Genomic DNA, 72,089 nt, shown 5'->3' with positions numbered 1-72,089 from the left:
CAGAATTGTACCCGCACTATTTATCAATAAAATCTCTGTTTCAACAAATTTTGTTTGTGGTTGTAATTTATTTCCGCATATTAGAATGTGTTGCAAACAAATTGGCACGCCCAGTGGGACTAGTTCTGCCTTTCATCTCTTCTCTCAGAAATTAGATTTTCAAAATCTAAAGCCAATTGCTATGGTGGTCTAAAATTAGATCAACAACGTTGCAGCAAAATCGACACATCCAGCGGTTTCCTACCAAACCGCAAGGATGGACACACTAATCGGTGACAACTTTGATCGGTGAAATCAAGAAATCTGATTTTCGGTGCAAATTGAAGTCTATTCAAATTAGATCAACTGTGGGAGTTGGTCTGAATTAAGCTTATGTGCAAATTTAAATACATTGAAAACTTGTCCTACGTGGATTTGATGCTGCTCGTTAATGAAATTGTTTCAATCCATGTCCAAAGTGGATACACTCAGTCTTACCAAACAAGGGCCAAAAGACTTTGAAAAGAAATCATCCAAGGACACTGCTGTGCTTCAAAATCAACATGCAAACTGCTTGGAAAAATGAATTGGAGAATTGCTCTTCACATTTCAAATTGAAAATGGGAAAAATTATGGTGGAGGCTGTGTTGTCATCTTCACTATTACTTCAAATCTCGTCTTTGAATTCTGCAAGCCTACATTTCGACAAGTTTTGAAGTAGGGGGCATTTGTAGACATCGAAATTGTATCGGATTTAAAATATGACTCTACAAGATGAATCCAATCCGTCTTCAAACTCTAAGGTCCATTAGGGTTTCTTGGAAGCTACTCTACCCTAAACCCTAGCTCAAGCCTATAAAAAGAGACACATATTTCTTTGAATAAAGATCTCAAATATCCCATAAACTCATGGGTATTCAAAAAGAGGTCAACATGTGGCCGGATATTTCTTGACAACCAATTACTTCAAGAAGATCCACAATATCCTTTCATGGAGAGATCAAATACATCCCAAGAAGGTCCACACATATCCAAATCCAAATCATCTTACGTACGAGAAATACGCTAGTAACGGGCCTCGAAATTCCGGAGAAAAACTAGGATAGAAGAATCAAGGGAATAAACAGATTTGTACCCGTTTCATCAATAAAATCTCTATTTCTTCAGATTTTGTTTGTGGTTTCAGTTTATTTTCCGCATATCAAAATTTGTTGTAAACAGGTTGTACTAAGCAATTTACAACAAAAACAAAAGACTTTATCCAAATCTTTTGAGTAAACTAACCATTTTCTTTCATGTCTTTCCCCATTTTTCAATTTTTGAATATAATGTGGTGTAGAAAAATGTCTTGAGAATTTATCCTTTGAAAAATTTATGTCAATTATTCTACTTGGTTCCTTTTCTACTAATAGATCTCTCAACTATGTCAGAGTTTTGAGCTTGTTCTAGATTTTCTTCTTGGATGTTATTATCAGCTAACTCAACTATATTAGTGACTTGTTCATTTGAAGAACACCCTCCCATATTTTCCGATTCAATAGTTTTATTATTTGTTAAAAATCTTTCAAGTGCTCCTTTTTGGGATTTACTTAATTCTTCAGCTTTTCTCTTTTTCTCTCTTTTTGCATAACCGGAATCATATTTTCTAGTTGACATATTTAAATTGAATAAATTCTAATAATAACTAAAATAAAAATATATACTTATGAAATAAGAATATGAAGAGTGACAAATTTCCAATGAAATATAAGATAAAGTTAGAACAATAAAACCTGGTTCAAGAATTTGATAAGTTGACATAATGATATCGAAATAGTGTTGCGCTGCTTCAATATAATGATTGTTTGTTGCAATTGTAATGGTGTAAATTTTATTAAATTTAAATCCGTATAATAATTTGGATTATATATAATTCAAGATATATTAGTCCAAATAATTATGGGGTAATGTAATTAGATTAATTGTTTAAGTCCAATAAATATGGATTTGATTAAAAAGGTCCAAATGCATTGGGCTAGCCCATTTAATTGGGCTATAAATGACGAGCCCATTTTGCTAAGCCCAAGATGATGTCTTTTTCAAGAGGCCCAACTTGGTGTCACATGTCAAATGATGTGGCATGCCAAGTCAAATAAAGGAGCCTATAGAGCCCTGCCACGTGTCAAAATGATGCAGCATACTTAGTCAATCAAAGGCCAATGAAGATGGGCCACATGTACAAGTGACATGTTTCGACCAATCAAATATTGTCATGTCAGCTTAAATCTGATTGACCGAAAGGAGTCTGTCCTTATCACAACTCCTCCATCCTACAACTATAAATAGGGGTCTCATAATTCAGAAAAGGGACAGAAATTCTAACAAGAAGCCAGAGAGGGCTCGTGTATTTCTCTACAAGCTAAAAGCATTCAAGCACTCAAGTATTTCTCTGGAAGATCTAGAGATCCAGACGAAGATTCAAGATCAAGACCACCAGATTCATGATCAAGCTCAAAAGCCCTTAAATTCAAGTACAAGACAAGATCAAATCCATCAAGTTCAAGATCAAGCTCAAAAACCCTTGAATTTATTATTGAAAGGACTAATCAGATGAATCATAGAGATTGTAACACTCATATTCTGAAATCAAATACTACGATTGTTGCGATATTTTTCTGTCTTGATTATTATTTTCTCGATGCGAATTTTATTGTCTACAAATTCTGGCACGCTAGTGGGACCAAATTTTCCCTTCATCTCTTCTCTCAAATGAAAATTGCAAAACCGCAAGGATGGACGACACACGTGATCAGGAGCAACTCTGACGGATGAAATCTAAGAAGCCTAATTTTCAATAAAATTGAAGTCTATCCTAATTAGATCTCTGTGGGAATTGGGTTTCTTGGATGATATGTGATTAAAGTCCAATCAAGCTTTGTTCTATGTGGATTTAGTGGTACTGCTCTTATGAAAGGAGAGATGATTTCCATCTCTGTTTAAAGTGAGTGTATGCAAAGGGCAAAGGGCAAAGGACTACCAAAAAAAAACTATTAAGACGGAATGCTTAAAAAAAGTGAATTGGACAGTTGGCCTTAACATTCCGAATTAGAGAGGGAAATTTAAGAAGGATGGCAAGGGACTGCTTTCATCTTCACTATTACTTCAAATCTTGTCTTCGATTTCGGCAAGCCTAGAATCCGACAAACCTTGAAGTAGGGGGCATTTGTAGGCATCGAAATTTTGTTGGACTCTACAAGATGAGCCCAATATGTGTTAGGCTTTTTTGGAGGCTACTCTATCCTAAACCCTAGTTTACCCTATATAAGGGGGCACATATTGCCTTGAAAGACGACTCGAAATATCCCATAAACTCATGGATATTCAAAAAGAGGTCAATATGTGACCGGATGTTTCTTGACAACCAAATACTTCAAGAAGATCCATAGTATTCTTTCATGGAGATCAAATACATCCCAAGAAAGTCCACACATATCCAAATCATCCTACGTTTGAGAAATATGCTACTAACGACCCTCGAATCACGGAGAAAATCTAGGAGAGAAGAATCAAGGGAATAAATAGATTTGTACCCGCGTCATCAGTAGAATCTCTATTTCTTCAGATTTTGTTTGTGGTTTCAGTTTATTTTCCGCATATCAAAATTTATTATAAACAAATATAAAGAAATAGAGATTTTATTGATGAAGCTGATACAAATCTGTTTATTCCCTTGACTCTTCTCTCCTAGATTTTCTTCGTAATTCGAGGGTCGTTAGTAGCGTATTTCTCGTACGTAGGATGATTTGGATTTGGAAATGTGTGGACATTCTTGAGATGTAGTTGATCTCTCCATGAAAGGATACTGTGGATCTTCTTGAAGTATTTGATTGTCAAAAATATCCGGCCACATGTTGACCTCTTTTTGAATACCCAAGAGTTTATGGGATATTTGAGATCTTTATTCAAGGAAATATGTGTCCCTTTTTATAGGCTTGAGCTAGGGTTTAGGGTAGAGTAGCCTCCAAGAAACCCCAATGGACCTTAGAGTTTGAAGACGGATTGGACTCATCTTGTAGAGTCATATTTTAAATCCGATACAATTTCGATGTCTACAAATGCCCCCTACTTCAAAACTTGTCGAAATGTAGGCTTGCGGAATTCAAAGACGAGATTTGAAGTAATAGTGAAGATGACAACACAGCCTCCACCATAATTTTTCCCATTTTCAATTTGAAATGTGAAGAGCAATTCTCCAATTCATTTTTCCAATCAGTTTGCATGTTGATTTGAAAGCACTGCAGTGTCCTTGGATGATTTCTTTTCAAAGTCTTTTGGCCCTTGTTTGGTAAGACTAAGTGTATCCACTTTGGACATGGATTGAAACAATTTCATTAACGAGCAGCATCAAATCCACGTAGGACAAGTTTTCAATGTATTTAAATTTGCACATAAGCTTAATTCAAACCAAACTCCCACAGTTGATCTAATTTGAATACACTTCAATTTGCACCGAAAATCAGACTTCTTGATTTCACCGATCAAAGTTGTCACAGATCAGTGTGTCCATCCTTGCGGTTTGGTAGGAAACCGCTGGATGTGTCGATTTCGCTGCAACGTTGTTGATCTAATTTTAGACCACCATAGCAATTGGCTTTAGATTTTGAAAATCTATTTTCTAAGAGAAGAGATGAAAGGGCAGAACTAGTCCCACTGAACGTGCCAATTTGTTTGCAATACATTCTAATATGCGGAAATAAATTACAACCACAAACAAAATATGTTGAAACAGAGATTTTATTGATGAATTTTGCGAGTACAAGATCTGTTGACTTCCTTGATTCTTCTTTCCTAATGTTTCTCCGTAATTCGAGGGCCGTTACTAGCTTATTTCTCGAACGTAGGATGATTTGGATTTGGATATGTGGACTTTCTTGGGATGTATTTGATCTCCATGAAAGGATATTGTGGATCTTTTTGAAGTATTTGGTTGTTAAGAAATATCCGGCCACATATTGATCTCTTCTTAAATACCGATGAGTTTATGGGATATCTGAGATGTCTTTTCAAGGGAGCTATGGTTTAGAGAGTGGCCTCCAAGAAACCCTAACAGATATTGGGCTCATCTTGTAGAGTCCCACAAAAGTTTGATGTCTACAAATGCCCCCTACTTCAAGGCTTGTCAGAGTGTAGATTTATCGAAACTCAATGACGAGACTTGAAGTACCAATTAAAATAATGAGATTTTTTTCATCGTATCCCAATACAAAAACATTTAACATTTACATATGTAGGTGCGTGAATTGACAAACTCTTGGAACAACAAATTTCACTTAAACAGTACTACCTTCTGTAACGACCCATTTGGTCGTTTAGCACTTTTAGGCCTAATATCCCTAAAACACCCTTTTCGTGGTCTAATTTTGGTATCTATAGCTTGCGATAACGGGTGATTCAGTTATTGAATTGACGAGTAAATTTTAGAATATATGTATTTAATGTGTGTGAATAGTTTATTCATAGAAATAATATTTGCACACATATAAGGTGTAAGTGGGTAAATATGGTATTTGACGGAGTGAATAATTGGTTATATGTTTAATATTAACGAGAGATTAATTATCTATAAGTAGCTTGTGGTTAATGATTAAGGTGGACATCATGACCCTCTGCGTGGCAGCAACTAGTGAGTAAGTAAATAAAGTGGCTAAGTGTGCAATTGGATAAATATTGAATTAATGAAAGACATGGAGATAATTAGTGATTATGTGGGGCATGGAGATAAAAGGACGGATGGTATTTATAAATAAACAAATTGGTGACAATTATGTTAAGAACAGCTATGGCAACTAATGTGTCAAGTTATGGCTTAAGGTGGGGTGTGGATCCCACAGCTCACTAAGGAAATAATGAACACAGCACTTAATCATCTCATTTTGATTTCCATCAAAACTATCTCATTTTGTTGCTATTAAATAAAGAAAAACATATGTAGAAGAAGACAAGTCTATTAGTCAAGGAATAAAGTGACAGGTGTCATGATTAACATGACTACGTGTAAAGTGACTCATGAATGTCATTAATTATGGGTCAGTTGCTAGAACATTTGGATGAGCACATAGTGTAGACAAAATAGAGTAATAAATTGTAGAAGGACCCTTTTCTTTTTAAAAAGGGGGGAGGCCCACGGTCAAACATTCCTTTTAGGAATCCAATGTATTATTTCATCAAAATGAGCTATATCCATAAAGGATTATGGAGAGCAGCAGTGTACATACGTTGCAATCAACATGAATTTTCATTTTTGGAAACAACACGACCTCCCTAAAGAGAAAGCAAAGTGTAATATTTGTCGAGGACTTTTTAATCCCGATTTTAATAAGTGCACGATTTGCTTGTAAATTATAATTAGTATAGAAATATTAGTGGAGATTAGAGATTAATTAACCATGATTAAATTATTAAATGGGATTCATAATTAATTAAGCTAATTGGAGTGCTAAATGGACCCACCACAACATGGTCAAATCTGATTGATCCATACCATAGTGGGACGTGTAGAATTAGTGGGCTGCATATATATATATATATATATATATATATATATATGTCATTTGAAGACTAATGATGTAAGTGAATGAGTGGACATTGTCCACGTGGGAACAAAGGGACATTCATCATTGAACCTTATTAATATTCCATGTAAAGTTACATATGGAAAGAAGTATTAAATATATAGCATCAAACCATTTTCATCATATCAGGTCCAAAGAGGATATATACCACAAGGTCAGCTATATTATGGAAGGGAAAGTAATATTCTGCTCAAGAAATATATCACGCTCCTACAAAATATCAAGAACGACTAGGAGATCTGATTCTCTTCCACTTTTAGTATATGTATGTTGTAGTAAGTTCATATGTATTAGCTATTCAATTAAGGAAACACATTGATGCATCTATTCACCATATCCAGCAACGTCAAATTATTATTTCTTGGCACATAAGGTAAGAATCCTCCTCTCCTAGATATTTTCAAATTCATCTAGGTCATTGCTAAATTGTGGGAATTGATGAAATAAACACGAACTTGCGAATAGAATTGTCATTTGATAAAATTGGAATTGTAGGATGTTTTTCTTGTTGTAATTATGTGATGTAAAGCTGAGATTTGTTGAAAATGATGCCCTTATCATATTGAGAACATTTTTTAAAGTTAAAAAGGAAACATACGAAAAGGTGCTATGAAGTGTACGGATCCTAATGCGAGCTTGTCGCTCATTATAAATTATTATGAAGTTGTTATGGGTATGTATGTTGCGTTGTTGAGATATGAATTGGATTTTGTGGAATTATGAGGATTGTTATGGTGCTATGTTCTTATGGATTAGATGTACATAAGGTTGTTGGTGTTGTTGTTGTGATTTGAAACTAATTTGGAGTTCGCATGGGGTGAATTATTTAGAGGAGATGCCGCCCGAATTATATGATCCTTAGATAATGGGTGAAATTATTTTTCAATAAAATTTCAAATCTGCCCTTGTGGGCCCAAGGCCACTTTTTGGAGTGCGTTTTTGGTTTCGAATATAGGTATAGCAATATGGGCGCTCTTAGATTCGTATTCTAACGTAGATTATATATTTGATAGACTTTGTCCATTCGGAAGCACTTTAGAAGAAAAAAGCTTTGGCGGGAAAGTTCGTGACGCCTGTTCGGCATTGAGGTAGGTTACGGCTTACTTTATGTCTAGACTCCGATTAGCAAAACGTATGTAGATAGTAGTGGTTAACGGGAAAAGCATGATAGGTCTTCAGGCATGGTATGGAGGTGAATTCCATCTAGGTTGGTATCGTCAGTTGTTATGTGGGCTTGTCGCCATTATTGCGATATTGTTATGTGGGCTCGTCACCATGGTTGTGATTTCATATACTTGATATAATTCCCTCTCTCTTGTTATCTCACTTGTCATATGGAAGAGGAAGGTTATTACTGAGAAATTGAATATTGAATTGCACTTCCTAGTATGAATCTACGGAACCTATGACTGCGGTAATTATTGATGTTGATTTCATGCGAGGCATGCATCCCATATTTTATGTGCTATTTGATGTAATTATCACCTAGTTGTATCTTTATCACATACTAGCTCACTCACCTTATGAAAGGAAAGGGTAATATTGATGATGGAGCCATGGACAATAATATGACTTGTACTTGTTTATTGCATATTGATGATATAGTTGAAACTGATATCATGCATGACATGCTTCCATATTACTTTTATGTTGTCCTAATGGTGAGGAGAGTGATTGAGAGGCTCTGAGGTCTTTGCCGGAGATTGAGAGTGACAGAGAGACTCCGAGGTCTTTGCCGGAGATTGAGAGTAATTGATAGCCTCCGAGGTTTCTGCCGGAGAGCACGAGTGGTACATGGACTTCGCGGGTCCCCCATGGGTCATGACTATGAGGCATTGCCATAGCATGTGTGTACGAGAGTGGAGCGTGAGAGGTGATTACTGCATTGCATAACATTTACATAGCACGACATTGCATTGCATAGCACTCCATTTGAATTGCCATTCATGTCATTGCATGGCACATTCTCTGATTGATTCTTGACTTGTGAATTATTGAGTTGTTGTTTGTAAGTATTTATTTTTGAGGATTGATGAACTCGAGGTTTATAAATTCCCCCCTAGGCTTATAACCTGAGATATTGAAATCCCTTGTGACTATTGTTACTACAAGACTTTCATATGTGCTAGAGTTGTGACCGTGTTTGATTACTTATCTGCTTACTTGTTAGTTGCTTCTTATCTATATGCGTGAACTAACCATTGTCGGCCTATGATACCTACGAGCCTGGTGTTGTGCTCATACTACTCTTGCTACACTCCTTGTGAAGTGTAGAGTTATTTTCAGGTGATGTTCGGAGTCTCACGACCGTTTCGAGGCATTCGTCAAAGGCGTTTGGGTGAGCTATTTGAGATCTTGCAACCCAGAGTCTCTCCTTAGATTTCTGTTGTTCTCTATCCTTAAACAGAAGTCGTATCCAGTTGAGTCTGTTATCTACTTCAAATTGTAAACTTCTTAGAAGCTCTTGCATGAGTCTAGACCAGGTTTTGAGAATTTCTTATAATAAAAGTATTTATTCCGCATGTTGTATCAAATTAAGGTGGTTACCTGAAGGGTTCGCCCACCAGGGAGGGTTAGTGTGGGTGCCCGCATGATCCATGATTTGGGTCGTGACACCTTCAATTTTCATAAGATAGTACTAGTGGAACTAAAGCAACGTCACATCGGACCAAATAGGAGCAACACTTAACTTTCCATTGGAAAAGAATTAACAGAAAACTTCATTCTATGAACCAGCTATGGCACCTTATGGTTATGAAGATTTTAATTCTTTCTTTGTCCATATAACAAAATTCTCTTTCTGCGTCATGTAGCTTTAGCAAGGAATCGCTTAAGGCATCTCCTTCGCAACTTCGTGGCTTTGGCGAGAGACTATTTGGAGCGTCTCCCTCCCTTATGACTTTAATGGAGAATTTCTTGGATAGAGAACAAGAGATTTGCCGCTATAGATTGCCCCCATTGTTGGAGACTAGGTATGATTTGTGAGAGATGAGATGAATGGCAGATTTGGTCCCACTGGGCGTGCCAATTTGTTTATAACAAATTTTGATATGCGGAAAATAAACTAAAACCACAAACAAAATCTGAAAAAATAGAGATTTTATTGATGAAGCGGGTACAAATCTGTTTATTTCCTTGATTCTTCTCTCCTAGATTTTCTCCGTGATTCGAGGGCCGTTAGTAGCGTATTTCTCGAACGTAGGATGATTTGGATATGTGTGGACTTTCTTGGGATGTATTTGATCTCCATTTCATGGATACTATGGATCTTCTTGAAGTATTTGGTTGTCAAGAAACATCTGGTCACATATTGACCTCTTTTGAATACCCATGAGTTTATGGGATATTTCGAGTTGTCTTTCAAGGCAATATGTGCCCCCTTATATAGGGTAAGCTAGGGCTTAGGGTAGAGTAGTCTCTAAAAAACCCCTAACACATATTGGGCTCATCTTGTAGAGTCCAACAAAATTTCGATGCCCACACAACCTCTAGTACTTGTAACAGTAAACTAGCTAGTGAAGGTATTAATGATTGGAAAAATCGTAGTGCTAAGCTCAAAGATCATGAAGTAACAAACGGGCATATTATTAATATGGTTGTGTGGGTTGATTTAGAAATGAGATTGCACAAAAATAAAACAATTGATAAAGATGTGGAAGAACAAAATAATACAGATAGAGCACACTGGAAAAATGTACTGTCACCATAATCAAAACTCTTAGGAAAAATAATTTGGCGTTTAGTAACAATGAAAAGATTTATCAAAGAAAATAATGGAAATTTTTTAAGCCTAATTGAAATGATTGCAGAATTTGATCCAGTTATGCAAGAACATATTCGGCGACTTAAGCATGAAGAAATCCATAATCATTACCTTGGACATAATATACAAAATGAATTGATAAACTTGTTGGCAGGTGAAATCAAGAATAAAATTAAAGAAACAAACTACTTCTCAATCATACTTGATTGCACTCCAGATGCAAGCCATCAAGAACAAATGTCTTTTATATTGCGGAGTGTGGATATTTCAGCTACTCCAATAAAAATTAATGAATATTTTTAGAGTTTTTAAAAGTGGATGATACAAGTGGAAAAGGTATTTTTGAAGTTATTATAGATGAGATAAAAAATATTAGACTTGATATTGATAATTTAAGAGGACAAGGATATGATAATGGATCTAATATGAAGGGCAAACATCAAGGAGTTCAAAAAAGACTTCTCGATGTAAATCTTAGAGCATTTTATACACCTTGTGATTGCCATAATTTAAATTTAGTACTTTGTGACATGGCTAATACTTGTACGAAAGCTATATCTTTTTTTTTGGAGTGATACAACATATATATACCTTATTTGCTTCTTCTTCTAAGCATTTGAATGTTTTAAAAGATTTTATACCCAACCTAACTCTTAAATCATTGTCACAGACACGCTGGGAAAGTCGTATTGAAAGTATTAAAGCATTAAGATTTCAAGCACCACAAATAAGAGATGCTTTATTGAAACTAGTAGAAGTTAGTGAGGATCCAAAAATTAAAAGCGAAGCTACTTGTTTAGCAACATATGAGCTTGAAAATTTTGAGTTTTTATTGGGTATGACTATTTGGTATGATATATTATTTGTGGTTAATTCAATTAGTAAAAGTTTACAATCTAAAAATATGCATATTGATGTTGTCATAGATCAGCTAAGAGGTCTAATTTTTTTTTTTTTAAATATAGAGAAGAAGGATTTGCAATTGCTATGATTTATGCTAAGGAAATTGCTTCTAAGATGAATATAGAACCTGAATTTCGTAAGAAACGCGTAATATTTAGAAAGAAACAATTTGATGAAAATGTTGATAATGAAGCCACAAAGTCTTTTGAAGAATCTTTTAGAGTTGATCACTTCTTATACATAATAGACCAAGCCATTTTGTCACTTCAAAATAGATTTGAACAATTTGAAGCATATGAAAATATTTTTGGTTTTCTATTTAGTGGTAAAAAATTGAGATCACTAGATGATGAGAGTTTGAAAAAAATATTGTCTTAACCTTGAACTTTCTTTAACACATAATACTTATTCCGACATTGATGGTTTAGATGTAATTTTTGAATTACAAGTGTTAAGAGAAATAATACAAGCAGAAGATAATGATCTAATCGAAATACTCAATCAAATAAAAAGATTTGATTCTTTCCAAATACATATATTGCTTATAGAATAATGTTAACAGTTCCTGTAACTGCTGCCTCAGCCGAAAGAAGTTTTGCAAAACTAAAATTGATAAAATCTTATCTAAAATCAACAATGTCTCAAAAGAGATTGAATGGATTAGCTATATTATCAATTGAAAAAGAATTGTTAGAACGAATAGATTATAAAACAGTGATTAATGAGTTCGTATATAAAAGAGCTAGAAAAGTAAACTTTAAATAAAAATATATGTGACGATCTTTCCTTTCTTTTAAAAAAATTAGGGCCTCTTTATGAAGTTTAGCTTGAGGCTCCCAATCTTGTTGAGACGGCCCTGGGAGGGGAATGAAGATGAGAAAATGGGGGAAGGAAAGAAGGGGTGTCGAGGAGACGGAAGGGTTTTTTCTTTTGAGATAATGGTAAAAAACACACCTGAAGTATAATTTTTTGCAAGTTTATATCTGAACTATCACCAATTATTTATTAAAACACGACTCGAGATTAATGAGTCAACTGCCATGTGAACAAAATTTTATGGGTAAATTAAGTTGTCACGGGCCTTTTGATAATTGTGTTCAAACACTAGGTCTAGTCAACTTCAAAGAGTGTGTTTTAATAAATAATTAGTAATATTTCAGATAAGAAACGTCACCTAATAAGGAACTAGCAAAAAAGTGATACTTTAGGTGTGTTTTGACCACTATCTCTTTTCCTTTCTTTATTCCCTTCTTTCTAACCTCTATTTTTTTTTAAATAGAGGTCATTATATCTACTCGCTTTATAAGCGTCCAACTCACACTCTTTTTGCAACTCAACAAAATAAACACCACATAAACTTCATCAATAGTCAGTTATTTTAAATAGTTTGTTTGAACATGTAAAGTGCTTAAATGGAACTCCGAGGAGTATAAGGACAGAATGTCAAAACGAAGCATGCAGATATATCAACTAGGCTAGTCGGCCTCGAAAATATAAAGAGCTTCTAACAATTTTTTTTTTTTTTTTTTTTATTGTTAGTTCTAACACTTAAAATTTTTTGTTTTAATGTTATTTTATATAGTATTAAATTGAAATGAACTTAAATGGAATCACATTACAGTAATATATCATATTGCTCACTCCCTAATTATTTGGTATCGAGGCGTTAATTGCTGTTGTAACTTCAGCTAGACTGGAAATATTTAACCAGAGCAAGTTCATCATTCCCGTACGAATTGCAACTCTATCAACACTGGCCCTGCTAGCTGAACAAAATTTGATCTCATACAATTCAAGTATGTTTGGTATCCATTATCACTTCATACCACCTAACACGAAAACCATGAATATACAAGCAAAACAGAAATCAGTTGGCAAGGTTGTTCTATAATCAGCCTTCCATCATTTCTGTTTCCTCAGCCATTATGATCTCCACGTCGCGGATATCTCGCTTCAATACATTGCCAAGCCTAGCAATAGCCTCGGTTTGCTGCTGCAAAACCTGCCCAAATGGAAGATTTTGATTAGTCTACGAAACCATTTGCAGTAGATGTAGGTAAGACATGCACTCAGAAGAAACAACACTCTTTGGAAATCAGATGAATCTGAATTGAATCTGCTAAAACGTCACAAATTTCAAGGATTCCACTACAATATGTCTGAGCCTCACTAATGCACTTCCCGATTAAATTCATCCATTCATCCAACTCGGGGCAAACTCATGATAGTAATATAACTCTTCATTTTCATAATTCCTTTTACCTCTTACTATCCCGCCTGTCGGTCTGTTAAATTACCAAAGGGAGATGATATTATACCAGAACAGCTTTACATCTTATTCACTGATAGTCCCTTAAAAAGCAGATACACTGGGAGTTTAACAAGTATCATGGCAGGAAAGTGACAGAGGCAAAGAGCACACATATTGCACATTTTTTATTTGGGAAAACCTATAACAGATCTTACGTTTCTCTATATGGTTACGAAGTGCTATTAGACAACCACATTTTACAGAAAGCCATGAGGAACATCATTTAATTATTGTAGCAGACAGAATGTTTTGCTCATAGCTCCTGCATGTGGCCGTGTAGAAGCAAAGAGCACATATCGTACCTTTTATTTTGGATAAACTGAAGCACATCTTAGACTAGTCAATATGGTTACGAAGTGCTATTAGACAACCACGACTTACAGAAAGCCATAACGAACAACATTTAACTATTGTTGCCGACAGAATGTTATTTCTCATACCTCCTGCATGTCAGCAAGACTTTGTTCATGAATTTTAGTTGAACCAGGGAGATAAACAGAACCACCTCCAAGGCCATTTTGAACACGGCATATTGTGAGCAGATTCTGCACCCTCCTAGAAAGTTCTGCTCCAGAACCTTTTAACTGTAAGTTGTATCTATTTGTCAGGAAGTCTAGACAGCCAAAAAGCACTCAATAAGTTAACAGACTAGGCTACTAAACCTGTCTCGTGATGGCAGCCAACTTCTCCGCCAATTCAGCCTCTCCTTTAATCAAAGGCAATCGACAACCTTTACCTTCAAGTGCCTCCAGTATTCTCATCACCTGTAGTGCAGGGGAGCAAGAAATACAGTAAAATAAGCATAACCGTTGAACCTAATAGTGCAAACAAGAGTCTTATGTAATTATCTGACTGGAAGCGAAAATAAGCATGGCAGTGATCCGCGAAAAGGACACGCCTCACAAAGTAGATGCTTAGCTAATTTGGTTTAAGCATAAGACAATAAATAATTAAACCGAAAGAGCAGGTTTGCAAGTTTCTACTAGTAGAAAATTAAGATTATAAGAAAGGCCAAATAAAAACCGCACCCTCAAAAGGCGTCTTTGAAGACCTTGCTCTTTGTGTCTCATTCTTTCAATCCAAGGAAGGGTATCAGCTTGAAAATGCCTTTGCAGCTGCATTTATTGAAGGTCAAGCCAACAAGGACAGTGTAATGCACAGACATCAAAAGACATATCTCTGACAATGTGCAGGCACACAATTAGAGAGGAGAAAGGAGACGAACCATCTTCACATTGCTCTGCGTCATTTGCACCCTCTCAGCATCTGAAACTATGACTTGATCTTGAAGCTACACGAATCCAATTGGAAATATCAATTACCAGGAACCACGCCTCCCACCCCGGGGCCCAATTTAAGGGGAAAATAGAAACAAATGAAAGGCCATGATTAAAATGAGAAATTGTGATGCAAAGGCATCTCAGATGATTGAAACGTCCTCTCACATATGAGCTTAGTCCTGCAAAGCTGAGAACTAGAAAATCCAAATATTAACCTTACTGACAAAAATTAAATAAGTTAACTAGTTAATTACTCCCTCCATTTCATAATAAGTGTTGTTTCACAAAATCAAGGCATTGATTTTTTTCTTCCAATTTTACTCTTAGATAAATGAAGTTTTACATAACCAAGAAACCACTAAAGAGCTACTACTTTTTCAAGGCATTTGATAGGATAAGTTAGTAAAAACACTTTTCACTTTCTAGGAGGTAGTAGTTTTCTTAAGGGTTGTGCCAAACCTAAAAACACCACTTATTAGAGCTTTTGACCAATATCATCCTTCTTGTTTTAGCTTAACTTTCATCTCATCCTTATAGTATTTTACTTAATTGAAAACATCCCTTAAGTTCTTCATATTTGACCGAAAACGTCCCTCCATTAACTTTTCCGTCTATTTCTGATGCCGCCTTCGTATCTCACATGCTTGATCTTTTTATTTATTTATTTATTTTATTTTTATTTTTTTAATAAAAAATCCTCAAGCTCAGGGGACCTTGTTTTCATCATGGACAAAACAACTGACTTGGAGAAGTCTAATACCCAGCAACAGGGGACCTTCTTCACCGGCCATTTGATCATATACCATCTCAAAATCCGATCTGAGATCAATTTTAGCCTTTCTTCTTCAATTTTTTTGCTTCTTGCCAAAATGTCTAGATAGTGCTTTAATTTCTTTGGCGAAGGATCAAAATTGATCCCAATAGAAAAATTATCATTGTTGACACCTATGTTGATAGATTAGTGTTTAGCACAGGAAGAAACGAGAAGTGAAAAAGAAAACATAAGTTATTCCGAGGAGTTCTGATGGTCGTCAGCTTTAGCCCCCTATCTCGGAATGTTTTGACTCAGGTGCCGGTTTTAAAGAACAGAAAAAGCGATTACAAATAAGTTGTAAACCGGAGAGGCTACCTAATCTGGCCCATAGCTATGATGAGTGAAGCAATAAGTACCACATGTCATAGAAACCATCATGAAATGAACCTTTCAAGAGGTGAAACAAACTAATTTTAACATTTCATCGATTTGTTAATTGTGGGTTTGGAGCAAAGAAGGAAAGAGAAGATACACATCATCTGATGCGAGTCTGCTACCTATGAGCATCACCATAACCCCCACCCTGCACATCTCTCTCATGAGCTAGCTTCACAGATGGGGACTAGTGATATGGGTTAGATACTTGGATCAATCTATGAGGTTTTTAGAGAAAAAATATTCTGATGTTGCTGGTTTAATGTAGTTCCCTGTATGTTTCTGTTTCCAAAGGAGAGGCTAGAATTTAAAAAATATATAACGTAAACGATGAATTGCACGTGAGAAAGAAGGCACTGTTAGAAAAGGATAGCAAAACTAACGGAGGGATGTTTTTTATCAAGTTTGGGTAACTTAAGGGATGATATCGGTTAAGTGTGATATTATAAGGATGTAATGATAATTGAGATAAAACAATAGGGATGATAACGGTCAACAGCTCCCACTTATTATGAAACAGAGGGAGTATATAACAAAAAGAATGTTTTATTAAGTGGAGAAAAGAGCAAAATTGAACTCTTTAACTCTGTATATTACTTTTGAATAGCTCATATAGTTGAGTAATAGAGAGAGGAACTTTTAGGCAGTATTCCACGTACTCATTTTGAAGCATTAGAAGAAACTCTAATAGCCTGTTTGGCCAAGCACTTTTGGTAAGAAGTAGTTTGTGTTTGGCCAATTAACTTAAAAACCATTTTTTAGCAGCAATTAGTGTTTGGCCAAGCTTTTAAAAAGTGTTTCTAAGTGTATTTTCTCAAAAGTGCTTTTGGGAAAAAACTACTTTTTTAACTTCTGAAACACAGCGTGTGCCTACTCCCCAGAGGCACTTATTTTCTCCCAAAAGCTTGGCCAAACACCCCACTTTTTGAAAAAAAAAAAACACTTTTCGCCTCCCAAAAGCTTGGCCAAACACCCCACTTTTTGAAAAAAAAAAAACACTTTTCGCCTCCCAAAAGCTTGGCCAAACAGGCTATAAGCTTCTAGGAACTGGATTCAACGACACGTCCTCATTCACTATTAACTTCTGTAGGTATGACACGGGACTGAGTGCACTACTTTTTAAGCTGCAATCTAAATATACACGTCAAGACTTGTCAAGTTCAGAATGTCAGGGATGCTACAATGGCTATAAATGGTAAGCCAGAGAGGTCAGGTATCAGTAAAGCTGATTGGAGAATTTAAAATTAAAGCTATATCTATCACAATAACACAACAGCGGGGCAAAGGGAGCCAATATCGATTCCAAACTCAACTTAAGAAAAGGAAATTCTCAGTTGCAAGTCCTTGAGAACCACACTACAAGCAATAGAACAGCTTGGTATCCTACAAACATTTAGAGGAAGAAACTAATGAACCATCTGATGGATTCTTGCTACAGGCGATAACCAAGAAGAAAACAGTTGGGCCAGTCCCGAATCACTTGCTATGAGAGGTATAGAAGCAAAAGGAGGATACTACTAAACAGGAAGGTCTTTCAAATAGGATTTGGTCCTTAAGGTTATGTTACAATCTTTTTAACAAATTGCAGCACTAATTCTTGGCCTTGGAGAAAGATTTGGTACAACAAAGCACCTTTAAAGATATCTTGCTTCTCTTGGTTGGTGGCTAAGAGCATGTCTCACTCAATCTAATATTCAGAAAAGAGGAATGAAACTCTCTGGCATATGTCTCCTTATGAAAAGAACCCTGAAGAGGCATGTCAACTATTTTTTCACAGCAAGGTGACTAACCAGATTTGGTGCATGTTCATTGCCATTTTTTGACATGAACTGGACAATGCCCCCACTCTGTTTTAGAATTTTGGCATAGCTGGAACAGAGTCGGGCTAAACGAGAAGGCACACAAGATTCGGGGCACCATACCTTGGGTCATTTGGTGGACAATTTGGACAGAAAGAAACAGAAAAACTTTTTAAGGCAAAAGGAGGAATATATATATACACACATAGCCTTATACTCAGATGTACTTTTTTGCTAGCTTTTTGGTGCAACTTGGTTTATGTAAAAGATGTAGATTCCATGTTAGATATGAACAAAGAGTTGCACATTGTGTCATGTAACTTACAAAGATCAGTTCCCTAACTTACAAACTTCGCCTCACATATCATTTCCGAATTATCTATGAAATATTTTAAACCGCTAGGAAATTTGAAACCTATCACTTGTTCATTTCAAAAATAGAATACATACTTTCAGGTTTCTTTCAGTTTCCAGAAATCAGTGCAACCAGCCTAAAGATGCTTTCTCCAGGAACAGTCCTTGGGGACTTCCAAAATTGCATATTGGTCCCTCCTTTTAACAGATATGGTTTGTTCTTTAATTTTGTCCATTTGACTACTCGTAACTACATTTTTACTAGCAAATAAAAATCTTTAGTCAGTTCTAAACAATAAACTTTCACCCATGTGAAAGCATTTACAATTGTCGTAGGTAAGTTATATCTTCCTAAACATGACTGTTTTCCACAATCAATTCTACAAGCATGTTGTTTTCCAGAAACTAATCCCAAAAACAATACCAGTTGCTAAAATTTCCAAACATATGCTGGCAACGATGGGTTGTTCCAAGTTTTAAGAAGAAATCCATTCAATTACAGGAGAAGATTATGGAATCGCTAACCTAGAGTTCAAGCAATGGCAGAACATCCTCTACCTAGGATGCATTTGGTATCAAGGAAAGTGTTTCTGTAATTTCCAGTTTGCTAAGGGTATAAAAGTATGTGAAATATGGTAATTGCACAAGCTGTAATATAGATTTGAGGATAATATTTTGTGTACTAAAGGCTGATAAACGCTATTTCAGTGTTGATTGAAATAAGTGATACCAAATAATAGTTGGGATTTGTAAAAGAAAACGACTTCTGTGCATGAGAGGAGGAAGTTATTATTCCCATTTTGGTGAAAATAATTTTTCTTAAGGAAAACATTTTCCAGATTTCAAGGTACTGAAACACTGGAAACATTCTCCTTAAGAAATACATTTCCCAAGAAATCATTTTCTATCTTACCAAAGACACTACTAGTGATTATCTTCTAGGTACCTTGAGTCGCTCGGAGAGATCCTTGAAGCCCTGAACAAGCTGAGGCCACAGGCGCTCACGGTCAATACTCTCCATGCCTTCAAGTTTGCCCATTGCCTCTGCCCACATAATCTGGCAATCAAAACTAATTCATCGAACTTACCAACTACTATCAGCAAGAAACAAGCAAAGAAACCAGGATGTTACACTGAAATGAAAACTTTAATCATATCGAACTCACATCAGATACTCCTGCAGGTTTCGTCCTTTGTTGAGGTTCCGTCACACTGAACAAAAGATGCTGCAAAACAACCATAAACACAAATAAATGACAAGAATGTAACCCTCTATACACACCCAAAAGATGGAAGCCTTCCAATCATAATTTATTAACAACTGACATATCAAAATAACCAAAACCAAGTTTAAATATCTTCACAATGCTAGCGAACGGCTCGAATGAAATAAATAAACAATTCAGTTACTACTTAACAAGTGATGATATACTATTGTGTATCTAAGTTTTTACATTTGATTCACTCACCTCTCAAAAATAAGCTAGCCTAGTAGGAAAAGAAATCGAACCTTGAAAGCATACTTAGGGTTACCAGTCTCCTCCTTGTACGCATCAACGATTGCCTGAAACAAATATACACAGACAACTATAAACAAACGAGTTTAAGTTGTAGTAGTCACTCCACATAATAAGCATTGATTGGTCACCTGGATAAAATGGTAAGTAACCTGCTATACAAAGGAAAGACATTTTAAATAAACGAGCATTTGTTTTAGAAAGAAGACCCGGACTACCAACCCTTGGATAGCCACCCTTAAGGACAGCTCCTTGGTGGTGACTCCCCTATCCTTCCGATTTTTTTGATTCCCAGGTCCTTTATTGTCACCATTACAGTATTTTTCAGACGTTCCGATAATATTTTAAATTCTTGTGCCTAGTAGAGATTAGAGAGTTTTATTTCGTGTCCGGGAACATTAATGATTCTGCAGCGACATGCTTTTTAGCATCTAACAGTTTTTCTCAGTAATTTTATGAATAAGATATATTTCTTGCTTATTTGAAGCCATATAAGGCTTTCTTCAATCAGCGGAGGAAGTCTGGTATGGCTTGATTAACTATTAAAAGTGTTTTACATTGTTAGCTATTGGCCAATCCACCTTATGTCTTTTTTTTTTTTTTTTTTTTTTTTTTGGATAAGGTAAATTTTATTAAAAGGTACCAAGATAGTAGAATTACAACAAAAACAGCCCTGCCATACCAGGGCAACTACAAACCCCCTATCTCCTCTAGGAAATTCATAAATTGCTCCATATTTTCCATAACTTGTCTTTGACACCAAACATACAAAGTTTAATAAGCATCTATTTTTAATCCTGGATACGTGCTGCCTTTTGCTTCAAAGCAAATCCTGTTCCTTTCCAGCCATATTGTCCAGAACTCACAGAGGAATTGTTCTTCAAACTAGCTTTTGAGGTTTACCCATCCTTAGGTGTTGCCATGAATCCAACAGGCTCTTCACAATGGAAGGCATTGCCCACTTGACACCATGTAAATTTAGAACGAGCTCCCAGCACTGTCTTGCCACTTTGCAATGAATGAATAGATGATGGACTGTTTCTGCCTCTTCTTCACACATGTAGCACCTATTATAAAGAGTGATTCCTTTTTTCTGCAAGTTCTCCTGAGTTAAACAAGCTTCCCTTGCTGCAATCCAAACAAGCTACTTTAATAGGTGCTCTTGATTTCCATATCGCTTTCCATTGCCAATCTGGTTGATAGCGCCATTGTTGTTTTTGTAGCAGCTTGTAACAACTATTAAATGTAAAGATACCATCACTGTTTGCTGTCCAGATTAAAGAGTCTCTCTCGTTATCTTCCAGACTAACAGTGTCCACCAATTGAGCAAAATCATCAACTTCCCAATCATTGAGACCCCTCCTTAAAATCAACTGCCAACCAGTGCTTTAGTAGAATTCTGATACACTTTCACTCTTGTTTGTGGAGCAGTTATATAGAGAACGATATTTTGATCTAAGACTTTCACTTCCCAGCCATATATCTGACCAAAATTTAATATTACTACGATTCCCCAATTTCAGTTTCACAAATTGACTGTACTCACTCCATAACTTACTGATTGTGCTCCACACTCCCCCCTTTGAAGAAGACTGAACTAACAAGGTGTCCATATGTCCTTCCTACCATACTTGGCATCAATCAACTGTTTCCATAATCTATTACTGTTATCATTGTATCTACAGAGCCATTTAAATAACAGGCTTTTGTTATGCAACTTCAGATTCCTCACTCCTAGTCCCCCCTCCTTTCTTTCCTTTGATTACCTCCTACCATCTGACCAAATGGAATTTTTTGCTATCTGAATTGCCTTCCCAGAGAAATTTGTTTCTCATAGAATTCAACTTTTTCTCTATTGTTGTTAGCGTCTTAAAGAGTGAATACCATCCAACACACAATTGATCAATGTAAATCTACCCCCAAAAGAGAAATATTGTATCTTCCATGGTACCAATTTACTACTACACCTATCCAGGACCCCCTGCCACATCTTTGAATCATTCTTATTGGCTCCAAGTGGTAGTCCTAAATAAGGGGTTGGTAACTGCTCTATCTTACATCCTATAACATCTGCCAGCTCATCAATACAGTGTTCAGTATTAATACTAAGCACACAGCTCTTTGCCAAGTTTACTTTCAAACCCGACACAGCCTCAAAAGCTAGTAGTACGCCTCTGAGATGTAGAAGTTGATCTTTTTCAGCTTCACAAAGTATCAAGGTATCATCCTGATCCATCCTAGATGTCCTGCTTTCTTAAGCATTCTACTTAAGATTTCCATCATCAACAAGAATAGGTAGGGAGATAGGGGATCCCCTTGTCTTAGCCCCCTATGTGAATTGAAGTATCCCTGTGGATTCCCATTAATTAAAACTGAGAAGCTAACTGTGGATATGCAAAATTTTATCCACCTAATCCATTTCTCTCCAAAATTCATTTGTTTCATCACATTTAACAAACATGACCAATTCACATGATCAGACGCCTTTTCCAGATTAAGTTTGCAAACCACCCCTTTAATCTTCCTCTTAAATAAGCATTCCACACATTCATTAGCAACCATAGCAGCATCAATAAATTTGCCTGCCTCTCACAAAGGCATTCTGATTATCTGATATCAGTTTTCCAATCACCTTATTTAGTCTTTCAGCCAACAATTTTGCAATTATTTCGTAGACACTTCCCAACAAGCTAATAGGTCTGAAGTCTTTCACTTCCACTGCCTCCCTTCCTTTTAGGAATAAGAGCAATAAAAGTAGAATTAATGCTCTTGGAGAAGGCTCTCCTGATAGAACCACTCCACTGCTTTCCAGACATCCTCCCTAACAATGTTCCAACATTTTTGAAAAGAGAACATATTGAAGCCATCTAGCCCAAGTGCTTTATCTGCTCTGAATAGCTTGACTACTCTTTCCACCTCCTCAATAGTATAAGGCCTTTGAATCCATTTTTTCTCGTCCTCTGTTAGTTTTTCCAACTGCTCTTCCTCCCACAATGTCATCAACTTTCAGATTCAACAAACAACTTCTCACAGAAATTTGGTACATGATCTTTGTATTGACGATGATGTCACATCTCGTATTGGTGCAGGGTGGATGAAATGGAGGCTCGCTTCCGGAGTGTTGTGTGATAAGAAGGTGCCACCAAAATTTAAAGGCAAGTTCTACAAGTGGTGGTTAGACCGACTTTGTTGTATGAGGCGGAGTGTTGGTCAGTCAAGAACTCTCACATTTAGAAGAAGAAAGTTGCAGAAATGATAATGCTGCGATGGATGTGTGGGCACACTAGGAGATATAGGATTACGAATGAAGATATTCGGGACAAGGTGGGAGTGGGAGGACAAGATGCTGGAAGCGAGGCTGAGATGATTGGGTATGTGAAGAGGAGCACCGATGCCCCAGTTCGGAGGTGTGAGAGGTTGGCTATGGGGTTTTAGGAGAGGTAGAGGTAGGTCAAAGAAGTATTGGGGGAGGTGATTATACAGGACATGGAGCAGTTCCAATTTACCAAGGACATGACCTTAGATAAGAGGTTACGGAGGACTCAGAATAGGTAGAAGGCTAGTAGGTAGTCCCGCTTATCTTTTCGTACTAGTAGTCGCAGTTTTGCTCTATAGTTTCTTATCCGTTGATTTCTGCTACTGTCTGTTGTTTCTTGTAATTCGATTATCTTATTTATTTGTGTAGCTGCTGCTCCTTTTTTCAGACTGCTTTATCATGATTTTTTTTCCTTTCTAAAATTGGAATAACTAAAATAGGAACCCAGCATTACTAATACCTACATAACAGTAACCAGCAATGAAACGACCCCTAAACAAAATTGAGAGTAGAAGAGAATAATACTTGTATATCCCTATCGGCGAGAGAAAAGGGAAGTGGAGCGACAGGAGCCATCTGAGTAGTCAACTGAGTAGAAGCATTTGCATACGGAAGGGCTGAAGGAGCAACATTAGGTTGACCAAATGGAGTTGACTGTGCCAGCGTGGGAGGTGTGGAAAAGCTGAACGCTCCCGCACTCTGTGGTGTTTGAAATAACGAACTTTGTTGTTGCTGTGGCTGTGAAAATGGGGTTGAAAATAGTGAGGATCCAAAACCACCAGTGCCGAATGCTGGCGTTGACGGTGTGCCGAACGCTGGAGTGGAAGAAGGTGTGCCGAATGCTGGGGTGGAAGAGGGAGTGCCAAAGGCTGGGGTGGAAGAAGGAGTGCCGAACATTGTTGCAGTGGTGAGAAGGGACAAGCCCTAGGTTAACTTAGGGAGTACACTGACTGACTGACTGACTGAGTGAATTTCAATGTAGTGCCGCCATTTTCTTTTGGGGTTGAGGATTCCGACCTTGCTCTCTATTCACTCCACGAATCCTAGTATGTCTTCTTTTATTTTTCTTTTTCTTTAGCAAAATACATCAAAACGCCCCTAAACTATACTTAAAATGTTGATATCACATCTAAATTATACAAGCGACCTATTACACACCTCAACATCTAAAAAGTAAATTTAATACCTCCTGCAAGGTATTATACCACTTTCACAGCGTGTGGTGTTCCACATGCGCATGCCACGTCAGCGCCACGTGGAAATTAAAATAAATTTTATTATTTTCAGTACTTTTTCTTTTTTCTTTTTAATTTGCACTATTTTCTTTTTCCTTCTTCTCCATTTCACCCCCACCACCCCTTACCCCGCGCCCCACCCCGACCCCCGACTCCCCAAGCCCTTCATGCTTCACTGCTGCAACCACTGCTCGTCCTCTCCTTCCCGGCAGTGAAGAAATTGCACGCAGTCCCTTCAGGGTTTGGTGGTGTTGGTGAAATGAAGAAAAAGGGTTTGGGGGTGTAGGGTGGCGGAGAAGGGAGGGCGGGGTGGCAGTGGCGGTGGCGGTGGTTTGAAGCTGGAAGAGATGGGGGTGGCGTGGGGTGGGGTTGTCGGGGGGGGGGGGGGGGCAGTGGAGGAATAATTTAAAAAAAATATTATTTTAATTTTGACTCCATTTCTTTCCAAGTTGAACTTGGGAGTTTTACGTCCATCAAAAAATGGATTTGATCCATCTGATATCCCGTATGGCATATTTGAAGTAACCACAGTAATATTGATAGACTCCATTTCTGCAAATTCATTTTGTCCTTAGTGATTGTGCAATTTGAAGGGCAGTTCGTGTAATTTCTTCATTGTTGTTAAAAGTCTATTTGAAGGGCAATTCGTGTAATTTCTTCATTATAGTTACCTATTGTTTTCTAAACTTGGACGAATTTAAGTGTAAGTGGGACGAATTTGAGGAGGAATTGGATGATTTGTTCCTCAATTCAATTTTTCCGGTGAGGTGGTGGTGGGTGTTGCTTGGGCTGGTTGGAGAAATCATTGGGTGATTTTTGGAGAAGAAGAAATGAGTTATATTTCAGATTTTTTGTTTGTGAATTTGAAATGAAGGAGGTGGCGTAAAGGTGGAGAAGCAGAGGGAGCGGGGTGACGTGGAGGTGGACGACGGCAGTGGGGGGGGGGGGGGCGTGGAGGAGAAGAGGAAGATGAAGAAGAGGGGGCGGGGTAGGGTGGGGGTATATTTAGCAAAAAAAAAAAACATAAAAAGATAAAAACAAAATCAACAAAACGCACCTATTTTTTAATCATAATTTTTTTTTGTGCCACGTCAGCTTCTGGGGGGTATTAAATTCACTTTTTAGATGTTGAAGTGTGTAATAGGTCGCTCGTATAATTTAGGTGTGATATCGACATTTTGGGTAAAGTTTAGGGGTGTTTTGATGTATTTTACCTTTTCTTTACACTCTATTTGGATGTTCCTTCCTTACCCATGGTTTCATAATCGCACACTATTCTTTTGTTGTGGTTTAATAACATTTTTATTATTTGGTTTGACTGTATGATAATGTATAATAACATGTAAGTTTACTAAAATAACCTTAACCCTTCATTACAAACTAGTTTATAGTATATATTAATAAAATTATGATAGAGGATAAAAATAAAAACTTTAAAAAATAAGTAGGTGGTGAGTGGGGTGGTCATTGGGTGTGTGGTGAGTGGTTGTAGTGTAACGACTGCGTATTTTGACCATATTACCCCTTCAACCCAATTTTTGAGGTATTCGGACGTTTCTAGTGGAAGTTGAAGGAATTAGAACCTTTTAAGTGAAAGGGTTTGACCCATAGTTGACTTTTGGATAAACGGACGTTTTCGGAATTCTGTCTATTCCGTGAGTCCCGGAGGGTCGTTTGTGACTTAGTGGGGTGGCTGGTTTGGTTCCCGAGGCTTTCGGGTGCGTTTTGGGTACTTGGTTGGAAACTTGATTTTAGCCGGTTGGGGGTTGATCGAGTCAACGTGACCTCCGTTGAGAATTCCGAGGTCACGGATGGATTCGTAGCATGTTTTTACTTGCGTCTGCATGTTTTGTTTGTATCCGGGAGGTCTCGGATGGTTGTCGGGGTTTTGGGTTGAGACTTGGTGAAACTAGAAAATTTCTGGTTCTGGTGTCTCACCCTAACAGAGGATGTTCGCCCCAGCAGGCTTTGGTTCGCAGGAGCGGAACCATGACGTAATTAATGAAATCTTCCCCAGCGGATGGGAATCCGCTAAGGCGGGAGCGGAAATGGTTCGCCCCAACATGAATCGCTAAACCAGAATTCCTATTTTTATTCCTAATTTCGAATCATTAGTTCCATTCACCAAAAACCTAAGTCTAAAGAACATTGGGGATGATTTTAAGAGAGCTTTTGGTGGAATCATCTTGAGGTAAGTTCTTAACCCATAATCTTGCATTTGCCCTTCCTTTACTCGTATCCATGGTGGTAAATGGTGATTGAGGGTGATGGGTTATGAAACCTAGGTCATTAATCATTAAACCCTCTAATCTAATCGGTCATTGCTGTTTGAAATACTAATTTTATAATCTATAATTGTGGATTAATAGATTCTAGGATTGAATCTCTCTTGGCTTCTAGAATCAATTCATGAATTTAGGGTTCTTACTAATTTGGGGGTTTTGGCTTAATCGATGAAATTGAAGGACCAATTGTGGTTAGAGCTCGATAAAATTAAGGATAATGACTAATGAGACTATGGGTACTGTAATTTCACCCTTAATTTCCGGTTTTACCCTCGTGTGTCGATAAGGGTATTTTGAAGCAGTTCTCCACCCATTACTCTTTCCGATTAGTTGGTTTGTTGTGGTCATTTACTTACTTAGCATTGTTAATATTAGACTTCGATTGTTCTGAAGCACTTCGGAAGGGGAAAGCTCACGTGAAGTAGTACGTGACTCCTGTTCGGCATTTGAGGTAGGTTACGGCTTACTTTAGTTAGACTTTGATCAGTGAAACGTATGTATGCATAGAAATGACGAGAAAGTTACACCCCACGTATTCGTAGTGATAGACCTATGGTTTCCTAGTCGGGTATGCCCTTGGAATAGAGACCCGATGTCACGCCCCGAACCATGGCCTGGGCATAACACGACACTCGGGACTTGCTTGCATGTGTCCGAGCGAACGTCATGGCTTGCTTGTCAACATGGGTATCAAACCAATATAATCTATATGATGCAATTTAAATGAATCATGAAAATGTAATTTGCGGAACAAAGTCTTGAAGTTATCTTATAGCATGAAAAATCATGAAAACGTAATAGTTTGCACGCATGAAAACATAACTGACTCTGTGAGCTAACATCTATCTATGAAACCTCTAAAACATGTCTGAATACTAACTACCAGGACATGGCCCTAGACTACCATAACTGAATATTAATGCAAACTCCATATTGAACCCCGAGAGGAGTGGGGCTCACCAATAAGCTGATAACTGAGGTGATCCTACTGCGCAAGTGTATGCTCCTAAAAATCGGTATCTGCACCGTGAAGTGCAGGCCCCGGGCAAAAGGGACGTTAGTACATGGTGAATAGTACTAGTATGTAAAACCTGCTGAAACGAAGAACATGACACAACATAGGTATAGGACATGAACTGAAACTGAATGTAACTTGAACATGAGCATGAAACGTGAGTAAAGTCTGAAAACAGTAAATCAATGGAAATACATGTATATAAAACTGTTGTAACGTGGGGAATGCTATAGTATAACCGACAACATGATCTGGTACTTGCGTCCTATCAGCAAAACACTCACACCTTGCCAGGGATATGAGATTTAAGTAATAATAAGCATGTAAGGATCCAAACTGCATAATGAAGGTGTTGCCTCCTTGCTGACAACCCTTATCCTACGGTGGCTACGTAGTTTCAGGCTATATGAGCCTTCTCGGTTAACTAAGCAAATCCCAAAAACATGAACATGATATAGTTGGCTAAGAAGCCCATGATTTTCGTGAAATAACTTATAATATGGTTTCATGAGATAACTTGTCATAGTCTTGCAAACATGTTCTTGATTCATGAGTAATAACAATAGTTCATAATTATATATATAATTGACTTGAAAATATGCTTGTAACTTGCTAGATAAAATCATAAAGTTTCATATAAACATAATGAGAACACATGAGGAAGAATTCATGATTCATGGATTAAGTTAGGGTTCCTAATAACCGTAATGGAAAATTAGGAATACAATAATGAATATAGATACAAAATTCATGTACATAAATACGGGCTACCAATATGTTGGGTTTAATGCCCTAGGATTTGAACTAAATGGATATCAAGAAACGGAGCATGGGGAAGAACGTAGAGATTCCCACATGTGGATGGAAGTTCTACATACCTTAATTGCTCCAAAACTTGAATTAAAGACTTGAATTTTGGAGAAGATTTCCTAAATCTTGATTCTTGAACCTTGAGATGGGTTTTCTTGAAAACCCTGGACTAGGAACAATGATTTCTTGCTTAGATTATTAGAGTATATGTTAGAATTGAGTTGGAATAATTAGAGTAGGCTTACCTTGGTGTTCTTGATGATGGAAGAGGGTAGGAGGTCGTTCTAGGGCTTGAAGGAATGAAAAATAATGATTTGAACTGATATGGATGAATATATACTGTTCTGGAAATTGAATTTTACACTCAGTTAAATACGGGCCGTATTTTGAAATAGGGTCCGTATTCCGTATGGACTGCACTGCGTCTCTTCAGTAAAATGACCATAACTCTTTGCACAGATGTCCGTTTGACCCCTATAATATGCCGTTGGAAAGGTATTTCAAAGCTCTACAACTTTCGTCAAGGAAGTTTTCCCAAATTCCAAATACATTTTGAAATAAGGGCCGTATTTTTAAATACAATCCGTATTTAACGATGTAACCTCTAAGTTTCAAATTCCAGAATGCTCAGAAATCTTTGGTACTAGTTTATGACTTCAAATACGGGCCGTATAATGAAATACGGTCACTGTTCATAGGCATAAACCACCATCTTACAACTGAAGAGGAAATTTCAAATTCACACATTTTTTATCTGGTTTTCTAAGTCTAGGATCATGGTCAAAGCTTAGGTTAAAGGTACGGGGTGTTACAATATCTCCCCCTTGGAATCATTCGTCCTCGAATGATGGGTCATGGTTAAGAATATGACTGGACATGGCTTGAATACATGAACATGAAAGAAACATGACGTAAAACATAAGAGCTTGACATGGTTACATGGGAACATGGTCATGGATCATGAGAACTGAATACGTAATTACATGGAAACATGTTCATGGGCAACATGAAACTGTGTAGCGCCTACATGAATGAGAATCATGAAACATTTGTCCTCGATTTATGACTAGTGGTTAAAAATCGCTACTAACTCTGGAATCTACAAAATTTATGGCAGGACTTCCTTCATAATTCAGACCTTCACGACATTTCTCAAACGCCTGTCAGCTAACTAAATTACCAACACACAACTCACACGGTATCTTAATACTTATGATGTGACACGACGTGATTACTGCATCTTGAATGTAGCTAACATAAATACTGAGTTGGCTTGAACACACAAATATTGGTTGAATGATTACATGATTACTATACATGGGGTTTGGAATAAAATTCGTAGGCACGAATGACATGAGTACTGGAAATAGGCACGAACATGACATGATTACCTGGGTGTGAGACGCATGACGTGGGACATAAATACATGAAGACTGGATGACATGAATACATGAGTGCTAAACTGTCATGAGATACGAATACGTCTAAACATGGATATCGTAACATGGGATCTGAATGTCGAAAACATGATTGTTATAATATGAGGGTTGAATACTAAGCGCGGGTAGGATTTGGATACTTAGAGACTTGATCATAGACGTTCATTTGTTACTATGGTAATATAAGATAGGAACATGGCTTAAGCTTTGAATATGACTTAGGCTTTGAATGTAAGTGCAACTCGATGCGAATGCGACAGACTTGAGTCGTATAACAAGAATATGATCCTAACATAGGTATTCATAAATATCTAGCATAGGCATGACATGAATACGTCGAATCTGAGTAGAATACTCTTGAGATAAGTACCACAGGTTATATGAAAAGTTATCTATTTGAATATAGGAATGCACCTTACTTACTTGTAAAGTTCAAATTAAAAAAGCTCTCTTCTCTCTCCTCCCATGCAAACCCTAACTTTGGAACCCTAATAGTGTTATGGCCACGCCGGCCACTGGCCAGCCGCCGCACATGGTGGTTGGTCAGCCATTGTTTACTCAAGAATTCCCTTCTCTCTCCCTCCTCCTCCTCTCGCTTCTTCCAGCAATGTTCACCAACCACAAACAATAATCCCTACGTCCACACCTCATAATTATCGTCAAACCCTATTGCATGAATCTAGTAAAACTTCCATGCATACGTGTGAATCCATTCCTATGAAGATGGTTGATATTATAGATGGAAAACATGTTGTAAGATGGTCATCTTCAGAAGTATCACGAATGGAAAGGTTGAAAACCTACATTATGCTATTGTTGGTAAGTTTTCGTATGGATGGCCTGAACTAGACGAATTGAGATCTATTATACCTCATCAATGTGGCATAAAGGGTAATGTTCGTGTAGGTTTTCTGAGAGAGAGGCATGTATTGATAAGATGTGATCTAAGGGAAGACTTTATTAACCTATCATCAAAAAGTCTCTTTTGGTTGAAGTCAAAAGATGGTCATTCATATCAAATGAGGCCATTAATATATGACTCTAAATTTAGTGTGGACAAGGAAACTTCAATGGCTATGGCTTGGATTTCGTTTCCAAACCTTCTTCCTACCTTTTTTGTCAAAGAATCTTTATTTTCGTTGGCTTCTGCAGTGGGAAAGCCAATCCAATTAGATGCTGCTACTATTAATAAGACCAGGCCAAACTGTGCAAGAGTGAAAGTGTAGGTGGATTTGCTTGCAGATTTGCCTAAGTATGTGTGGATGGAGATTGAAGATGATGTAACAAAGGTTTTCAGGTCGATCAAAGTTAATATTCAATATGACTATTTACCAAAGTTTTGCACAAAGTGCTTGTTGCAAAGTCACTCCAATGATGAATGTTGGGTGTTGTATCCACAACTGGTTGAAAATGTGTTGGCAGATAATGGAGTAGTGTCACAGAACAAAGGAAAGGCTGTAGTTGGTGTAGATGAGCCTGGAACTAGTAAACAAGGGCAGTTCCAACAAGGGAGATATATAAGATATAGAGGGTGGAAAAAACCAGTGCAACAATTTTTACCAAAGGTGTTATCAAGTGGTACTGTGGTAACCTACCCTGGAAACAAGGGGTTGTATAAGAACAATGTGAATCCAACTAGGAGAGATGATGGAACCAAAGATGTTAAGGTATCAAACAAATTTGAGATACTTAACAATGGAGTACAGGATGTTGATGTGAATAGGTTCAGTGATAATCAGGAGGAGAATGTCACTGAGGAAGATGTGGTTATACAAGAAGGGGTGGCAGCTGAATTAGATGGCAAAAAGATGCAGAATAAGGTACATGATGGTGTGAAGGTTCTGGAAAAGGGAGAAGGTTATGTCAATGAAGCTATAAAGGACCATAGTGGTGATAATCATAATCACACTATAAGTGATATTGCCAGAATACAGCAGCCTAATGATGATCCTGAACAAAAAGGCATTCATAGTTCATTGATGGATGACAATGAACTCTTTCTGCAGATTACAAAGGCTGATGGTTCAGAGAAGTCTCAGGATTGTCAACAACAAGAGAATATTGAACTACCTGCAGATGTCCAAAAATCTGTAATGAAATATGGAAGGGTTGATGAAGATGATCAGCAATTGGGAACTGAATATAATACTAGTAAGGATGTAGAGGAAGTCCATCAGCAAAGGAATGATAACAGGATTCAGGATGGAAATAAGGCCTCTGATATTTCTTTGATACAGCAGATGTTTGAATGTAATCAAGCAGGTGAGATGTTTTTGAATGATGGTTGTGTTGAGAGGATGCAAGATATGACTGGTTCCATGGATCATGAGAGGTCTACTCAGGCAATAATGTTGAAGGATATTCATGATGAAGAGGTACATATCTCTAACTGCAACTTGCAGTTGGTTAGCTATTATCCTGACAAAGTTACAGATGCAGAACACCAGAATTTAGCTTTGGCTATAAGTCCTGACATTAGAGATATGCAGCCTCTGAATGTTGATGTAAGGATATCACCAAACAAAGCTTTACATGAGGTAGTCTCTCACAAGCTACAGGAGGTACCTGATAAGTTGAATTTGATCAATAATCAAAAGGAAGATGCTGATGGTACTGCTATTGATCTGAAACAACAGTAGATGTGTGTAGAGGCAGGTGTATCTCCAAAATCACAAAGCAAAGGGTTCAGAAAAGGAAGAAAGCAAAACACTGAGGTTCCACAAATTGTGAGGTATTCAACAAGGAGTAACATTAAGAAATCTGTTAAATGATTGTTAAGACTTTATTCTGGAACATTAGATCAGTGAACTCACAATAAGCATTTCATAGAGTTCAAATGTTAAATAAGCATCATAAGTTCTTTTTGATAGCTTTGATGGAACCTTTTCAGCATCAGAGACAAATTCAGCAATATAGAAGGAAACTTGGAATGCCTTATGCTAATTCCAACTGTAATGGAAAAATCTGGTTCTTTGTGCAACACAATGTTGATGTTGAGGTTTTATTAGATACTGAGCAATCTATTACTGTCAAGTTGAATTTTCAAAATTTCAATAAAGATATGGTGGTTACAATGGTGTATGCTAAATGCTCAGAAGTTGAGAGACTGCAGTAGTGGGACAGTTTATATCTCTTGACTAGCAATATGGCATCTCCTTGGATGGTGGGTGGTGATTTTAATGTTATAATGAATGAAGAAGAAAAAATAGTAGGTTTACCAGTTTTGCCACATGAATATGAGGATTTTGCCTTTTGTTTGAATTCATGTGAGTTGTATGAGATGCCTTTCAAAGGGAGTCCTTTCACCTGGTGGAATGGAAGGGCTGCTAATGACTGCATTTTTAGAAGATTTTACACAATGATATGTTTCAGAATTGGTTTGGACATTTACAGGTGGAGCATTTGTCAAGGACTGGTTCTGATCATGCACCACTACTGGTATCATGTGGAGATCAAGTGCAAAAATTTGTAAAACCATTCAGGTTTCTCAAATTCTGGGTGGAACATGATACTTTTCTTGATTTGGTTAAGCAACAATGGGAAACAACTTTATCAGATGATGTATTTCTGTCATTTAAACTCAAGATGAAGAAACTGAAAACAACTTTAAGTACATGGAGTAAGGCTACTTTTGGTGACATTTTTAAACAACTTGTTATTAGAGAAGAAATAGTGAATATTAAGGAGCAGTTGTTTGAGGCAGATCCATCTGAAGAAAATAGAATGGTCATGCAGAGGGCACAAGCAGAACTCAAGCTGTATCTTCATTATGAGGAGGAATTCTGGAGACAAAAGGCCAGGATAGATTGTTTTTCTGAAGGTGATAAGAACACTAGATATTTCCATAGCCTGGTAAAAGGTAGAAGAAAAAGAATTCACATTAGGAGGATTAAAGATGATGCTGGTAACTGGCTTGAGGATGTTGATAGTGTTGCTGCTCAAGCTGTCAACTTTTTCCAAAAGCAATTTACTCATGAAGAGGTGAGAGAAGATTCTCCAATATTTAATCATATTCCAGAACTGATAAGGGAGGAGGATAATTTAATACTTGCTGAACAGCCTACTATGGAGGAAGTACAGATGGCTGTATTTGAGTTACATGGGGATAGTGCTTGTGGTCCTGATGGATTTTCTGGTATATTCTATCAGAAGTGTTGGGAGGTGATAAAGTTTGATGTATACAAGATTGTTAAAGCTTTTTTTGAAGGACATACTCTCCCCAAGTCAGTCACTCACACAAATCTGGTTTTGCTGCCAAAGAAGACTGTGGTTGAGGCATTTGCTGATATGAGACCTATAAGCCTTATCAACTTTATCAATAAGGTCATTTCAATAGTAGTTCATGATAGACTTGATAAGCTACTTTCCAGGGTAATCTCTCCAAATCAATCTGGTTTTGTTAAAGGAAGGAATATAATTGAGAATGTGTTATTGACACAAGAAATTGTAACTGATATAGGGAAGAGAGGAAAACCAGCAAATGTTGTGATTAAATTGGATATGGCAAAAGCATATGATAGGGTCTCATGGTTGTACTTATGTAAAGTGATGAGAAAGATAGGATTTTCTCCATTTTTCATTGACTTGAGGCTGTTGGCAAATAATTGGTATTCTGTCCTCCTAAATGGCCAGGCTCATGGTTTTGTTCATTCTACAAGGGGTGTCAAACAAGGGGATCCACTTTCTCCTGCCTTGTTCATCATTGCTGCAGAAGTCCTTTCAAGGGCACTAAACTCTTTGTTTGATCAGCCTGGATTTGTTGGATATGGGATGCCAAAGTGGAGTGCTGATTTGAATCATCTAGCATATGCAGATGATACAATCATATTTTCTTTAGCACATAATCAGTCTTTACAAATGATCATGGATACTCTTAAGGAATATGAGAAAGTGTCTGGACAGCTGATAAATAAGGGGAAAAGTTCATTTTATATGTTCAGCAAAGTATCACATGAGTTAAGCCAGCAGGTTGCAACAGCAACAGGATTTGTGAGAGGTCAATTTCCTTTTACATATCTTGGAGCACCAATCACTCATGCCAGGAAAAGGAAGGTGGATTACACTACATTATTGAAGAATGTCAAAGACAGGTTACAAACATGGAAAGGCAAGCTGCTGTCTTATGGAGGAAAAGCAGTGTTGATTACAAGTGTGCTTCAAAGTATTCCCATTCATGTGTTATCTGCTATAAGGCCTTCTAAATGTGTTATAAAGGAATTACACAGAATCTTTGCTAAATTCTTTTGGAATAATAAGGAAGAAGGTAGATGTAGACACTGGGCAGCTTGGATTAACATGTGCATTCCCAAGAATGAAGGAGGTTTGGGCTTCAGGTCTATCTATGACACATCTAAAGCTTTATGTGCTAAACTATGGTGGAAGTTTAGAACCACTAGTTCTCTCTGGGCTAATTTTCTATGGAATAAATACTGTAAAAAACAAATTCCTCAGGTGGTACAATGGAAGGGAGGATCCCAAGTCTGGAAGATGATGCTGGAAGCTAGGGATAATATAGAACAGGAAATCTGGTGGGAGCCTAAGATTGGAAGTTCAAACATTTGGTTTGATAATTGGACTAAACTAGGTGCTCTTAGTTATGTGGTTCCACAGTCCTGGCAAATCAATGAGCAGACTGAAGATGTTTCTGAAGTTATGACAGATGGAAGATGGAATATCAGCAAACTCATGCAGTTTTTTCCTGAAGATATTGTGCAGCATATAATACAGGAAATTGACATTAAATATGCATCAAATGAATGGGATAGACCTTGGTGGATGATGAAAAGTTCAGGCAAATTTACAGTAAGTAGTGCATGGCAGCTACTGAGGAAAAAAGCTAATGTAACTGTGCCATTTCAGAATATGTGGATCAAAGGTGTGCCTTTTAAAATTTCATTCTTCCTGTGGAGGTTGTGGAAGTTTAAAGTCCCAATTGATGAGGTGGTGGCAAGTATTGGCATTCCTTTAGTTTCAAAGTGTTGTTGCTGTCATAATGCTCAGATGGAGACAATGAATCATCTATTTATGTGTGGAGATTTGGCTACAAAGGTATAGAGATACTTCAATATGGGGGCTGGTTTGAATATGAATTGTATTCAGGTAAAACATGCTATAAGAAGTTGGTGGGAAGCAAAATGCCACTTCAAAATGAAATCCATATTTAAAGCAGTGCCTGCTTTTGTTGTATGGCAAATATGTAAGTGGAGAAACAATAGGCTTCATGGTGGTACAATGAATCTGAATAGAGTGCTATATGATATAAACATGAATATTCATATGTTGTGTAAAATTCAGTTTCCTGGGCTGAAAATTCCAACTACATGGCAGCATATTGTTCAGTTCTTTGAAGAATATAAGCCTACTGTTATATGCAGACTTATTAAATGGAGGAGACCTGTATTTGGTGTTTTCAAGTGTAATACTGATGGAGCTGCTAAAGGAAATCCAGGTCCAAGTTATGCAACTTTTTGTATAAGAAATGATGTGGGAGACTTGGTGTATGCAGCTGCAAAAACTTTGACAGATGGAACAAATATTGTGGCTGAGGCTAAGGCTATTAGGATGGGAATGAGGTATTGTGTGGAAAAGCAGCTTTTCCCATTGATCATAGAGACTGATTCCATGTCTATGAAGATGATTTTAAAGGAAGAATGGAAGGTCCCTTGGAGCATCTCAATGCTGGTGGATGATATCAAGAAAATGATGGAGGATCAAACAGTAGCTGTGGAGCATATACATAGAGAAGGCAATGGGCTGGCAGATTTTTTAACTAACTTGGTTTTTGATTTTGCAGGTACACTTCAGTTTCATAGTTTTCAAGAATTACCAAGTCAAGCCAAGAGGATTCTGAATATAGACAAGAGAGAAATCCCAAATTTGAGAATAAGAACCATCCAAGATAAAACACCAAACTGATAGCAGAATTGCCACTACTGTGATCACAATTTGCCAACTGATTGTGAGCATTTACAACATTTGTATTAGGGTGGTATCAGTGTGCTATGCATGCTCATTCCTTAATATAAATGGTGTGATGCTCATGATATGGATAGCAGGATGTACTTAGAGGATGGTTTCATGTAAAGGATTAAGCTAGGGGCAGGTATTAAATTGAAAGAGATGCATCAGATTCAAATACTGCAAAAATTAGTAGGTGCATGATTCACTTTAATAGTTTCCATGACTTACCAAGTAAAGCTAGGAGGATATTGAACATAGTGAAGGTTGGAATTCCAATTTGAGAATAAGAACAACACTAGATAAAGCTCCAGACAGAAGATCAGGCATATAAAAGAGCCATTTCCAATATGCAGACTGAAGCATAGACTGATGCAGCATCTGTGTTAAGGTGATATTAGTGTGTTCATCATGCTCATTCCTTAATATGGATGTTACAACATTCCATGATATGCTTAATGCTGGTTTGGTAATGGTACAAGTTTGAGAGTGGCCTAGATCATATACAGCAGAAGATGCCCACAGATGAACACTATTATATTCAAGACTGCCTGAAGAATGATTCACATGATTTGAAACATTCCACCTGTGAGACTTTGAAGGTGTGATAGGTGTTATCAAGTCAAGGCCCTTATATTTATAGTTGTCACTAATCTGTTACATTCTCCTTCTGTATTTTCTTTTCCACTTGCTGTTTTTTCATGTATTTTTGCTGTTTTTCTTTCTTTGATCAATCTCTTTTGGATTGATCACCCCTTTTCTTTTTATTGTTTCTTCTCTTTGATCAATCACTTTTGGATTGATATGTACATAATTTTCTTTTCAATAAAATTTCCACCTTTCTGGTGGTTTGTTTTTAAAAAAAAAAGGAATGCACCTTACTTCTGATTATCTTGTTAGCTGTTAGTCATGATTATGAATACCTTAGCTCACCTTGCTCATTCTCGTGAGCGTATTATAGATGACCGAGAGAAAAGGAATTATTGGTACTATTCACATGAGATACTTTGCTTTAGAGAATAGACATGACATGGTGCATTGTACATGGAGGACGTAACGTGGGACATACGTACATGGGAACGTGATTCATATGGCATGAAATGTGAATACGTGAATAGCTTGACATGGGACATGGGTACATGAAAAACATGGCGTTCACATAAGTATCTACATACCATGGCGTATAGACTTGAGTTCATGAGCATTGAAGTAAGACTAAGGCATAAGTGTGACTTGCATGGAGTACAATTGTAGGCTAACTCTTGGGTACTCAGAGACGTAAGGCATGGATAAAACGTTACCTTTAGTATTTAGATATAACGAAAGAATAGGACGTGGTTCAACATAGCTTACTCTTATCATCGTGAGTAAACGCCCTTGTTATAAATAAGGCTCATGAAAGAATGAATTATAGGCATGAATAATTCGTTCCTCGAGCATCTAAGACATGGGTAGAAAGTCACCTTGAACACAACGAGGCCTAGATACTTAGCGAAAGGAAAAAAAGAATCATGTCATCATAATCGTAAAACATTAGCTAAAGGAACATAAGCACGAATTACATAGAATCATGGGTAGGACATCCATCTTGGTTCACCTTCATTGTTATCTAACAAAATGATTATTACAATACCGCTATAAGTGGGATGCATAGAGAAATGGATTGGGGCACAAGTATGTGGTAACATGGATAAAATAATCATAGGGGTCAAGATCATCATCAGATTTGAAAAGAACTTAAATGCTAGAACATGGACATGAGTATAAAAGCATGATGGATACGTGAGACCTGAATGCAGTTTTTAACTTTAGACATGAGCACGCCTGATGCGCGAAACATGAAAGGACATACCCTTGCATAGCTTACTATAGTATGAAGTCTTAATTCCTATATCTTAAACGTAGAGTGTAAAGCTCTAACATGGGTACGAAAGGCATGAGTAGGGTACGTCTGGGCATTAGTACCATATAGTACATGAATTACTCTGGAATTGGAACCATTATACCCTTAAAACCCGCTATTCGATCTAGAACTTTATCTCATAACATAATTACCTTGTACTTGATCTCAACAGCATGACAAAAATCACATTCTACGCATCTTATCTTAGCTACATGAAACTGTGACCCTCTGGCATAATCTCCTTAACACCTATCAACTTACAAAACACATAGTTTATATTGGCACCTTATCTCACGATCTCCCCCTTAGTTCAAAAGCTGACGTTTAAAGCCTGTGGATCCCTTGAGTTAGCGATAAGGGTCATCTAGTGGTTCTGCTAATTTCCTCTACATACTGACGACTCATTTCTTCGGCTTACTTCAAGCAAGTCTTATTTACTGGGAAAACTGGATTACTTAAATGAACGGGTTTCTAATGTACATAACTGGCATACTAGCTTTGTCAGTCTTGAGGAAAACTCTTTTTTGATAACCCTTAAAGGCTCTTCTTCTGTAGCTTGCTTTCTTACTACTTAGATGGTTTTCTTCTTTCACCAATTTCTATACCTCAAATTTAACTTAAACCCTTTAGGTTCTAACACGCCTTCGGTGTATTCAGACAGTTACCCACTTAGTAGTGCTAACTTGACTAAGTACTCAAATCGTACTTCTACTAACTCTGCTGAAAATTTCTAATTCACTGTATCTAGTCAACCTTACTTGCTATGCTTTTGTTAACCACTTGCTAGCATCATATTCTCTAATTCTTCTCTGAGTACTAAAGTGAAGCATAAGGTTATTTCTAACTTTTCCTCCTTATCTGACTCTATTCTGGGGTTGTATACTATCTTTCTGAACTATAGACATGAATCACACTTAGGAAACTTCATCTGTCTCAAACAAGGAATTGGAACAACTAACCCCAAACTCCCTATACACTTTCAAAATTATATCATACTATACACATCAGGGATAAATACTTAATCACATAACCTAAGAGGGAATTGTCATATCTTTTATCTCATAGTAATATCTGCTTTTTGTAGTAACTTACTAACGTCATACTCTCTAGGTCTAATCTGAATAAGTTGAAATAATTTGAAACTAATACTAAAAAAAAATTCAATATCATCTGCTCATGGTTTTCTTATCGCATCAGTTCCTTCCTAGTAATGTGCATAGATCATATGGCAAAAATATATATATCCTTGAAAAAGTCGAGACTTTCTAGTAGTACAAGTGGTTGGCTCTTAGGCTATTCCCCTGCTCAAAACTACCATGGACAATTTATGCCTGCTGCGGTTAACTTCGTATCATGCTACCTCGTGGGGTATTAAATATGAACCATCACCCTTATACTATAGCTTCATGGTCAAAGAGTCCAAATAAACTTACCTTATAGGGTATATAACCTACGTGTGCTACCATATCGAAATTTGTCTTTCAAATGGTACTAACACCTGATAAACACACCATGCACTATTTGACAAGTCTTGGGTCTCGAATTTCCTTCTTGCCGCTTACACATTTGATACGTTCAGAATTCGATGGAAAAAGAATGTTGCTTACTGCTCTAAGCTACATGGCACGAATTAGAATAATTCCTGATGACTCCATCTGAAAGAAACACATCGATAATGATTAGATTTATATCTTTCTCATCCATTGAGACGTGGCGTATTCGGTAGAATGGGAAACAACACACGAGTCCGAGTGATTTCTGAGAACATAGCTCTATTGCACGATCTAGAGTTGAAAGAAGTGAGACAATCTTAAATGTCTTGTTGGTCAACTGTTTATATGTGTGGGCGCCACACACATATAAAAGTGACCCCACTGGACACGGTTTCATAGACTCCCTAAGACACTTTAACCTAGGGCTCTGATACCAAACTTTGTCACACCCCGAACCATGGCCTGGGCATAACACGACACTCGGGCCTTGCTTGCATGTGTCCGAGGAACCTCATGGCTTGCTTGTAAACATGGGCATCAAAACAATATAATCTATATGATGCAATTTAAATAAATCATGAAAATGTAATTTGCGGAATAAAGTCATGAAGTAATCTCATAACATGAAAAATCATGAAAACATAATAGTCTGCACGCTTGAAAACATAACTGACTCTATGAACTAACATCTGTCTATGAAATCTCCAAAACATGTCTAAATACTAACTACCAGGACATGGCCCTGGACTACCATAACTGAATACTAATGCAAACTCTATGTTGAACCCCGAGAGGAGTGGGGCTCACCAATAAGCTGATAACTGAGGTGATCCTACTGCGCAGGTGTATGCTCCTGAAAATCGGTATCTGCACCGTGAAGTGCAGGCCCCGGGCAAAAGGGACATTAGTACATGGTGAATAGTACTAGTATGTAAAACCTACTGAAACGAAGAACATGGCACAACATAGGTATAGGACATGAACTGAAACTGAATGTAACTTGAACATGAGCATGAAACGTGAGTAATGTCTGAAAACAGTAAATCAATGGAAATACATGTATATAAAACTGCTTGTAACGTGGGGAATGCTATAGTATAACCGACAACATGATCTGGTACTTGCGTCTTACCAGCAGAACACTCACACCTTGCCAGGGATATGAGATTTAAGTGTTACACCCCGAAAAATTTCTCGTGAACGTATAGTGAATAGACTAACGAAGGGCACGACGTATACGATGTTTTAATAAGTAAGAAATAACATTTGATGATTCTAAATGAGATTTCAAAGACATTTGAGGTAGGAGACGAAAGTTGTTAAGGAAAGCAAGACATATGTTGTGTGTCGGGCAGAATTTACAAGTATCGAATTAATGACGACTTAATGATGTTTGAAGAAGAGTTATAATGTCCCTTAGATTGTTAACGAGGTGTTAAACAAGTATCAAGCAGGTTCCATAAAGATTTGAGATCAATCGAAGTGACGAGAATAAAATCGGAGAAGAGACAGTTTATACGACCAATTATACGGTCCGTATAATATTATACGGTCTGTATAATGGTCCGCAGAATCGTCACAATGAAGGTCTGTCATTGATGGGATTATACGGTCACTTATACGGACCGTATAATGTGCCGTATAATGGTCACAAAATGATTTGTTGCTGGGGATGATTTTACGATCACTTATACGGACCGTATAAATTTATACGGACCGTATAGGTGTCCGTATAATTTAGTCTGGACAAATTTTAAAAGTTGATATAAGGACCTCATCTCATTTAATGCATTTCATACCTTCTCTCCACACTTCAAGAATTCTCTAGAACCTTCCACACTCTTCATATACAAGAACCCAAGAGAGATTGGTGATCAGCTTCATCAAACCAACAAAATTAAGTGTAAGAAACACATTAAAGTTCATCCAAGCCAAGGAATTCCAATGGAAGTGAACTAGGGTTTTGGTGCAAGAGAAATATTTCCATTCAAGGCTTATTTCTACACTATATAAGGTAAGTTTTATGATCTTTTCATGTTGTTTAAGGTGTTGAAAAGTTGAAACACTTGGATTGAAGGAGGATATAGGAAATGGGTCATGAATGTGGGAATAGTGTCATTTTTGAGTAGTAGTTTGGAGGGAATCATAAATATTGATATGTTGTGATTATAAGTATGCTATAAGTGACATTTTAAACATGGGGTAAGTATTATATGTGAGAAAACACAATAGTGAAATATGACCACGATTATGGAGGAATTGAAGTGAAATTGTGAAATGTGGATAATATAGATGAATGATGATTGTTGTTTATAATATTGTGAATGTTGTTATGGATGTTTGGGAGATGATATGAAAAATGAGGAAAGTTGTATAAACAAAGGAAACGCTGCCCAATTTTCCCTAGCTTTAGTAAGCACGTTCTTATAATCAATTAGCTAATGTTAATACGAACTTTCTTGAAGGTAGAGACGTGAGCGTTGAAGAAGAACGATCAAGCAATAGAATTGTTAAATGAAAGAGGTATGTAAGGTTAATCCTTTCCTTCTATGGCATGATTCCTATGGCATGAATCTTCCAATTTTTCCATGATCTTCCTAAATAACGGAAACTATGAGCCCATGACTATAAAGAGCTACGTACGCACATGCTAATGAAAAGAGATACGATACGAGCATGATGATGAGTTTAAGTATAGAGAATCCTAGAGTAATATACGATGTTCATGAAGCTAATGATCCTAAGTATGGTTCCTTTGATGCTTTTCCTTGTGTACACTCGCCTTAAAATGTTAGCCCCTTCAAGGTGAGATACGATGATTATGATCACACCCTAATGTAATCGGGGGTTCACGACCTTATGTCACCCCAACATAGCCATAGATGCCTTCCAGTTCTAATGTATATTTTAATGATAGATGTATAATAATGCTAAGCTAGGATAAGGTTACGATAAGCTCATGATAAGTCTATGGTGTGCACACGATGATACAATTCCACCGTGCCTAAATGGCCGGACATGTCACCACGAAGGCGGGCTGCTTGTGATTCTACCGTGCCTAAATGGCCGGACATGTCACCGCTAAGGCGGGCTGCTTATGATTCCACCGCGCCTAGAAGGCTGGACATGATCACCACTAGTGGGCGGCATATGATGGTTACCCGGACGCGGGTTAATGATGATGGTATATATATGATACGATGATGTATGCGTTATGATGATACATGTACTATGACTATATATAAGTTAAATGCCTGAAATGTATCCACCCTTAAAAGTTACGCAGGTTATATCTTCATCTTATGTCTTATGATTTCCCCTATTATGTTCATTTCATTTATGCTTTACATACTCAGTAGAATGTTCGTATTGACGTTCGTTTTCTTTGGACGCTGTGTTCATGCCCACAGGTAGACAGGGAGGTGGTCCAGACTCGTAGGAGCTAGCAGACTTGAGAGCACTCCATTGTTCCGGAGGTGCCATTGACTTATTATTTTGTGTATATACATGTATTTGGGCATGACGGGGCCCTGCCCCGTCCCTATGTCTAGCACTCTAGTAGAGGCTCGTAGATACGTATGTGTGGGTAGTATGATAAATATGTTTAAAAATGGAAACGGTTTTCCCATGATTTTGAGTATAAGAATAATGAATGAAAGCAGGACGAGTACGATGGGAAATAGTATGACCGGTGCTCGGTGGTTAGCCCCGGGTACCCGTCATGGCCCCTAGTCGGGTCGTGACAAAAGTGGTATCAGAGCAGTTCTGTCATAGGAAGTGTCTACGAGCCGTGTCTAGTAGAGTCTTGTTTATGGTGTGTTGCGCGCCACACTAAAAAATAGGAGGCTATGGGGCATTTAGGAAAAATGACCATCTTTCATCTAAAGAGATCGTGCAATAGAGCGTTGTTATAAGATTTTCTCCTCCCTAATGGTGTGCTATGATTTCAGAAATTCCGCCAACGGGAAAAGCTACAGCCGCCCAGAAGGGCAAGACTACGATGAAAAGACGGGTAGAAAGAGAGCTGCCAATGAATGTAGAAGGGGGCGAATCACATAATGAGGCTCCATCTAATACTCCTCCCACTCCGCCTATTATAGAAGAACAAGAAGGGGCTTCAGCTCCAGCTCCTATGCCTCCAGCTTTCCCACCGGGTACTTCAGGTCAACAAGTGACCAAGGCTATTCATCTATTGACGCAGTTAGTTGCCGCCCAGGCACAGCGGCAGAGTGCGGGTCCAAGTGATCGGGCAGCTAGTATAAGAGCCCGTGATTTCATGAGTTTGAATTCTCCGGAGTTCTTCGGGTCAAAGAAGGATGAAGACCCGCAAAGTTTTATCGATGAAATGTTGAGAACGTTGAAGATTATTCATGCCTCCGAAACGGAATCTGTGGAGTTGGCATCTTATAGACTCCGAGATGTGGCGGTATTATGGTACAATAATTGGCTATCATCAAGAAAAGAGACTGCGCCTCCTCCCGTTTGGCAAGAATTTGTAAATGCCTTCATCCGCCACTATTTTCCACCCGAGGTCCGCCGAGCTAGAGCGGATGTGTTCTTAAATCTAAAACAAGGAAATATGAGTGCCCGGGAGTATAGCCTTCAGTTTAATTCATTGGCTAGATATGCCCCGACTATGGTGGCCGACATGGGGGATAGAGTGCACAGATTCGTGAGTAGATTAGGGCCACATTTGTTCAAGGACTTCTTGACGGCTTCGTTGCAAGATGGGATGGATATTTCCCGCATTCAAGCCCATGCCCAGAAGTTAGAAGGATAACAACATCCGAAAAGGGGTGATCGTGATATTGATAGAGGGAAAAGCAAGAGGGCCAGATCTATGGGGGTAGGTAGTGATTATAGAGGGGAATCAAGGCAGGTATATTCTCGACAGTCAGGCCAGTCGGCGACTAGTGCGCCTTCACGATTTGCAGGTAGGAGATTTGATTGCTCCATTCCTTTAGGACAGGGTCAGAGTTCAAGAGCTTCAAGTTCCCAGTTTGGGGGTGATTATAGTCGAAGGAGACCACCAGTTCCACGATGTAGTCAGTGCAGAAAATTACATTCAGGGCCATGTCGTCAGGGCACAGATGCTTGCTATGTTTGTGGACAGGCTGGGCACTTGATGCGTGATTTTCCCTCGAGGTATGGTAGAGGTGGGGTTCAGCCCACAGGATCAGCAGCTGGTTCCTCTTCAGTGCGCCCGGTAGGAAAGACTCCCCAGATTTCAGCAGGTTGAGGTAGAGGCAGAGGGGGAGCATCTACTTCAGGTGCCACTCAGCCCCGTATGTATGCTTTAGCCGGACGATAGGATCTTAAGTCCTCCTCGGATGTGGTTACAGGTACATTATCCGTATTTTCCCATGATGTGTATGCATTGATATATCCGGGTTCTACCCTATCTTATATTACTCCGTATGTTGCTGGTCGTATTGGGGTAAAACCTAGGACAATTAAAGCTTTTGAGGTATCTACTTCGGTTGGTGATCCCGTGATAGCTAGACAAGTGTATAAAAATTGTGTAATTGTGATTTGCGACCGCCAGACTAAAGCTGATTTAGTTGAGCTGGAGATGTTAGATTTCGATGTGATTATGGGTATGGATTGGTTGACCTTATGTTATGCTAATGTTGATTGCCGAATGAAAGTAGTTCGATTTCAATTTCCGGGAGAGCCTGTGCTTGAATGGAAGGGCAATACAGCGTCTCCAAGAGGTAGGTTTATTTCCTACCTTAAGGCAAGAAAGATGATAGCAAAAGGCTATATTTATCACTTAGTCCGAGTTCATGACACCGAAGCAAATTCGCCAACTCTCCAATCTGTTCCGGCAGCGAATGAATTTACGGATGTATTTCCAGATGAATTTCCAGGCCTTCCTCCGGAAAGAGAGATTGATTTCGCTATTGATGTGTTGCCGGACACCAAGCCTATTTCTATTCCTCCTTACTGAATGGCTCTAGCAGAATTGAAAGAGCTAAAGGCACGGTTGAAAGATTTTCTTGAGAAGGGGTTTATTAGACCCAGTTCATCACCGTGGGGAGCACCAGTCCTATTCGTGAGAAAGAAGGATGGTTCCCTACGAGTGTGTATCGATTATAGGCAGTTGAATAAGGTGACGATAAAGAACAAATATCCTCTCCCAAGGATTGATGATTTGTTTGATCAATTACAAGGTGCCAAGTGGTTTTCCAAAATAGACTTGAGGTCAAGTTATCATCAAGTGAGAGTTAAAGAAGAAGATATTCCCAAAACAGCTTTTAGAACGAGATATGGCCATTATGATTTCCGGGTGATATCGTTTGGGTTAACCAATGCCCCGGCAGTGTTCATGAATTTGATGAATAATGTATTCAGGCCTCTCTTGGATTTATTTGTAATAGTATTCATTGACGATATTCTTGTATACTCTCGCACAGAATCAGAACATGCTGACCATTTACATATTGTTCTTGGAATTCTTCGAACTCGAGAATTGTATGCAAAATTTTCAAAGTGCGAGTTTTGGCTGAATTCTGTGATATTTTTGGGTCATGTTATTTCAGATGATGGCATTCGAGTTGATACTCAGAAAATTAAAGCTGTGAAGACTTGGCCAAGGCCTACGATGCCTGTAGAAGTCCGTAGTTTTCTGGGATTGGCAGGTTACTATAGAAGGTTTGTAGAAGGATTTTCCTCTATTTCAGCCCCATTGACGAAGCTAACCCAAAAATTAGCTAAGTTTCTGTGGAATGATGCTTGTGAATGCAGCTTCCAAGAGTTGAAGGACAGATTAACCTCAACCCCAGTCTTGACACTCCCAGAAGGGCTAGATGGTTATGTTGTATATTGTGATGCTTCTGGTGTTGGGTTAGGATGTGTATTACTGCAGCACGGTAAAGTCATCGCTTATGCTTCGAGACAACTGTGTAAACATAAAAAGAACTACCCAACTCATGATCTCGAATTGGCCGTAGTTATTCATGCATTAAAGATGTGGAGATATTACTTGTATGGCGTGCATGTTGATATCTACACATATCACAAGAGTCTTCAATACATTTTCAAACAGAAGGAGTTGAACCTGCGGCAGAGGCGGTGGTTAGAGTTATTGAAAGATTATGATGTGAGTATTTTATACCACCCCGGAAAGGCAAATGTAGTAGCTGATGTGCTTAGCCGCCGATCGATGGGCAGCCTATGTGAAGTTCCTCCAGAGAAGAAAGAATTGATTCATGAGCTCCACCAACTAGCTAATCTTGGAGTACGTCTAATTGATTCAGGTAGTGCAGGAATTGGTATTAATGATCCCACAGTTTTGTCCCTGAATACGGAAGTGAAAGAGCGTCAGTATGAAGATCCTTATTTGAGCCATTACAGGGACACATTTCGTGAAAAAGAGAAGTCTCCATTTGAAACTTATATGGATGGAATTCTTAGATACCGAGGCAGGCTATGTGTTCCGAATGTTAAAGAATTATGTCATCGAATTCTCGAAGAAGCTCATGATTCTCGGTATTCTATTCACCCAGGTGCAACGAAGATGTATCTTGATCTCAAGTTGATATATTGGTGGGATGGCATGAAGAGAGACATAGCAGAATTTGTAGCTCAATGTCCAAACTGCCAGCAAGTGAAAATCGAGCATCAAAAGCCAGGAGGATTATTGCAAGCAATGGAAATCCCTACTTGGAAATGGGAAGTGGTCAATATGGATTTTATTGTGGGATTACCTCGTTCCCGAAGCAAGTATGATTCTATATGGGTGATTGTGGATAGATTGACGAAAGCAGCTCATTTTCTTCCTGTTAGAACCACATACTTAGTAGAAGATTATGCAATGTTGTATCTCAAAGAGATTGTGAGACTCCATGGTATTCCGATATCCATTATCACAGATAGAGGAGCGCAATTTACAGCCAAGTTCTGGAAATCTTTCCAAGAAGGTCTAGGTACTCAAGTAAAACTTAGCACGACTTTTCATCCGCAGATTGATGGGCAAGCCGAATGTACCATTCAAACATTGGAGGATATGCTAAGAGCATGTATTCTAGACTTTGGTGGTAGTTGGGATGACCACTTAAATTTAATCGAGTTTGCATACAACAATAGCTACCATTCCAGTATCCAAATGGCTCCGTATGAAGCTCTATATGGAAGGAAGTGTAGATCCCCAATTGGATGGTTTGAAATAGGAGAAGTACAACTAATAAGCCCTGAGTTGGTTCAACAAGCAGTAGAAAAAGTCAAGGTGATCCGAGATCGATTATTGACAACCCAAAGTCGCCAAAAATCTTATGCGGACAACCGCCAGTGAGACTTAGGATTTCAAGTTGATGATTAGGTATTCTTAAAGGTGTCACCAATGAAAGGAGTGATGAGATTTGGTAAAAAAAAGGAAAGTTAAATCCTCGATACGTTGGACCCTATCAGATTATCCGCAAGGTGGGTCAAGTAGCTTATGAATTGGACTTGCCTCCAAAACTTGAATCAGTCCATCCGGTTTTCCATGTCTCAATGCTCCGCAAGTGTGTTGGAGATCCTACGAGGATTTTCCCAATAGATGATGTTCAAGTGACAAAAAAGCTAGTCTATGAAGAAGTGCCCATTGCCATATTAGACAGACAAGTACGGAGACTTCGAAACAAGGAAGTGGCCTCAGTTAAAGTCTTATGGCGAAATAACAACTGAGAAGAAATGACTTGGTAAGTAGAAGAGAGTATGAAATCCAAATACCCGCACCCGCACTTATTTTAGCCCCCAGAAGAGATCCACGATGAAAAATTGGGATTCCGAGGTATGTATGTTTTCTTTTATGCATATGGGTCGTGTGTGGCCAACTTATATTGCTATTGTGTTGTGGCCCTGTGAGGCAATATTATTATGGGATTTTTTGACTGGATGGTAGTGCTATATTATAGGGGAAACTCTGGCGAAATTTTCATAGAATTCCTGAGTGCTTAACATTCGAGGACGAATGTTCCAAAAGGGGGGAGAATGTTACACCCCGAAAAATTTCCCGTAAACGTATAGTGAATAGACTAACAAGGGCACGACGTATACGATGTTTTAATAAGTAAGAAATAACATTCGATGATTCTAAATGAGATTTCAAAGACATTTGAGGTAGGAGACGAAAGTTATTAAGGAAAGCAAGGCATATGTTGTGTGTCGGGCAGAATTTACGAGTATCGAATTAATGACGACTTAATGATGTTTTGGAGAAGAGTTATAATGTCCCTTAGATTGTTAACGAGGTGTTAAACAAGTATCAAGAAGGTTCCATAAGGATTTGAGATCAAGCGAAGTGACGAGAATAAAATCGGAGAAGAGACAGATTATACGACCAATTATACGGTCCGTATAATGGTTCGCATAATCGTCAAAGTGAAGGTCTCTCACTGATGGGATTATACGGTCACTTATACGGACCGTATAAAATTATACGGACCGTATAATGTGCCGTATAATGGCCACAAAATGAGTTGTTGCTGGGGATGATTTTACGGTCACTTATACGGACTGTATAAGTGTCCGTATAATTTAGTCGGGACAGATTTTAAAAGTTGATATAAGGACCTCATCTCATTTAATTCATTTCATTCCTTCTCTCCACGAGAAAATACTGAAAATACCCCCCAACGTTTGACCAAAATCCCAACTACACACCTAACCTTTGCGGGGGTCCTATTACTCCCCTGGACAAATTTTTTCAGTAGCAAAATGGCCCTTTTTGGTTGATGTGGCAGACCAATCAGCCAACCCCCAAATATTAAATGGCGGTTGTCCACACGCGCATGTCCCACGTGCCACGTGTTTAATTTCGCCCCATTTTTTGACCCGGAACCCGACCCGTACCCACTTCTTTAATTTTGCCCCATTCAGCCTCACTCGTCATATTCAACAAAACCCTACACCATCCTGACCACGACGGTAAACACCATTTTCACCCCCAATCGTTGTCAACATATTATCACGACTATATTTTCGTTGCTGCTCATTGTTCATCTAGTAACCGTTAGTTTCGTTTTTTTTTTTTTGTGAAAAAATGATACTACGATTTTGTGCATATTGTTTGAAATCTGGACTATAAAGAACAAATTTTCAGAGTTCCCCAACTGTAATCATCATATTTATCATCATATTGTGCATAGTGTTTTTTTTTTTCCAAAAAACGATGTAGTCTAGGGTTTTCAGTTACTGTGCATGTGCTTATGATTTTTTTTGATTCCGTTTGACATTAAGTTGAATTAGTTGTTATTCTTTGTTTTTTTTTATTTTGTATTTAGGTAGTACATGGCTGATTTTGTGTATGTAACCTTAAGATGGTACAATGGAGGTGAGTTACACTTAAATAGTGGGGAGCCAATATATGAAGGTGGGGAAGGTATTGATATATTCGATGTCGATGTTGATATGTTGTCTTTTTTTGAGTTGAGAGACTTTATTAAAGAATTAGGATACACGACTACTTGCACATTCAGTATTAAGCCACCTCATAGTGGCATTTTGGTAAATGTTGATAATGATGAGGTTATTTTAAATATGACTGTGGGTTTGAATGATGGTGATATTGTGGAGGTTTTTGTCAAGCACATGGTTGATGATGCAGTTGTTGACCCACCTTTATTAGAATATGTGAGTCATGGGGATAGGGAGGAATCTTGTTCCCCTTTTAATAAAGGGGCTGATGACATAGGGGCTGATGAAAGATGTAGTAATGAAAGGGTTGTTGAGGAGCCCTTAGATTGTCCTAATACACCTTTGTCCTTTTCTGCTCAAACTTGTGAAAAAACACCACCTCCTACCTCCTATACACCTGCTGCTACTGCTGAAAACACACCACCCCATTCCTCTCTTACTTCAAATTTTTCTGTTCCAGAAAAAACATCTCCTACCTATCCTACACCTGCTGTTGGTCCTGAAGAAACAACAGCCCATTCCTCTTTTCCTTGTGCTGATACTACTACTGAAAATACAGCAGGCCCTTCCTCTTCTACACCTGCAGCTTCAGTTGAAAATAATCCACCCCATTGTTCTTTTACTTGTGCTGCTAGTGCTGCTGAAAATACAGCAGGTCCTTCATCTTCTACACCTGCTGTTGATGAAGATCTTGAAGATATAGGTCCAGTTGGATCTGATTTCTTAGATGAGGGTTCTGATTTCTCAACTGATGATAGTGAACAATCTGTAGATGACATAGAAGAGGAAGGTAAGGATGAATATGCAAGTGATGAGCGTGATGAGGTAAGAGAGTTGAAGGCTGAAAGGAGGATTGAGTTTCAGAGGAGAAAAAGAAGTGAGAGGGCAAAACTTGATAGTAAAGAGGTTCCAACAGGTGAAGCTGGTGTGGATCTAGGATTTAATGAAACTACAACAGGTAAGGTTAGTGTTGAGGGTAGGTTAGGAGGTGATGAACCTTACATTGATAGTTCTGCTGATGATAGCTTTGAAATAGATAGGGATGAGGGTTGGGATGATGAAGAGGACATTGAATCTGTTGGGGTAAATCTGCCAAGAAGACAAAGGTTTACAAGAAGGAAGAATGATAAGAACAAAATCATTCATAACCCCACTGCCAAGAAAGTTGTATGGCAGTTGGGTATGGTCTTTAAAGATGTTGATGAGTTTAGGAGAGCAGTAACAAAATATGCTGTTAGGAAAAGGGTTAAGGTAGAAAAGTGGGTGAATGAGCCTACAAGGGTTAGGGTGAGGTGTAAGGATGGTTGTCCATGGATATTGTATGCTAGGCTTGATAAAAACACAGATGATTTCCAAATTAAAACTTACATTCCAAAGCATACTTGCATCCAAACTACCAGAAACTACTTGTGTAATGCCAAGTTTATTGTTGATGCCTATAGAAAGAGAATAACTGAGAAGCCAAACATTAAAGTTGTTCAGTTGCAAAAGCTTATTAGGACAAAGTTTAATCTTCATGTTGGTAAAACCACAGTTAGAAGAGCAAGAGCAAAAGTACTGAAAGAAATCATGGGAGATCACATTCAGGAGTTTGGAAAAATCCTTGACTACAGGGATGAATTGTTAAGGACCAATCCTGGTTCCACTTGTGTAGTTAAAATTGCTGAACCAAATGCTGATAGTAGGCCTGTTTTTCAGAGTTTTTATATCTGTTTTGATGCTTTGAAGAAAGCATTTCAGCACTGTAGAAAATGTATTGGTTTAGATGGTTGTTTTCTGAAAGGGGTTTGTAGAGGACAGTTGTTGGTAGCTGTGTGTAAAGATGATAATAACCAAATGTTGCCTCTAGCATGGGCTGTGGTGGAGTATGAAAACAAGAGCACTTGGACTTGGTTTATCAGAATTTTGAAGGAATATTTGGCACTTGGAGATGGGACAGATTTAACATTGATAACAAATATGCAGAAGGTATGTTTCCTTGATTTTTGTTGCAATTTTTTTTCATGAAAACTCATATGTATTTGTTACTGTTTCAGGGACTATTTGTTGCTATTCAAGATCTTTTACCTGTTGTTGAACACAGAAAGTGTGCTAGGCACATCTTGGCTAACTTCAGCAAAGAATGGAGAGGGCTACAGAGAAGACAATAGTTTTGGAGAATTGCCAAAAGCACCTTTGAGTCTCAACTAAGGAAAAATATTGAGATGATGAAGTTGCTTGGTCCAACGAAAATGATGGACAAACTGATGTATTATAACATAGATTATTGGTGTAAGGTCTACTTCAACACTAATGTAAAAGCAGATTCTGTAGATAACAATATGGCTGAGTGTTTTAATGCTTGGATCTTGGCTGCCAGGTATGAGCAATGCATATTTACCTTGCTGTGTGTTTGTTTTTACAAACTGTCTGTAGATAACAATATGACTGTTTGTTTATCGGCTAACTGGTAGGCACAAAACTATAATACCAATTCTTGAGGAGATTAGGGTGAAAATGATGGCAAGGATTGGAACATTGAGGGAGTTTGTAAACACTTGGAGATGTAACTACTCTCCACTGTGTACGAAGGTGTTAGAGGAAAATGCTAAACTTTCAATGCAATGTAACATTGAGTTTAATGGAGTTGCTGGTTTTGAAATTAGGGAAGGACTATATCAACACACTGTGGATATTTCTAGAAGGCAGTGCAGCTGTAGGGTGTGGCAGCTAAAAGGCATTCCATGTGCATATGCTTTAGCTGCAATTCAGTTCAAAAGGTATGATCCACTTGGCTACATTGACCATTGCTACAACAAAGAGACTTACATTGTTACACCTTGGAAAATTTCTCGTAGGAACGCAAGTAAATGAACTAGTGAGGCGTGCGAGTGCATGATGTCCCATGAGTAAGAGACGACGTTTGATGACCTTAGGTGAGATTTCAAAGGTATCCGAGGTAAGACGAGAAAGTTGGCTAAGATAAGGCAAGGTATGAGGTGAGCAATGCATGCAAATGGATGTGGATGATTGGAATGAAAAGCCTAAGAAATATGAAAAGTTGCAGATTTGCAATCTGCCCAGTGGTCGTTGTTACACCTTGGAAGATTCCCCGTACCTGTACTATGAATAGGACAACGAAGGTCATAGCGTATACGAGCTTTCGATGAGTTAGGAATAGTGTTTGATAACCCCAAACGATATTTCAAAACCATTCGAGATAAGGAAAGGAAGTTGTCAAGGAAAGCGAGCCATAAGTCGTATATCGAGTAGGAATAACGAGCAACGATTTTGTGATGGCATGATGGTGTCTTAGAGAAGTGTAATAACGCCCTTAGGGTTGATGTTGAGATGTTAAACAAGTGCCAAGAAGGTTCCATAAAGACCGGAGATCAAACGAGACAACGAGAACGAAAACGGAACCACTGGGCATTATACGGTCTAACCTACGGACCGTATAATTTATACCAGCCGTATAATTGGCCAAGAACGCCGCCAGCTACTGGACCAAATGTACGCCAGTACATACGGTCCGTATAAATAGTACGGACCGTATGTTGGTCCGTATAATGGGTCTCGGCCAGCTTTTAAATTAAGTGTAAGGGGTCATTTTTCATTTGACCCATTTCATTTCCCACCTCTTCCAACTCAAGAAACCTCTAGAACTTTCCCTACTCTTCAACCACAAGAGAAATCCAAGGGATACTAAGATCAACAATACATAATCCATGAAATAAAGTGTATGAAAACTAAGTAGGGTTCATCTTCCTCAAAGAAAATCAAAGGAGGTGAAGAAGGGTTTTGATGCTAAGGTAAAAAATCAACTCAAGGCTTGTTCAACCAACATCCAAGTTAAGTTTTATGATCATTTCATGTTGTTTAAGGTATTGGAAGGCTTAGATACTTAAAATGTAGAAGAACATAGAAAGTGGGTCATTATTGAGTGAATAGTGACATAATTGAATGATAGTGGAATTGAATCATGAAAAGTTGAAGAGTTGTGATTATGAATACGTTATAATGATGTGTGTATCATGAAACAAGCATTAAATGCGTGAAAACACAAAGACGAGCTATAAGTAGAAATATGGGGAAAATTGGAGGAAAATGGTGGATTTTGCTAAATATGCATAAATGATGATTGTTGATTGTGATATGGTGAGTAGTATTGTGAATGTTGGGAGTTGGTATAGAACATGGGAAAAGTAGTATAAACAAAGGAAGTGCTGCCCAATTTTTCCTAGAATTAATGATGCGTTCTTGTCGTCAATTGACTAATGTTAATTTGAATTCTCTCATGAAGGTAGCGACGTGATATCGAAGGAGAACAAGTGAGCGATAGCTTAGTTAAACGACCAAGGTATGTGAGGCTAGTCCTTTCTTTCTAATGGCATGAATCCCTTTCCCCTCTTCATGAGTTCCCATATTCCGGAAAGCTAGAAGCCTATATCCGTGAATGTCTATACAGGATAAGAGATGTGATATGATGATGCCATATTGGTAATGATGTTATTTATCGCTTACACTCACCTTATATACTGGTTCCTTCAAGGTGAGGCAGAATAATCATAATGGCTCCATAATGAAATCGGGGGATCACGACCTTACGTCACCCCGATAGAGTATAGCTGATCTTTAGTCTTGTGCATGTACTATGATAAATAATATTATGATGAAGCATATTACTATAAGTATTCTATGATGAGCATTTCATGAGCATATTACACCGCGCCTAGTTGGCCGGGCAGTCACCGCCAAGGCGGGCAGCTATACGGATACACCATGACCTTTTGGCATGGGCAGACACCACTAGTGGGCCGCATGAGATGGTACCCCGGACACGGGAGGCCTGGACGCGGGCTAATATTATTGATTATCACACCATTCCGACATGGACGGGCAGCTTGCATACTATGCATAAATGACATGATGATGAGTATGAGTAAGACAGCATGCATTAATTTCCATATGATTGTTATTCAGATCCTGATGTTTCACATTGATGTTCTCATTATATTATTGATGTCTTTCTTCATTGTTTATGCCTCTCATACTCAGTACAATATTCGTACTGACGTCCGTTTTCTTTGGACGCTGTGTTCATGCCAACAGGTAGTCAGGGAGGTGAGCTTGGCCCAGATCCTCAGTAGCTCTCAGCTGATAGAGAGCACTCCATTGTTCGGAGGTGTTTATGGTTGTTTTGTTGGTACATATGTGTATTTTTTGGGCATGAAGGAGTCTTGTTCCGTCTATGTATATAATATGTCAGTAGAGGCTCGTAGATACGCAGTGTGGGTTAGATGGTCTCACATGATGTTATTATGTATATATATTATTTTGATAGCCGAAAGACAAATAAGTATAAAGCATTTATGTTTCTATAAAATATATGCTTTCTTACACTTCCATGAATAAAATTTGCAAAAGAGCATTAAATGAGTAAGATGAGTAGTAGAGCGAGCGGTGCTCGGTAGCTGGCTCCGGGTACCCGCCACGGCCCCTAGTTGGGTAGTGACAGTCGTAAAGTGCAAATACAGACCGTAAAATGGTATACGGTCCGTAAACTATCAGGTCGTAAATTGGCATGCAAGACTTCAACTTTCTGCCAGTCGAGGAAATGGTAAAATACGACATGGAATACAGACCGTAAAGTGATTTACGGCCCGTAAACCATGGTCGTAAATCACCATGGTTGCAGTCTGAGTTTCTGGTTCTGATATGGTTAAATACGCCCATGAAGGACGGTCCGTAAACTGGAGGACGGGTCGTAAACCATGTTTACGACCAATGTACACTTCAACACAGATTTTCAAGTTGTTAAATAAGGGGACCAAGGCTTATTTTATTTCACTTCAACATCACACCCCTTCTCTCTAAAACATCTCTCTACATTTATTTCACAAGAGTTCAAAGATATTTAGTGATCAACAACATAAAAACAAGTGAATCAAGAGTAAGGAAACCATCAAAGATCATCCAAGGCCAAGAAATCCAAATGGAGGAAAACTAGGGTTTTCCTCAAAGTGGAGTATTATCAACTAAAGCTTGTTCCTACAACATCTAAGGTAAGATTCATGATATTTATATGATGTTTAAGGTATTGAAGAGTTGAAATACATGGATTGTAGAAAATATGGTAAAATGGGTCATGAATGATGAATAGTGACATTTTGAGAAATAGTTTGAATTGAATTATGATTGTTGTTGAGTTGTGATATAAATGTGTTATAAATGACGTTAAGATCATGGAATAGACATTGTATATGAGTGGACGAGGTCGAAGGTTATAACCATGAATATGGGTGAACTAGGAGTAAATTAAGGAATGTGGATAATGTGAATGACTAATGGCCATTGTTATGATATTAGTGAAGGTAGAAACGCTAACGTTGGAAGGGAACGTGCAAGTGTAGAATAGCTCGACGGAAAGGTATGTAAGGCTAACCCTTCTTTCATGAGGCATGGTTCTTTGGCCAAATTTCTAAATCCTCTATACGAGTATGTTGTCTCCAAATGATTGATCTTCCGAGCTCATAAGCTCACGATCCTCAATATGTACTAAGTTTGCACTACACTCCTCATATGACGAGTAAGCCTATAATATAGACGTAACGATAATGATGATGATAGTAATGATGATAATAATAATAATGATGCTAAAGGTGCTTATGAGCTTTTATATGTATGTGTGCCTATGAAGGGCTATAATGAAACCCCGAGCTTATAATGCCGGGTAGAATATATGTATAGATGTATATGTATGTATGATTACGTAACGCGCGCACACCACTGCAGTTGGGTACTGATAACACTGAGCCTTGGTAGGGCCAGGTACGTGTAACACTGAGCCTTGGTTGGCCAGGTATGTATGATCACCGAGCCTATATATGGCCGGGTACGCGAAACACCGAACCTACATGGTCGGGTATGTTATATAAGAATATGTATGAAACACCGAACCTCTATGGTCGGGTACGCTATGTATGCCTATATATATATATATATGTATGTGTATGCTATGTATATGACATCATTAGGAGTACGAATATGTTATGAACATGAGATGTAAATGATCACGAGGATAACCAAGTACAGATATGGGTATATGTATGCGGATACGTAATAGAAATAGAATGTCTCTATGGAAAGTAAGTAAGTGTCATAATGATGATATTATTGTCTCCTCTCCTATGCAACTTCACATGTTATTCATTATGCTTCTATATCAATGTTGATCATGCTTTACATACTCAGTACATTCTTCGTACTGACGTCCTTTTGTTTGTGGACGCTGCGTCATGCCCGCAGGTGCACAGGGAGACAAGCCTGATCCATAGCTGCTTATTCAGAGATTGCATAGCAGAACTCCATTTCCTTAAGAGCCATAAATTTTGGGTACTTATTCTTTTGTGTATATAATTATGGGCATAGCGGGGTCCTGTCCCGCTTAGGTGACATGTTATACTCTTCTTAGAGGCTCGTAGTCACGTGTATGTGGTTAGATATGTCTTTCCTTGTCGGCCTATATTTTGTACATCATTTTGTTGGCCTCGTCGGCCCATGTACATTGTTGTGGCACTGATGCCTATGATGATTAAAGATGTTGTCGTCCAATGGGACTAGTATGATTGATGCTTAGAAATGTATGATTAATGATGTGGCTCACCTAGATGCAAGCCTAAGTGTAAGCTAAGGGGTGCCCGGGTGGGCTAGCACCGGGTGCTCATCGGGGCCCCCTAGTCGGGTCGTGACATACATGAGAACATATGAGCATGTTCTTCAACCCACAAACATGGAAATGTGGCCTGTCTCTACCCACCCTTGTGTGGCTCCACCAGACATAAAAAGCATGCCTGGTAAGCCTCAAAAGGCTAGAAGGAAGGAGGCAGGTGAAATTCCAAAGTCTGGGAAGATGCCAAGAACTTGAATGGCCATGAGTTGTAGCAACTGCCATAGTAGAGGCCACAACAAGAGAGGGTGTCCAAAAAACAAATCAGCAGCATGGACAGAACCAGAAAGTTCTAGCAGGGGAAGGGCTAACACATCACAACCACCATCTTCAAGCAAGGTCATGGGGAGACCAAAGAAACCTGTTGAAAAGAGGCCAAGAGGAAGACCTAGGAAAACTGCCCAGGCAGTAGGAAAGTCCTGCACCAGCTGATGTTCATGTTTCATGTTCTGCCCCTGCAGCAACTAGTGCACAGCCCACTGCTAAAAGAGGAAGAGGAAGTGGCACTAGTGCACAACCCACTGCTAAAAGAGGAAGAGGAAGTGGCACTAGTGCACCATATAAAAGGCCTAGAGTAATGGGAGTGGGTGTTTTCCAGGCAGAAAATGGGTTCAAAGCTGTTAATGTGAGTGCCTTAATAAGCACAAGTGTTATTTTATGTGTTGTTTCCATTACTAAGTGTTATTTTATGTGTTGTTTCCATTACTAACTCCTTGTTATTATTTGTGTGAACATCCTGGCATGTCAAGCAGCAGGATTGTGTCAACTAGTAAAGCAAAGGTCACCAGATCAGCAGAGGTGACTGGTGACATTGGCTACAAGCCAAGTGCAAATAGTAAGCTGAAATGGAGAGGCAATGAAGAAATCACAACCAGGAAACTACAAGAGATACAGGAGAAAATGACAAAAGGTAGAGGTAAATCAGCAAACCCAAGCCAAGAAAGCACCTGTTCACAGTCCAAGCAGCCATGGAAAATCTAATTATGATGAAAACTGTCCATCCAGTTCTTAAATGTACACATTTATGGATTGACATTTTAGTATTTTGTCTTGTTCGTTTAATCAAAACAACATTACAGTACATAACTGTTTAACGTGTTCCAATGCCATTACACTACATAGCTGTTTAACGTGTTCCAATTCCATTTTGTCTTGTTCGCTTAACGTTTAATCAAAGGACCATTAAATGGCACTAAATCTGACATGGTAAAGGACCATTAAATGGCACTAAATCCGACATGGTCAAGGACCATTAAATGGCACTACATCCAACATGGTCAAGGACCATTAAATGGCATATTAATTCGGTTGGAAGGCGTCTATATAACATAACATACACACACACACACACCATATCACACATTCACTACACTAAACTACAACAACAACATCAACGTGCAGCTAGCAGCAACCACAACAAACACAACAACATACCAGCAGCAAGCACAACAAACACAACTACATATAACATCTACATCATACCAAAAGAAGATGCTAGCTTTCTTTGTGAAAAAGTTAACCCGTTCTTACGTGCAAACCGATAATTTTGTAAGTTTTTTTATATTTGTTATTATTATTTGATTTACGTGAAAACCGATGATGTAAACTTTCTTTTTTGTTTATTGAAGATACTTCCACATGAACATCATGACATTTTTCCAACGAGAACAACGCATGCCGTGTTAAAGTATCAGGATGACACCGTTCACAAGATGACGTTCAAAATTGGAAAAAATGCTCGTTTATGCCAAGGGTGGAAGGCATTTATAGATTCAAAAGGTTTGAAAGAGGGAGACACACTAGAGATTTGGGTTTGTAAATGTGAGTGTGGAGATGGCATAGGGTTTCATGTATTTAAAAAAGAGATAGAGATCATAAATATTGACTAGTAGATATCTATTATTCAATTGTCTATGTTTAACATCTCCATGTATGCTACTATTTTGATTAAGACAATGATTAATGTTATGTGGATGTGATTTTGATTTTAATTTCGGATGAACACTTCAAAACACCTTAACGTCAAACTACTTCATTGATACATGATAAAATAGATGTATATGCTACAAAATTTTCCATAACAAAAGGCAAACAAAACATAACATAGCCGAGACACTACCACCACTACCACTATCTATGGCAATTTGATTTTTCCATTGTTTGAATTGCCACTACGGAATACAAAACTTATGAACACAACAATAATACAAACAACAAAACAAAAAACGAAATTCCTATGGAACCTACCCCCTTTAGTCTTCCTTGTGTCTTCTTTTTTTGGTCCATCAACCTCGACCAAACCCATGTCAACAATAACCGAATTATTATCGTTAGTAGTGATCTCATCCAATTCCATCTTCAAACCCCGATATTGCACCAATTCCTTCTCTAAATCTCTAATTTTGTTAACCAATTTTGGGAGGATAAATTTTGATCTCGGATCAACTTCATCTCTGTCCCTCCAACGAAAAAACTTGCATTTTTGAGCCTGAAAAATAGCAAAATAGAGCATAATTTTACAAATTGAATTTTTCAATAAGTCAAAAAATAGGAGCAAGACCATACACCATAATAGGGACAAGACCAGTATCTTCTTCCAGGGTTGTGTTTAGACCAAGAAGTTTGCATTTGCAACAAATTCCCGTGTTGACATTGGACCACAGTTCTAAGCATAGGATCACTCTCATCCATACACAATCGACCAAGGTCAATTTTTTCCATAACAAACCCTAAGAAATGACAAAATGACTAAATATGAGCAAGAATTACTCAAGAAATTTAAAACAATAAATTTCACATGAACGAATTTAAAGAGAAATAAATGAGAAAAAAACCCTAACTAACAAACCTCTTTCCAACGATTGGAGCGATTAAGGTGTTGATTTTTGGAGTATAACGATTGGAGTGGTTGAAGTTATGGAGTTGTTAGCTTTTTTTGACAAAAAAATGGAGATGTGTATTAAATGGGTTTAGAAGATGATGATGTAGCCGTTTGGGTGTAAAAATGGAGGGAGTTCAAATTTTATCTACGTGGCATCATATGTGGCAGGTTAGTTGGCGTCCAAAACGTCAGATGCAAATTTTTGAAGTCCATAACGCACCACTGAGCGGTGCATTCACGCTCTCTGCCACATCAGCAAAAAAGGGCCATTTTGCTACTGAAAAATTTGTCCAGGGGGGTAATAGGACCCCCGCAAAGGTTAGGTGTGTAGTTGGGATTTTGGTCAAACGTTGGGGGGTATTTTGAGTATTTTCTCTTCTCTCCACACTTCAAGAATTCTCTAGAACTTTCCACAATTCATATAAAAGAACCCAAGAGAGATTGGTGATCAACTCATCAAACCAACAAAATTAAGTGTAAGAAACACATTAAAGTTCATCCAAGCCAAGGAATTCCAATGGAAGTGAACTAGGGTTTTGGTGCAAGAGAAATATTTCCACTCAAGGCTTATTTCTACACTATATAAGGTAAGTTTTATGATCTTTTCATGTTGTTTAAGGTGTTGAAAAGTTGAAACACTTGGATTGAAGGAGGATATAGGAAATGGGTCTTGAATGTGGGAATAGTTGTCACGACCCAACTAGGGGCCGTGACGAGTACCCGATACTTGTACCGAGCACTCCTTATCTATCTCGTATAAACAGTGCCATATTTTTTTTTTTTGAAACATAGACTTGCAAACGTCGTTAATACTTTATACAACAACATCATAATGCCCAAACATCGTATATCTACTGAACCTGCCTAACTGTACATATCTGTCTACGAGCCTCTAGACATAGTGTAATTACACATAGAAAGGGCCGAGTACTATCGTGCCCGAATATACATATACAAAATAGTACCGCTGAAGTAAAGCTCCGGAACAACTGGAGCACTGTAGAGTACTGCTGATAAGCTCCTATAGATCACGTCCACCAGCCTGCTGACCTGCGCGGCATGAAACGCAGCGTCCACAAGAAGGGACGTCAGTACGAATAGTGTACCGAGTATGTAAGGCATGGAAAATAATAGAAGCAGTAATATAGAGCATGATTAACAATATCAGGGAATCATAGGATCGATAATGCAGCAAGAAAATAACCTGCACGTAGCGAGGCCCCTTCTCGGGCCGGCTTTCATATGGACTTGTCCCCTTTTTTTTTTTTTTTTTTTTTTCTGCAACGTTTCTTTTTCGTAGACTTAGGAACTAGGGTTAATATCATGTTGCATTTTGTCACATTACGCTCTGCACTATCATAGTATGTCGTATCCGGTCATATCGTAGCTTATCACCTCACGGTATTTTATATTCTAGCGTATCATGTCATAGTGTGGCTTGCCACAATATAGTCTAGCTTATCATATCCTATCTTATCATATCATAGCATTTCGTGTCATAGTATATCATCTTATTACATAGCTTTCTTTTGAAAATCTCTTCTTATACATATATGTAAAAATAAGATGTCTCATATTGCCGAGGCGTCGGCAGCCGATCCATTTAGCCATAAATGTACTTCCCGCGTCCGGGCATCCCGCGTCCGGGACGATATCATGTCATGTAATGCCAACTGATCAGGTGGAAATGCGTGTATAACGCTCTGCCCTTATCCCCATCTTCCCCGTATACGTGTACATACATCATGCTTATATGTCAGCGTCTATAGCGCTCTGAATCTTTGATTATAGACATACTCTGGTATCATGTATGGATGTCGGCGACTATAGCGCTCTAGATCTTTGATTATATACACAGCTTGTACATACATATGTGTTTTACATACATTTACTTACATTATCTACATATACATATAGTGTATAAGCGTACAAGGGGGCCAAGGAGAATCATGTATCCATCGGAGTGACGTAAGGTCGGTGACCTCCGATTATCTTATGAAAGGATAGTGATCGTTTTGTCTTACCTCGGAAAGAAAACAAGTATTTAAGATGAGAGTATCAATGGAGGATAATATTATAATGGACGTAAAATAAAATCGGGGTATTATAGACATTCCCGCTTATCTAACATCATGGTCATCCTTGTCATCACAGAGGCATCCTCGTTAGAGGAATCATAGTACTTATCTCATGGTAACAAGATCGGGATCAAAGGTTCCCTTCGGGTTCACTTGAAGTACATCAACCAATACTATAGGAAAGTCCGGGGGTAGCGGGCCCACCTCGGGCCGGATGAGGTGGCGTATATTATTTACATATACTACAGGTCATGTCATTACTTGTGAGGGTTCTAGGGTGATCGGGTCCCATTTACGCACGTCATAGAGGTCTAGGAGGTCTTTCTATCATTTTGCGCACTTTCTACTTCAATTCAATTGAATGAAAAGTTGAAAACTTTAGGTGCGGATTCCGGGGATTGAGGTCGTCCCCGAGGCTTGTGCCCGACTTCTTACAACCAAGACATGCCATAGAAAGAAGGGTGAAGCCTTACATACCTCTCTCCGCTCCTTTAGCTACTCCAAAATCGCGTCACAATCTCGTCAAAATCTGCAATTTGGTCAAGTTTACCAAAACTTTCATTAGTATACTTTGAGTTAGAATCTTAAGGAAACATTTGGCTACCGAAATTTCGACAGCACTTCCCCTATAAATACTCCATCCCACCAAGTTCAACTTGGCTAATTTCAATCAACAACAATCCCGGGAATTCAACCCGGCCAAAATATCAACCACAATTCCAACAACAACAATACTAACAACTTCCATATTCAATCAACTTACTACTTCTTCCAAAACTTTCTAACTTTTATGAAAACAATGACAACCTCATAATCTATATTCCAACAACATCATACTAAATAAAATTGACTCATTCTCTTCCATTTTTTCCATAACCACACGGCCAACACCAACATACACACTACAACTTCTCAATATCCATTCAACTTCCATTTTTTTTTTTCCATATATCATTCACAACAATAACAACCAAACATTAATTAAAATAATTGAAGCATGGCTCATACACATATATACATACACACGGCCATGTACTATATTTCTCTCCTTCATAAATTTCATCCATTTTAGCATACTACAACACATATAAACCATGTATAACACATAAAGCAAGGTTAGAATTTTACCTTTATTCTTCAACTTCTCACTTGCTTATCTCTTGGAAACCTATATGATTTTGAATTTTTCTTGCTCCAACAACAACTTCACCTTGTTGTGCACCCTCTACTTGATAGAAAATAATTTTTGGAGAGATTTTTTTCAATTTTTCTTGGAATTTTTGTTCTTGGCCGAAAGGCCTTGGGGTTTCTCCCCTTCTTTCTTTCTTTTGAGTTCTTGAAATTTCTAGACACTTAATGGATGAAGATGACTTAGTCATCCCTTATATTGACTAAGTCTTATTTCATATTGGGCTTGGACCCTCTCCAAGGCCGGTTGGGCCTATAAATTCCCAAAGAAAACCTTCAAGCCCATTTATATTTTGGGCTACTACTTGAAATTCTTGAAGGCAATTTTTCCAACTTCCAATTTTGCCCTTCGTCTTCCTCCGTATTTCCACGAGTCATGTCGTGAACTCCCCTTCATGCTCTTGACCTTTCTCATTATTTCCACTCCTAGACTCTTCATAAACAACTCAAGTGCCAAACACAATAAAATGTAGCCTCGCTTGTCGTTTTCCCGCGATTGTCTTGAATTATCCAATTACATAAAACGCGGGGTATAACATCCTCCCCCCCTTTAGAACATTCGTCCTCGAATGTTAAACTCGCCTCATAGCGTAACACATCATTTCGGGGAGGTCTCCGTTGTAGATGCCTCATGTCCCTTAGCATGTCCATCTTAGAGGCTTAGATTGCCCTTTACGATCTTTACAATAGCGCTTCCTTCTTCGTGGAGTCTGCTGCGTCTATCCCTTCACTAGACATGTTCCTATACATCGCCACCTTAGGAATTCCTTGCCTTAGTCAGTGTGGACTCAATATTGGTCTCACCCTGTGACCTCTGTACTTTCCTCCTTCATTCCCAAAGCTTCCTGTTGTCACGGCTTCCCCTTTTTCCGTTAGTTCCGTCCAGCTCGGCCTATGTGACTCGTGTGGGGTTTCTAACCACTTTCCACACCCCAATTTACTCTGGGCTACCTAATTTTACATTCGTTTCTTATTTCTGCATTTACGAAATTTTCGGCATATTTCCCAGGGGGTCACCCATCATGAAACTACTCCCACCTGAGCACGCTTAACCTTGAAACTCTGATGCATTTCAGCGTCACGGTGTTAGTATTTTTACTTCCGCTTCCCCGTACTACCTATATTATATAATATGGGGTAAGTTGGGGTCTCAGCAATGTTTGAACACCCTCGTAGCGAATATTTCTCTTTTAATGACTATTTTAGCCTTCGCAATCACAAAGATTCACTTTTTACCTGTGCGGGTGACTATTCCTCACTCTAATATCCAAATTCTTAGTATGTTTAGCAATACAAAAGGGCAGGGTTGGATAAGATAGAATCCGAATCAATTAATGCACATATTATAGAAAATACCAACAAAAAAAATACCTGTGGCCGCATCAGCGGGAGGCTCAGGGTCCTGTCGTCCTGTCAGTGCATATATACGGTGTGGAGGACCGGCTGCGCTGGGTATCCCTCCTCTGCCTCGGCCACGACCTGCTGGAGCCTGGGAGGCCTGTCCCTGAGGGCGTACGGTCGACGATGAACCAACTGCGGACCCGGTAGGCTGGGCTCGGTCTCCGTCATCTCTCAATGGGCAATCACGCATCAAATGGCCAACCCGCCCACAAGTATAGCAAGCACCCGTACCTGCGCGGCACTCTCCCGAGTGTGGCCTGCCGCATCGAGCACATCGTGGCGGGGGTGACATTATCCTGCCAGCATCAGCCCTAAACTGAGATTCTGAGGCTCGGGTACCTTGATCCGGTCTCGAGTGAGTAGAACGGTCAAACCCCCTATCAGCAAATCGAGGAGGTGCACTGGCCGCCGGTTGGTCTGAGTACCCGAATTGCCCCTGTGTCTGTCCCCCTCTGTACTCACTTCTAGTCCTGGAAAACCGGCCTCTCTTTCGGGAACCCCTGTCTGGATAGCGCTCCTCCCTCCGTGGCTGATATTGTTCTTCCAAATTTTGGGCGTGGGCCTGGATACGGGTAATAGTCATCCCGTCTTGGAGTGAGGCCGTCAAGCATTCTTTAACCAAATGTGGCCCTAACCCACTCACGAAACGGTGCACATGATCTCCCCTATCCGCTATCATAGCTGGGGCATACCTGGCCAATGAGTTGAAACGAAGACTGTATTCCCGAACACTCATATTTCCCTGTCTAAGGTTTAGGAACATGTCGGCTCGAGCCCGTCGAACCTCTGGCGGTAGGAAATGTCGTAGAAATGCCTCTGTAAACTCCTGCCAGACCGGAGGGGGTGCATTTGCTCCCCTCGAAGATACCCAACTGCTATACCACAGAACTGCCACATCCCGCAGTCTGTATGAAGCCAACTCTACGGACTCCGTGTCAGAAGCATGTATAATCCTCAGAGTCCGCAGCATCTCATCTATAAAGCTCTGCGGGTCCTCCTCTGGCTTTGATCCATAGAACTCTGGAGGCCTCAAAGTGATAAAGTCACGAGCCCTTGCGCTTACCGCCCTGTCTCCCGAGTCTACATCTTGCCGCTGAGCCTGTGCGGCAACTAACTGGGTCAATAGCTGGATGGCCTCTGCCATCTGCTGGCCCGGAGCTACTGGCGGTGGAACTGGAGGTGCGGGGGCTGGAGCTGGAGCTCTTCCCTGCTCTGCCGGTGCAGGGGGGATAGGAACAGTCTGAGGGGGAGCTGCATTATGAGATTCTCCTTCTTCTAGCTCCCGCTCGACTCTATTACCGGACACCCTCTTGCCCTTCTCGGCTGCCGTAGCCTTCCTCTTCGGAGGCATTACTGAAATCATAACAAGGGATTAGGAGAAGGAACATGAAAGCCTAATAGCGTAGCTCTATCGCACGATCTTAGAATGCAAAGAAGGTCACATTTCCTAAATGCCCTGTAGCCTCCTGCCTATAAGTATGGCGCGCTACACACCCATAGACAAGACTCTACTGGACACGGCTCGTAGACAAACCCTAGGACCGAACTGCTCTGATACCACTTCTGTCACGACCCAACTAGGGGCCGTGACGAGTACCCGATACTTGTACCGAGCACTCCTTATCTATCTCGTATAAACAGTGCCATATTTTTTTTTTTTTGAAACATAGACTTGCAAACGTCGTTAATACTTTATACAACAACATCATAATGCCCAAACATCGTATATCTACTGAACCTGCCTAACTGTACATATCTGTCTACGAGCCTCTAGACATAGTGTAATTACACATAGAAAGGGCCGAGTACTATCGTGCCCGAATATACATATACAAAATAGTACCGCTGAAGTAAAGCTCCGGAACAACTGGAGCACTGTAGAGTACTGCTGATAAGCTCCTATAGATCACGTCCACCAGCCTGCTGACCTGCGCGGCATGAAACGCAGCGTCCACAAGAAGGGACGTCAGTACGAATAGTGTACCGAGTATGTAAGGCATGGAAAATAATAGAAGCAGTAATATAGAGCATGATTAACAATATCAGGGAATCATAGGATCGATAATGCAGCAAGAAAATAACCTGCACGTAGCGAGGCCCCTTCTCGGGCCGGCTTTCATATGGACTTGTCCCCTTTTTTTTTTTTTTTTTTTTTTTCTGCAACGTTTCTTTTTCGTAGACTTAGGAACTAGGGTTAATATCATGTTGCATTTTGTCACATTACGCTCTGCACTATCATAGTATGTCGTATCCGGTCATATCGTAGCTTATCACCTCACGGTATTTTATATTCTAGCGTATCATGTCATAGTGTGGCTTGCCACAATATAGTCTAGCTTATCATATCCTATCTTATCATATCATAGCATTTCGTGTCATAGTATATCATCTTATTACATAGCTTTCTTTTGAAAATCTCTTCTTATACATATATGTAAAAATAAGATGTCTCATATTGCCGAGGCGTCGGCAGCCGATCCATTTAGCCATAAATGTACTTCCCGCGTCCGGGCATCCCGCGTCCGGGACGATATCATGTCATGTAATGCCAACTGATCAGGTGGAAATGCGTGTATAACGCTCTGCCCTTATCCCCATCTTCCCCGTATACGTGTACATACATCATGCTTATATGTCAGCGTCTATAGCGCTCTGAATCTTTGATTATAGACATACTCTGGTATCATGTATGGATGTCGGCGACTATAGCGCTCTAGATCTTTGATTATATACACAGCTTGTACATACATATGTGTTTTACATACATTTACTTACATTATCTACATATACATATAGTGTATAAGCGTACAAGGGGGCCAAGGAGAATCATGTATCCATCGGAGTGACGTAAGGTCGGTGACCTCCGATTATCTTATGAAAGGATAGTGATCGTTTTGTCTTACCTCGGAAAGAAAACAAGTATTTAAGATGAGAGTATCAATGGAGGATAATATTATAATGGACGTAAAATAAAATCGGGGTATTATAGACATTCCCGCTTATCTAACATCATGGTCATCCTTGTCATCACAGAGGCATCCTCGTTAGAGGAATCATAGTACTTATCTCATGGTAACAAGATCGGGATCAAAGGTTCCCTTCGGGTTCACTTGAAGTACATCAACCAATACTATAGGAAAGTCCGGGGGTAGCGGGCCCACCTCGGGCCGGATGAGGTGGCGTATATTATTTACATATACTACAGGTCATGTCATTACTTGTGAGGGTTCTAGGGTGATCGGGTCCCATTTACGCACGTCATAGAGGTCTAGGAGGTCTTTCTATCATTTTGCGCACTTTCTACTTCAATTCAATTGAATGAAAAGTTGAAAACTTTAGGTGCGGATTCCGGGGATTGAGGTCGTCCCCGAGGCTTGTGCCCGACTTCTTACAACCAAGACATGCCATAGAAAGAAGGGTGAAGCCTTACATACCTCTCTCCGCTCCTTTAGCTACTCCAAAATCGCGTCACAATCTCGTCAAAATCTGCAATTTGGTCAAGTTTACCAAAACTTTCATTAGTATACTTTGAGTTAGAATCTTAAGGAAACATTTGGCTACCGAAATTTCGACAGCACTTCCCCTATAAATACTCCATCCCACCAAGTTCAACTTGGCTAATTTCAATCAACAACAATCCCGGGAATTCAACCCGGCCAAAATATCAACCACAATTCCAACAACAACAATACTAACAACTTCCATATTCAATCAACTTACTACTTCTTCCAAAACTTTCTAACTTTTATGAAAACAATGACAACCTCATAATCTATATTCCAACAACATCATACTAAATAAAATTGACTCATTCTCTTCCATTTTTTCCATAACCACACGGCCAACACCAACATACACACTACAACTTCTCAATATCCATTCAACTTCCATTTTTTTTTTCCATATATCATTCACAACAATAACAACCAAACATTAATTAAAATAATTGAAGCATGGCTCATACACATATATACATACACACGGCCATGTACTATATTTCTCTCCTTCATAAATTTCATCCATTTTAGCATACTACAACACATATAAACCATGTATAACACATAAAGCAAGGTTAGAATTTTACCTTTATTCTTCAACTTCTCACTTGCTTATCTCTTGGAAACCTATATGATTTTGAATTTTTCTTGCTCCAACAACAACTTCACCTTGTTGTGCACCCTCTACTTGATAGAAAATAATTTTTGGAGAGATTTTTTTCAATTTTTCTTGGAATTTTTGTTCTTGGCCGAAAGGCCTTGGGGTTTCTCCCCTTCTTTCTTTCTTTTGAGTTCTTGAAATTTCTAGACACTTAATGGATGAAGATGACTTAGTCATCCCTTATATTGACTAAGTCTTATTTCATATTGGGCTTGGACCCTCTCCAAGGCCGGTTGGGCCTATAAATTCCCAAAGAAAACCTTCAAGCCCATTTATATTTTGGGCTACTACTTGAAATTCTTGAAGGCAATTTTTCCAACTTCCAATTTTGCCCTTCGTCTTCCTCCGTATTTCCACGAGTCATGTCGTGAACTCCCCTTCATGCTCTTGACCTTTCTCATTATTTCCACTCCTAGACTCTTCATAAACAACTCAAGTGCCAAACACAATAAAATGTAGCCTCGCTTGTCGTTTTCCCGCGATTGTCTTGAATTATCCAATTACATAAAACGCGGGGTATAACAATAGTGTCATTTTTGAGTAGTAGTTTGGAGTGAATCATAAATATTGATATGTTGTGATTATAAGTGTGCTATAAGTGACAGTTTGAACATGGGGTAAGTATTATATGTGAGAAAACACAATAGTGAACTATGACCACGATTATGGAGGAATTGAAGTGAAATTGTGAAATGTGGATAATATAGATAAATTATGATTGTTGTTTATAATATTGTGAATGTTGTTATGGATGTTTGGGAGATGATATGAAAAATAAGGAAAGTTGTATAAACAAAGGAAACGCTGCCCAATTTTCCCTAGCTTTAGTAAGCACGTTCTTATAATCGATTAGCTAATGTTAATACGAACTTTCTTGAAGGTAGAGACGTGAGCGTTGAAGAAGAACAATCAAGCAATAGAATTGTTAAACGAAAGAAAAACCCTAGAAGCTCTCTTCTATCTCCTCAAAGTTCATGCAAACCCTAATACTACAAACCCTACTCTAGCCGTACTATGGCCATTTCGGCCACTGGTCAGCCGTCGTTGGCGGCTGACCAGCCACTTCCTTTGACCTCTTCTATCATATTTCCAACCTTACCTCAATCCAATATATTACCTTCATTTGCATCTCAATCATACCCTAATTCTTCAAACCCTAACGTAAACGCTTATTTTTTAAAAAGCTTTGCCAATACACTAACGGGAAGTGAGGAAATCTGTACAACAATGAAGCAGCAATGTGAACCTATACCTAGGAAGAATCTAATGTATATTGATGGTATTCCAATGGTGAAGTGGACCGAGGCTGAAATCAAAAGAATGGATATATCGGAAGACCTTCAACATGCAGTAATAGGAAAATTTTCTCATGGATGGCCGGAGTTGGAAGAACTACGCAGCATTATACCATCACAATGTGGTATAAAAGGTGATTGTAAGGTTGGTTTATTTAGGCCAAGACATGTTTTGATCAGATGTTCATTGATGGAAGATTTTATCAATATTATGTCTAGAGGAGCATATTATTTGAAGGCTAAAGATGGTGTTACTTATCAGATGAGGCCCCTTATCTATGATTCCAAGTTCAAAGTTGATGAAGAAACATCTCAGGAAATGGCGTGGATTTCTTTTCCAAACTTATTACCTACTTTCTTTGTCAAAGAATCTTTGTTTACGACGGCTTCTGCTGTTGGAAAGCCTTTACAGTTGGACTTGGCAACTATAAACAAGACTCGACCTAGTTGTGCTCGAGTCAAGGTACAAGTTGATCTCCTTGCTGAATTACCTCAATTTCTGATGTTGGAAATAGAGAATGAGGATACTAAGGACATCAGGAAGATGAAAGTCAAAATTCAATATGATTTCTAACCAAAGTATTGCACTGAATGTAAGATTCAAGGCCATTCTGGAGATGAGTGTAGAATCCTTCATCCTGAATTGAAGAAAACAGTAGCTGTTGAGGTTACAGACTCAGATAAAGGGGTAAAGGACACAGGAAATCAAGAAGTACAAGCTGTTAAGGATAAAGGCAAGAAGGAGGCACGTAGATGGTACCATGGCAGAAACTATCATATGGTGAAGTATGTCCCAATAACTAACAATTATGATAAGGGGAAT

At 38.6% G+C, this 72,089-nt stretch overlaps 3 protein-coding genes across 3 annotated transcripts; 1 reads left to right on the top strand and 2 right to left on the bottom strand.

Annotated features, from left to right (window-relative positions):
• Positions 1 to 12,926: 12,926 nt before the first annotated feature.
• On the bottom strand, positions 12,927 to 24,079 carry LOC132617184 (nuclear pore complex protein NUP54). The gene is made up of 9 exons (XM_060332131.1): positions 23,548 to 24,079; positions 19,700 to 19,753; positions 19,356 to 19,415; positions 19,136 to 19,246; positions 14,793 to 14,858; positions 14,596 to 14,682; positions 14,230 to 14,331; positions 14,008 to 14,151; positions 12,927 to 13,258 (listed from the first exon to the last, which is right to left on the bottom strand). Exons 1-9 carry the CDS (start codon positions 23,917 to 23,919, stop codon positions 13,148 to 13,150), a joined length of 1,107 nt encoding a protein of 368 aa, XP_060188114.1. The 5' UTR covers positions 23,920 to 24,079; the 3' UTR covers positions 12,927 to 13,147.
• Positions 24,080 to 32,681: 8,602 nt separating this feature from the next.
• On the top strand, positions 32,682 to 36,721 carry LOC132619971 (uncharacterized). The gene is made up of 6 exons (XM_060334725.1): positions 32,682 to 32,882; positions 33,200 to 34,252; positions 34,439 to 34,564; positions 34,655 to 35,608; positions 35,726 to 35,854; positions 35,906 to 36,721. Exons 1-6 carry the CDS (start codon positions 32,682 to 32,684, stop codon positions 36,719 to 36,721), a joined length of 3,279 nt encoding a protein of 1,092 aa, XP_060190708.1.
• A 25,210-nt stretch (positions 36,722 to 61,931) lies between these two features.
• Positions 61,932 to 66,451, bottom strand: LOC132617972 (uncharacterized). Its single transcript, XM_060333046.1, has 2 exons — positions 65,784 to 66,451; positions 61,932 to 62,196 (listed from the first exon to the last, which is right to left on the bottom strand). Exons 1-2 carry the CDS (start codon positions 66,394 to 66,396, stop codon positions 62,168 to 62,170), a joined length of 642 nt encoding a protein of 213 aa, XP_060189029.1. The 5' UTR covers positions 66,397 to 66,451; the 3' UTR covers positions 61,932 to 62,167.
• Between the last annotated feature and the right edge of the window lie 5,638 nt (positions 66,452 to 72,089).

This window comes from Lycium barbarum, chromosome 11 (genome assembly GCF_019175385.1).
Source record: "Lycium barbarum isolate Lr01 chromosome 11, ASM1917538v2, whole genome shotgun sequence".
Classification (NCBI taxonomy): domain Eukaryota; kingdom Viridiplantae; phylum Streptophyta; class Magnoliopsida; order Solanales; family Solanaceae; genus Lycium; species Lycium barbarum.
Note: the sequence above shows the minus strand (reverse complement) of the source record. Positions and strands in the feature narration are given on the sequence as shown.

Coding starts and splice junctions, on each gene's coding strand:
- LOC132619971 (XM_060334725.1), top strand. CDS start 32,682: ATGGAACCTTTTCAGCATCAGAGACAAATTCAGCAATATAGAAGGAAA. Junction 34,565..34,654: donor TGTTTGATCAGCCTGGATTT/GTTGGATATGGG, acceptor GCACATAATCAG/TCTTTACAAATGATCATGGA. Junction 35,855..35,905: donor GTGGAGATTTGGCTACAAAG/GTATAGAGATAC, acceptor AATTGTATTCAG/GTAAAACATGCTATAAGAAG.
- LOC132617972 (XM_060333046.1), bottom strand. CDS start 66,396: ATGACTATTACCCGTATCCAGGCCCACGCCCAAAATTTGGAAGAACAA. Junction 62,197..65,783: donor TCCCGCTGATGCGGCCACAG/GTATTTTTTTTG, acceptor CATGCCGCGCAG/GTCAGCAGGCTGGTGGACGT.
- LOC132617184 (XM_060332131.1), bottom strand. CDS start 23,919: ATGTTCGGCACTCCTTCTTCCACCCCAGCCTTTGGCACTCCCTCTTCC. Junction 19,754..23,547: donor TCGCCGATAGGGATATACAA/GTATTATTCTCT, acceptor TATTTGTTTCAG/GCAATCGTTGATGCGTACAA. Junction 14,859..19,135: donor ATCTCTCCGAGCGACTCAAG/GTACCTAGAAGA, acceptor GGATTCGTGTAG/CTTCAAGATCAAGTCATAGT.